The sequence below is a fragment of the Thamnophis elegans genome, chromosome 2 (genome assembly GCF_009769535.1).
Source record: "Thamnophis elegans isolate rThaEle1 chromosome 2, rThaEle1.pri, whole genome shotgun sequence".
Classification (NCBI taxonomy): Eukaryota; Metazoa; Chordata; class Lepidosauria; order Squamata; family Colubridae; genus Thamnophis; species Thamnophis elegans.
Window position 1 is genome coordinate 3,308,348 of NC_045542.1, and position 72,089 is coordinate 3,380,436.

The 72,089-nt window shown below is 41.3% G+C and overlaps 3 protein-coding genes across 3 annotated transcripts; 1 reads left to right on the plus strand and 2 right to left on the minus strand.

Annotated features, from left to right (window-relative positions):
• Positions 1 to 1,321: 1,321 nt before the first annotated feature.
• LOC116503863 (A.superbus venom factor 1-like) lies at positions 1,322 to 5,696 on the minus strand (the record flags this gene model as incomplete). Its single annotated transcript, XM_032210545.1, has 6 exons — positions 1,322 to 1,403; positions 1,485 to 1,624; positions 1,737 to 1,822; positions 2,809 to 2,920; positions 4,185 to 4,259; positions 5,597 to 5,696. Coding segments are annotated over 6 exons (561 nt in total), but the record flags the coding sequence as incomplete, so codon positions are not given.
• Positions 5,672 to 20,133, minus strand: LOC116504101 (A.superbus venom factor 1-like). The gene is made up of 15 exons (XM_032210947.1): positions 20,033 to 20,133; positions 18,758 to 18,950; positions 18,232 to 18,394; positions 17,379 to 17,449; positions 16,669 to 16,748; positions 16,027 to 16,109; positions 15,215 to 15,305; positions 11,089 to 11,191; positions 9,297 to 9,417; positions 8,316 to 8,431; positions 7,779 to 7,925; positions 6,533 to 6,742; positions 6,215 to 6,409; positions 5,819 to 5,980; positions 5,672 to 5,725 (listed from the first exon to the last, which is right to left on the minus strand). Exons 1-14 carry the CDS (start codon positions 20,101 to 20,103, stop codon positions 5,942 to 5,944), a joined length of 1,683 nt encoding a protein of 560 aa, XP_032066838.1. The 5' UTR covers positions 20,104 to 20,133; the 3' UTR covers positions 5,672 to 5,725; positions 5,819 to 5,941.
• Positions 20,134 to 55,884: 35,751 nt separating this feature from the next.
• Positions 55,885 to 69,207, plus strand: TNFSF14 (TNF superfamily member 14). Its single transcript, XM_032211778.1, has 4 exons — positions 55,885 to 56,162; positions 60,112 to 60,151; positions 66,134 to 66,181; positions 68,057 to 69,207. Exons 1-4 carry the CDS (start codon positions 55,950 to 55,952, stop codon positions 68,476 to 68,478), a joined length of 723 nt encoding a protein of 240 aa, XP_032067669.1. The 5' UTR covers positions 55,885 to 55,949; the 3' UTR covers positions 68,479 to 69,207.
• Positions 69,208 to 72,089: the final 2,882 nt, after the last annotated feature.

Here is a 72,089-nt window from a genome sequence, read left to right on the forward strand (position 1 = left end):
TGTAATTTTTTCCAGTTTTTTTCTTTGACTCTGGCATCTCCTGGTACAGCAATATCAATAAGCTGTATGCTTCTGCCCTCGACAGCTGTGATATCTGGTGTATTGTGTTCCAAATGATGATCCGTCTGTATTCAAAAGTCCCACAAGATCTTCCCCGTGCCATTTTTGGTGACTTCTTCCACTTTGTGCTCCCATGAGTTTTCGTATACAGGTATGTCGTTTTTTTTTTACATAATGACCTGTGGACTAATTTAGCAAGTCGATCATGTAATCAGTTTGCGCGATTTTGCTGCACTCACATATTAAGTGTGAAACAGTTTTAACTTTGTCATTGCAAAGTTGGCATTTGGATTGTCAATGGATTTTTGTATCTTTGCTTTCATGGCATTAGTTTGTTGTGCTTGTTCTTGAGCAGCCAGTATTAAACCTTCCGTTACTTTCTTGATGGTTCCCATCTTAAGCCATGCCCACGTCAAGTTGTCATCACATTTTGCTTCCATGTTTTTCAAGTGCTTTCCATGCAAAGCTTTGGTTTTCCATCTATTTAATCTGCCATCCAGCTGTTTTTTCCTTATATTCTGCCTTTGTTTCTGTTGGTTTTATTGTTGTTAATCAAAATATACTTTTTTCATGAAAAATGTTTTATTGGGTAATATGTAATGAGTTTAATATTATTTTTTACATTATTCAGTAGATAAATATTCTGCAAGTGCATCCATTTTAATTTTTAATATGGTAAAGATGGGTAAATATAGCTCATAAAAACTCTTTGAGGGCCCTCCATAGTGTTCAAAAGTGGGAAGGGGTCCTGATAACAAAAACTTTAACCAACTCTGATCCAAAGAGCTTTACCCCAAGTTGCCCACCATTGTCACGCAAGCCAGCTCTTCAGGGAAGGAAATGTTTATTGTGCAGGTTCAGAATGAATGCCCTGAACAATGAGTGAAAGGAAATTCCTTATATAGTTTATCGCTTTCAGCTAAAGCCCTTAGTTTTGGAAACACCCCTCAAGATTTTGCCCTTGAGTTACAGAAAGTATGTTTACAGGATGTCATAATACATAGGTCAGCCAACGGATATACATAGCATGTATTGTGAGGAGCTAACAATATGTGTCTACCAAACAGATTAACAGCCAAGCCAGCAAATAGGCTAAAATAGATGCTTCGCTTCAGCATATTTCATGTGCAGACTTCCTTCTAACCCGTGTCTTACCGCACTATGTCCTAAAAGCAAACCTTGCAATTTCTATATGAACAGTTAAAGCTTAATATAATGAAAACCTAGTTTGGTTCAGGCTTGAGGCCTACTTTGGTTCAGCCTGCCATCTTACCTCCATCATTGGCACTTTATTATTAGTTAGAAAATGCTGTGGCTTGGCGTTGGAAATACACAAAGTTTGCCTGTCAAAGAAATAATAGTAACCCAAGTCATGCACATTTCCTAATTGCTAAACCCACAATCTTGTCAGTGCCAAAACTTACATAAATATCATTATTAGCGTAGTTGTACAGAACAGCTCGAATCTCCACCTGCTCATTCTTCACTACTGAATACGGCAGTCGAAGATCAATGAAGAAGTCTTTCATGACTGTTATTTCATAAGGTTCAGCCACGCAGATCCCTGCAAGGAAAGCCAATGGCAAAGCCCCCCCAAAACCCCCATTAATTCTACTTTAATTCTTAGGCGCTTTTCACACCTGCCAACTTTAGCTCCATCGTTCATAATTCTTTACCTTTGGTGGGTGAAATGCTCACAGCCAGCACCTTCCAGGTTGTGATGGACGCCTTCACATTAAAAGACAGTGTTTTGCTTGAAATCCTAGGGACAAAATTAAGGGTGTTACATCATTCCTGTGCAGAGCTATTACAGTGAGCACTTGGACGCTAATACCGGGTAGACAATTTCTAGAGCTACCAATCATACAGGCCCTTCCTTCCAAAAAGATCTAAGAATGAGTGGGAAACGCAAATGAGTTCCAAATTGAAGTTGTCATCAGTTACTTCCCTCATTAAATTCTACGTTTGCGACAGTAGGATTTCATAATAAAATACTCATTTATTTTGCAGGGGGAAATAGATATAATAATGCAATTTGATTGCTGCTGGATAAATAATTCCCAACTACCGGTACTTATTCCTAACTTTGAAATCAACTTCAAGGTGACTCACTGTCACATTTATCTGCATTCCCTTCAAGAGTCTACTGATAGCTTCCAAAGTTGCCCTGTGATGGGAGTCCAAGCGGCAAGAGCTGGAAAGCAGCTTTCTCCACAACTATCATTTCCTGGTCCTTCAACTGTGCTCCATATAGCAGAACCCAAGAGGAAAGATGCATTATTGCTGCTAATGGTGTGAGAAGCAGAAAACAGCATATGCCAACGTACATCTCTACTTGGCTGAAACTATCCCCCCCCCCAATGGACCTAGATCCTCTGATCTTGGTTGATAACTCTGGATCAACTTGGCTAAGATTAATTTATCAAAATTGATGGCTTTTCACAGGATGATGCTAGTTTAAGGGGGTGTATCAAGCAACTCTGTTATTCTGTTATTAATTGTAATTAATCATCATTTCTACCTTTTCAAAATGGAATTCTGCTCATTGTCCATAATAAACATTGATTAACAAGTAGCTTTTCTCTTCTAAAGGAGGTGAAAAATAAACCCCAGGTTTCATGCAAACCTTTTCTGATCCTTTCCTCTTGGAAGAGACACCATCTTCCCCATCCCTGTATAAATTTTGAAATCATTAGATTTTCCTTTCAACTGGAAAATGGGCTAATAGAAACAGAAGAACTCCAATACCCTTGACTGTTAGGTGGTGCATTCAGGTTCTCCGTTAGCCACAACCAACTCTCGGGAAAATCAGACCTTGAGATGATGTTGTCATCGCCAAAGAATTCATCTTCAAAATCACCTGGAAAACAGAAAGCAAGTTGGTATAAGATACTGTTTTTAACAATATTTTATTAAATAAGCCACAGTTAACTAGATTGTTATTTTCAAAATAGCAAAATAGTAGGTATTTCTGTATTTTGGTCAATCAAAGTATACTTTCCCTTGCTTGCTATTCTACCAGAAAGTTCTGGATATGCAAACTGGCCCAATGGTGCAACGTTTCCTTCTTCAAAACTCAAGCTATTCAGAATGAGGCTCTCTGCAGGGCAACAGGGATGCTTCCATCACATGCAGTATTAGTGTAGTAGCAAGGACATGATGAGAATTAATCGTTGTTTCTGTAGCCACCTATTTCTTCCATCCTTATTTTACATTCTCTATTAGAGACACGTACACATTAATGAAATTAAGAAATATTTCATTTTCAGTCAGACAGAGAAAACCAACACTAGAAAAACAATTATCTATCAAGGAAAGGAAGATCAAGGTCATATGTGTTTCTAATCCTCACCCAATCTTGTAGCTACCTCAAAGTGTAAGTCTATAACAATATTGACACATGCTTATTTCTCCCCTTTTCTTCAGGAGTGTTCACGCACATTTCCACATAGAAAAAAGGCAAAGTTTCAACCACCCTACTATGGTTGCCATCTTCTCCTTTTTTTACCTCAGCTTTTAAAAATAATCATTTTCAAACCTTTTTTTTTAAATCAAGGTTTTAATTTATAGTTCGTTGTTCCAACTAGAATAAAATTGAAGCAGTCTACCATTAACTACCACCAAGATAGATCTATATTGCCACCACTTTCACTCAACAAGCCCTCAAAATCATTTCTCACCAAAAGCTTTCTTCAAACGCTGAGACCTTACCAAAAGTTGCTTTAGCTCAGTGGTGGGTTTCAAAAATTGTTGGAACCTACTCTGTGGGTGTGGCCTCCTTTGTGGGAGTGGCTTGCCACCCATGTGACCGGATGGGAGTGGCTTGCCGCCCATGTGACCGGATATGAAGATGCCGACGACACTTGTCAGAACCACCTTAAATTACCCCACACGCAGCACTGGCACGCATAAGAATAGGATGTAAACTTGTTTTTTAAAAGGCATCTTTGGTTCGTGTTAAAACAACTTCAACACACGCAATGTTCTGATTGCACCACAAACGCAGTAGTCATCCTTACCTTTCACAGAGGCACTGAGTTTTGATTGAGTCAATAAATGCAAATGGACTGCAGTTTTATTCTTTTACCTCAGAGTAAACAGAAACTTCATTATTTGTCACATACCTTTGCTTGCCTTGCTGTCAAGCAGGGAAACAGAGCTGCGACACCTCCGATTGGCAGGCTGAGGACACTTTGCATCTGAACGAGGCAGGGGAGAAGAGGCAGAAACAATTATTCTTTAAAGTAAGAAGATAACTTTCAGCGCTAATCCCTGTGAAGATTGATTTTACAATTGGATTACAGTGAGGAAGTAGGGTATGCCTTCTATGGACTTTCTCCCATTTGAAATAGATTGGGAATGCAGTCTGAAGCCTTAGTCGTGTGTTAATTAGATCTATATCTAATAGACCCAAAGCAGCTCATAGAAAGTTCACTTTAGTGCCGGGAAGCTGCAGTGAGGAAGAAAGCATAGCTCAACTCTTCATTGGGTCTGAGTTGAAGGGCTCACAGTTGGAGGCCAAAGAGCATCTCCAGCTTTTTCATGTTTGGCTGAAGTCTCCCCCCACCCTTGAAATAAAATGATAGGAAAAAGCAGGAAAATACCAGTGCAGGATTAGAGTGGACCCTCCTAAAACCATAAGAATAAAGTAGGATGCCTGCACTATAACTCTCTCCTCTAGAGCCACCCTTAGAAACAGTGATCTGGAATTTGAGTAATCATTTGATAGAAGATGTTGGAACCATTGCATGCAGTTCAAGACCCCAATGGCCAATATTCTGTGCTTGAGATGCTGAAACATACTTTTCAGGTGCCAGGAAAACAAATCCTTAGCGGAATGGGACATTTTAGCAAAAGAGAAACATTAAAGGAATGTGTGCTAATTGGCAGATGAAAAAGGCAACCTTGAAGTTCACAGTAAGCCTGGCCAAGATTTCTACGGCAACCGAACTGATATTTTTCTTTTATTACCATAATACAATAATTCCTTCTTGAACATAGTAAGTGGAGAAGTAACATGAGAGTTATTAATTATGAATGATTATGGTTATATCATATATATAATAAGGTTATGTATGACTCATCATTTTTCCTCCTTTCTGAAATGCATAGATATGAGTGAATATTTTTTTCTACTGGAGTTTCTTCTACTACATGTTTTCTTTCTTTTCTTTCCTTTCTTTCTTTTCTTTCTTTCCTTTCTTTCCTTTCTTTCCTATCCTTTCTTTTCTTTCTTTCCTTTCCTTTCCTTTCCTTCCTTTCCTTTCTTTCTTTCCTTTCTTTCCTTTCTTTCCTTTCCTTTCTTTCTTTCCTTTCTTTCCTTTCTTTCCTTCCTTCCTTCTTTCTTTTTTTTTCTAAACTGCCCATCTCAACCAAGTGACTCTGCAGTGAGCCTTAACTATTTGCTTAAGGATTTGTGAATTGATTCCCATATGATGCTAGTAGTATTTGATGGAGCAAATGCTCTTCTCTTGGCTTCTAGATGGATTGGAGAACCTCTGTCATCTCCAGACTTTAACACCCACCCCCAAAATACCTGATCTTTGTTTGGTGTTGAGATTACTGCTAGTTGTCAGAGTCAGTCCAGCATCTTCAAAGACACCAGATTGTTCTGGCCGCTGCCAGCTGTACAGCCAAAGTCACTCTTTTCTATTGTGTCCCATATCTAGTGCACATCAAGAAAAAATGTTCCTCTTCTGTACTATAAGTCGGAAAACCTTTGAAAGCTGTTTGTAGCTTAAGAAGTTTCTGGCCTTACCTTAGTTTGGCTAATCTTATATTTATCATTGAGAACATATACTGCTTTGGTCCACAGCCACAAGACCGACACGAGCACCTGGATCCCCTTCCAATTTGATATTCACTGCTTCTCCTGGCTTTTTTATTGATTGTCTCTGGAAGATGCTCCTTTCACAACCAACTGTTTACACAAAGCAAAGAACAGCTCAAATATCTAACAGACAGGAAAATGCCAATTCAAGGGAAAATAGTTGACTTTCTCTGTCTGAATTGAATAAATGTTTTGGGAAAATACAATTTAAATGCTTTAAAATAAGCACATCTGATTATGCTCCAATTCTGGTGCAGTTCTGATGCAGCTATAATAAGGTGTTTCCCATGACTGCTAAGAAAGCTACTGGGAAGGCCGACTTACCGTTCCCATGCAGGTATCCTTCACGTCCACCCAGACAGAGTCAGCCACAATTTCACTGTTTCCCACGAGGTAATAAGCCACAAACCGGAAGGAAGGGATGAGATCTGGCGTGATACGCAGAGTCATGGTTACCAGATTCTGCCCATCTCCCTTGGGTTGCCTGCCAACCTTGAAAATCTTCCCTTTGGTCAATATCTGAGGGTGAAGAAATACTGGTTAATGGAATGGTTAGAAATGGTAGATGAAGCCAGTGGCTTCAAGACTGCAATATGAATTGAAATACAGCCCTTGGATTTCCTCCAGGTCTATAATACTTACAAGGTATGTGAAATACTTGATCTGGTTCAATGAATTTGCATTGCCCCTCACATTGAAATTGACATGTAAGTTATCTCCGGGCTTAATCTCTGTACATGGAATGGCTACATGAAGGTAGTTTCCAGATCCTCCCTGCGTTTGGTAGGCTGTGGCTGTCATGGACCTGGTTGCCTGGCGTTCTCTTGGGAGGTCTCCATGGTTGGTTCTAACCTAGACAGGGTAAATATGAAGCAGTAACCTAATTAGGAAGCAACTGTGATTCCTTTTAAGGCTGGCATTGAGTGATGTCCACATGCAGAGTGCTGAAAGAATACAGTAATGGCTAGAATGGACCTGGCTAGCATCCTGTTTTCATTAAAAAAATATCTGAGATCCTGTTATTTGATCTGCATCATTAGGATAAAAAAGAGCTCTGTGTTACTATGAGTGTAGCAAATTCTATATTGTAATTGGGATTTGGGGAGTGGGCATAGCTATTGAATAAAACAATTGCAAAGTGAGTTGCAGCCTGAGGATCAGATAGGCTGATGAACTGGCTACAAAGAACAAGATCTCCCTTGCTCTAACAGAGATACAAAATGTCTCCATTCCTAGCTAAGATGACTCTCCGGTGACACAATGTGCATAGGGGCTTCACAGAATATATTTCTTTCTTTGCTTGTCATAGTTGTGTGGATTGTCCTGCAAAAGTGCATAAAAACAGAGTTTGCAGCACAGCCAACATATTTCACCTCTTGTTCCCTCTTGAGCCACAGCAGAGCTGCTGCTGGCATCCAAGGTGCCATTGGGCAGAATTCCACAATGCTAGGACTGTCTCTGCTCTCAGAGTCTGACTGTGTAGGGGCAAAGCGGGTGAGTTTATGTCACTGACAATCTTCTCTTCGGGTCATTCCATCGGGTGGTGCACAATTTGCACACCAGACTGTGATGGGCCCATGTACCAACATAGATGTCAGGCCCAAAACCAAGAAGAACACTTTTCCTAAGTTGAGTTCTCTATTGCTTTCCAACCTATAGACAAAATCTTGTCAGACCGAGGAGTCTTCTATCTGTATCTACAATATACTCTGAGAACTATTAGGGAGGGGCTGTCTTCACCCTATTTCTCTCACACAAAGCATCCGGACTGAGTTGCCACTTACTCCTCTGCAATGCCCCCCTCCCTCCTGGGAATCTCCCTCCTTGCGACATTCCCTCTCTCATCAGCACACTGAGTGGGATTGAACAGAATGTCAGAGTGACTTACAGTGATCGGTAGGCTTTGAATGTTCCCTTGTGTGTTCAGGATGAATTTAGCAGTCCCATCGCTCAAAGTGGTTCCCTCAGAACGAATTTCCTCTGATATCACTGGTACATTAGCAGCTGGTGAGCCATCGGGGTTGGTAACAAGCACCTAAAACAATCCAGAAGAGGTGATTCAGCATGGAACATGGCAGCTTCCTCTGAATCTAAATCAGCTTATTCAGCTATTATTTATTTAAAAGATTTATATGGCTGCCCAGGTGACTCAGTGACTCCAGGCCACTTAGAAATTGATTTACTAAAGCTTTTTTATAATTTATACTGTAGGTTCTATGCGGACACATTACAGCAAAACATCCAATGTGCAAATACCAATCAATCAATCAATTTACAGAGGCAGAGTCAACCCCGAGGAAAGCTGAAGCCTTCACATGCATCTCGAACAACTAAGTCTAGACAGATCTTCAGAAGCCCAATAAAGTGGAGGAAGATATTGCTAAGGTGGTTCTCTGACAAAACAGGAGACTTCGATTTCTATTACCGTCAGTTCATACGGCATTCCTGGCTTGAAATATTTGGGGGTTTTTCTGAAGGAGATCTGATAGGGAGATGTCACGATGTGAATGCCGCTTTGCTCAGTCACTACCATATCACTGCCTGCAAAACAAAAAGAAGGAATGCAACTTAAAATGGAAAATAAAACTGAGAAATTCAAGACAAAAATCATGCAAAGATTTTGAAGCACTATTAGTTTCAGACCTAATAAACCCAGTACTTTCACGGTTTGCAAGTTCTCTCTCAATGTTTTCTCTCTCCGTACTCCCCCCTTTTTTTCCTAGAAAACAATGTTGCATCATATTATGTGCTGGTTGTAAGTTTTATTATCCTGTCATGAAAATGGTCTTAAGAAATTAGGGGAAATAATGTGGCAAATAATCACTTATAAATAGAAAATTGGCATATTAAAACTTCAGAAGATGTGGATTGGGATAGAAATGAATAAGATCTGTTATGCCAATTTCACAAGTGTTTTATTGGTGTTTCAAGAAGACAATGAAAGTATTAGAAACAAAGAAAATATCGGATTGATTCTGGTTTCAGGAAGCACATGTATAGCCCAGGAAGAGAAGGACATTAATATTCCAAATTTAGGCCTAACACTTCAAATAATTAGAAACAATTTTAATTGAAAAAACTAATAGATACAGTTCATACAGGGCAACATTTTAGATAGAACATCCCTTTTAATCTAATTTGGAAAGTTTTGATTACTAAACAATTAGAGTCAATTAAGAGACATTTATCCACAATAATATTGTGGATTTTTGTGGGATAAAGGTGAATAATCATTGTGAAAGGGGAGGATTTAAAAGCCAAGTCACATGTATTCTGGTGATGGTTTGTTTTCTTTTATTTAGTTGTTTTCAATCCCTGGTATTTAAAATTGTAGTCTGTTACTTTTTTAAAGTGTAATATGTTTGTATTCAAAGAAACAACATACCCTTCTCCCATCACTGCTCACCTGAGTCTGTTATCACTGTTACAGATGCATACAGAGTATGCCCAACAAGCTGATTGAGATCTTGAAATCGAGAACGTAGTATGCGCCTTTCTAGTGTTGCTTCCCCATCTCCATCAATAATCTGAAAATAAATGAAAAATAAGGAAAAATAATAGAATAGAATTCTTTATTTGGAGAGGTAGCAGAACTGAAAATAAACAGAGAAAAAACTAAAGCTCTAATTAAAAACCTTACACAAAAACAAAATCTAGCAGAAAAAGTGGACTTTCAAATAGTTAAGAAAGTTAAATATTTGGGAATATACTTAGCAAGATGTGCAACAATAGAAGACAATTATATAAAACTTACTTTAAGCAAATAAAATTAACTTTGGAAAAATGGAAACATTTACATTTGCCAATGTTAGGAAGGATTGTCACGATAAAAATGAATATCCTACCAAAACTGCTTTGCCTGTTTCAAACAGTACCTATAAAAATTGTAAAGAAATTATTTGATGATTTGAACAGATTGATGTTGACATTTATTTGTCAAGGAAAAAAAGTTGAAAATGGAAAATGCTACAAGAATCTAAAATTGAAATGCTACAAGAATCTAAAGAAAAGGGAGGGTTTCGACTTCCAGATTGTTTTTTGCATTACCAAGCATGTGTGATAACGTGATTTAAAAAATGGATAAATCTCAGACACAAGAGACTCTTATATTTAGAAGAACATGATTTACAATTAGGATGGCATGCCTTCCTATGGTATGAGAAAAATAAAATTCATAGATATTTTCAAAATCACTATATACGAAATTCACTAATATTGATATGGGAAAATATAAAGCCTAAAATTCCAGAATGGCTCTCTATGATAGAAGCCTTTATGTATCCAAATGTGGCGATGTTTAAAAAATCGTGAGTTATAAAGACATTTTAGACACTGAAGGGAAATTAAAATCGAAGCAAGAGCTTGAAGAACAGGTCATTACATTATCATGGTGGCCTCAATTGCAAATATAATCTAGATATGACATAGATATGAAAAAGTATGGCTTTTATAAAGGACAAATACCATTTGATAAGACACTATTGAACACTGAGGAAAAATTAATTAAGGTATATAACTTTTTGCTAAATTTAAAAATGGAGGATGAACAAATAAAAGACACAATGGTACAATGGGGGAAAATGTTGGCTATAACATAGAATTAGAGAAATGGCAAACATTATGGGAATGGAACTATAGTTTAACAATGGGAACTTCTTATAAAGAAAATGTATATAAAATGTTTTATAGATGGCATTTAGCACCTGCAAGGTTAGCTAAAATGTTTAAAAATATGTCTAACAAATGTTGGAAATGTAGTCAAAAGATGGCCATGTTTTATCATATGTGGTGGCTTTGTGCTAACACAAAAGAAATTAGGCAAAAATACATAATAGGGAAACATGTAGACTTTAAACCTAATTTCTTGGTAGATCTTATATGGACTTATCTTGGCAACTTGTTTTTCATTGCATATCATGTAAAGACTCGAAACCAGTGATATTTTCAGGCTTTTCCACACATTCGCCAGTTCATTTGTGGAGAGCTGATTTCTCAGAAGAGACTGAAGCAGACACTCCCTCATTCACTGAATTATTTGAAGGAGAGGGAATTATAGCACAACCAGGCTTGCAAATTCTGTTATTATAGCCAACCTCAATAATGGTAGCTTAGCCTTCTAGTGAAAATGTTCTAGTAGATCTGACACACAAACCCACAAGCAAACTTCTACATATGCAAACACCTCTGTTACATTTTACCTCAATTCTTGTGAGTGAGTCTGGAATGTTCTTTTTGTGACCATCTATTTTCACTCCAAAGAGGACAAAGGCAACACCTTCGACTTTCTTTCCATACAAGTACCTGTAATGACACGATGAAAGTAAAGGCCCAATTATACATCTTTGCTTTCCCCACAGATCTTCTCTGAACACAAGAGGGGCGCATCAGTGATGGTGTCTCAAAGATGCTCTTTTCTTCAAAAGGCAAGTGGACTGTTTTTTCCTTGAAGAAGAAGAAGAAAACATTTCACTTGTCATCCATGAAGCTTACAATACAATACAATTGCAAAACAAAAATTGCAATCCTTCCATTTCCCCCCTCACCACCAACCTATCAGAACCTATCCTCCCCTCCCCCCACCATCCAGTACTTATCTGTCCTGAACACCTCAGAACTGAGGAAGCTTCTTGGATGAGAAGTGAAATGTTTACTTCTTCTTCCTCAAGGAAAAAAAACAGTTGCCTTTTGAAGAAAAAAAACTCCTTTGAGACAACTATGACCTGGATGATTGAGAATCTCCACAGACATTAGTGAGGTTGCTGACCTATTTCTTTTTTTAATAAGTTCTTTATTTTATTTTAATACAAACATTCCATCTTTCATTAAACTCTATCATCTGGGTACAAACATTTTGTGCATTAACAATTAAAGTTACAGCCATGTTCAATATCTTATCTATTCTTAAATTGATACTAACACATAACATACTATTATAATAATCCCCTTCTTTACTTGTTTAACTTTATTAATACAGTTTCCCTATTTCACTCCTCTGCTTTCATTTCTAATTTTCATATTTATTTTCTAACCGTTGATAGAATAACTCCTATATACTATAATAGTCAAATTCTTCCTTTTCTTTAATTACAAGTGTTAATCTATTCATTTCTGCACATTCCAATATTTTTGTAATTACGTTCTCATCAGTAGGGATCTCTTCACTTTTTCCAATTTTGTGCAAATACAATTCTAGCTGCAGTTATTACATGAATAAATATACATTTTCTTTACTATACGTTTCTAGTAAAATCCCAAACAAGAATAATTCTGTTTAAAATCAATATATTGTTGTATCATCTTTTCCAACCACATACAGATTTTGTCCCATATTTTTTACCTTCTACCAGGGGTGGGTTTCAACCGGTTCGCGGTGGTCCCTACGAACCGGTTGGTCGCCGAACCCGGAAGTAAGTAACTTCTGGGAACGGTGAAGGGCGCGCCCGCCCGCCCGCAATCCTTAGCCAGTTTTGACGAGTTCTGTGCTTCCACGCATGTGCAGGACTCATACAGTGCCTGAGCGATCGTCCAGGAGCAGCTGGAGCGTTGCGCAGACGCTAGTACACATGCGTGCACCGCGCGCATGCATGAGGATGCCGCCGGCCCCATTCCAACCGAACCGGTTGGAACGGGGCGAGAAACCCACCCCTGCCTTCTACATATGTCTACCACATATGATAGTATGATCCTGGTATCTGATGACATTTCCAACATTTGGCTGATTTATCTTTAACCATCTTTGCTAATCTTTCCAGTCGAAAGTGCCATCTATCAAGCATCTTATACAAATTCTCCTTGAATGCAGTTGACATTGTTAATTTATAATTTCTGTCCCATAGTTTCTGCCATTTGTCTAACTCTATCATATAACCAAAGTTTTTGCCCATCCTATCATTGTTTCTTTTACTTGTTCTTCTTCTAATTTAATATACAATAGGTAGCTATACAGGTTTTTTTTATCACTCTCTCTTCTGTTCCTGTTAGTATCTTATCCAGTTCTGTCAGTTCCTTATAAAAGCCATATAGTTTAGCATCTTTTTCATATTTAGATTGTATTTGCAGTTGTGTATACCAAACCATATCAATCCCTTGGTTTTTCAATTCTTGTTTAGTTTTGAGCTCCCCCTTCTCAGACGAAATATCTTCGTATCTAACAATATTTCTCATATTAATGATATTTGGATGTATAAGTGCTTCCATCATCAAAAGGCAAACTGGTATCTTCAGATAATGTTGTTCTCTAATTTTCTCCCATACTAATAATAAAGCATTTCTTATATAATGTCTTTGAAAGTAACCATGGATCTTATTTTCCCCATACCATATGAAAGCATGCCAACCCAATTGCAAATCGGGAGGGGGAGAAAGGGAAAGAAGAGGAAGGGGAGACTTGGGTGGGGAAAGCTGGAAGGTAAGGATAGAAAAAGAGGAGGAGAGGCGGGGATGACGTTGAGACGGTACGATGTGCGATCTTGAAGCTCCAAAATCGCTGTCAATATCTCTGCCACTGGACCTAAACCATCCCGTAGAGACAGTGATAGAGAAAGGCACATCCTGCTGATCCCAGGGACATCACAAACTCCCTGGTAGATCCAGGAGAAGCCCTTTTTTCCGGCCACAGAGAAGCAGCCATTAAAGCTGCTGAAAGTTGGGACAGCTCCAGAACGGAAGGAAAGCGGGAGAGAAAGTGTGTCGAATTGGTGAGGTAAAATTTATTATTAGAGAACAAAGATTAAAAGTAAAGTTAAAATTGAAGACAGAAGAGGTTAAGCGGCGAGATTAAGCCTGAGTCAAACTTAGTGTGTTATTTTTCTTTAATTTTTTTATTCATGGAATTTTTACAAATGCTTCTTACTTTTTAAACTGGACCATTTTTTTCTTCTTCTATTTTTCTTTTTTTAATACTTATTGATTAAGACTCTTTTTCTTTTTTCAACACTCTATTGCATTTTTTCCTAAGAACTTCTCTTTTTCTCCTTAAGTTTGGAATATTAAGAGGGGAGTAAAAGTAGAGGAAAAGAAGTAACACTGCCACTTAGAGGCTTGGAGGCTTGGAAACATTGTTTTTCTTTTTTTCTTTGAACATTTGATCTACATTTCAAGGTTTATGAGTTTGTTTATTGAAAATGATAGTGGGAAGAGCACCAATTGTTTATACAGGTGCTCCTCTGGGGTACTATCAGTAGCTGGATTGGAATGAAAAGAAAGCCTTGAAAGAGAGAAGATTGCAGTGAATTTGTTTGGAATTTAATAAAAAAGCTTTGGATTCTATAGTGGCAGTGTTTACTAACTGGAGGAACGGCACAACATGAAAAAGAAAAGGAAGTGACATTGCAAATGATTATGTAAGAAATTAAAAAAATACAAGAACAGAGAGCATTGAAACGAGATTGGAAAATATTGAACAAAGAACAGAAAAAATAGATGGAAACATTGAGAATATTTACCAAATGATGATGAAATACGAAGACAAAGTTAAAAAAATTGAAAAAAAAGATGAACAAAGAGATAAGAAAATTGGTGATATTGACAGCCGATTGAGTGTGGTTGGAAAAGACAAGAGTGGAATATTGAAATGAGAAATCGACAGATTAGAATTTTACCTCAGATTCCAGAATATAGAAGGAGAAAAGGGAGAAAATTTGGCAGAAGTAATGATGGAAATTTTGGCAGAAGCATCGGTGATAACCAAAGGGAAGTTGATGGAAGGAACAGACGGAGGGTTTTGAGTCTTTACAAGATATGCAGTGAAAAACAAGTTGCCAAGAAAAGTCCATATAAGATCTACCAAGAAAGCAATTAGAACACATATACTACAAATGGCAAGAGATATAAGATTGCACTACTATTGGAAGGATACAGAGTGATGTAATGCTATAATAAAAACTAATTTAAATTTACTTAAATTTAGAATATTACGCATAAAATGAAGTAATAATAGGGTGTGGCCAACCAGTACAATAAAAATTGCTCTGTGCATGCGCAGAAGCAAAAAAACCAAGATGGTGGGGCCTACAGCGCTGCCGGGAGAACCGGATCGGGGACGTAGCCGGCCTGGTTCGCTGCCGGTTCCAGCCACCTAGGTCATCAAACCACTACTGGTTTGGCCGAACTGGTAGGAACCCACCCCTGAGTCAGGCTAATAAAGCTACCATAAGTAAAGTCTATTTTCCAATTTTATAAAGAACGTATTTGTTAAACAAATTTCAATTAAATATGCTCAAATCAGAACTAGCCTCCAAATCTTATTTTTCTGAACTTTCATGCAGATGTTACCCAGTGCCAAAATAAATTTCTTTAGCCACTCATAGTTGTAAATAAGCATACGTTGCAGTGATAGACAGGCGGAAATCTGCATTGCCGTCAACGTAAAGAAACTTCTCTGAGGGCTGCAGACGAACGTCAAAGCTTGGCAGCACTACAGAAAAAGAAAAAGACGAAAAGTTGGAAGTCTAGCACTGACAGGTTTTATTCAATATATTTTATTTATTATTTATTTATATCACACCTTTCTTATTTTTGTAAGAAACTCAAAGTGGTGAACCTATCTAATACTCCTTCCTCCTATTTTATTTATTTATTGGTGTCTTGCCTTTATTATTTGTACAGATAACTCATACCCAACACACCTTTCTCATTCTATTTTCCCCACAGCAACCATGTGAGGTAGATTGGACTGAGAAAGAATGACTGGTCAAGATGGCTTTCATGACTAAGGTGGGATTAGTATTCACAGTTTCCAGAGTTCTAGGTTAGCAATAGCAATAGCACTTATATACCGCTTCATAGGGCTTTCAGACCTCTCTAAGCGGTTTACAGAGTCAGCATATCGCCCCCACAGTCTGGGTCCTCATTTCACCCACCTCGGAAGGATGGAAGGCTGAGTCAACCTTGAGCTGGTGAGATTAGAACCGCTGAACTGCAGATAACAGTCAGCTGAAGTGGCCTGCAGTACTGCACCCTAACCACTGCGCCACCTCGGCTCTTTAAATTGCTACCTTAACCACTAAACCAAATTGGTTCTCATAATTTCCAACTTCTACAAATGATAGAACTAGATTCCTTTTAAAAACAACATGGAAGGGACAGAAACCCGGGATCAGGAATTGGCTTGGTTGAACAGAAATGAATCTTCTTACCATATTCCCTGACATCAAAACATGCGGTATAGCTCTCCTCTGGGGAATGCTCATATTTGGCCACAACCTTCCATGTCCCCAAACTATAGGAAGAAAATGAAAGTATTTTTCATTCTTTTGACTTTATAATTGATTTATGACAATAATGTTATGAACAAGGGATACAAGGCTTCTAACTGATATTAATAGGTTTACTTGTCCTATGATGAATAATTATAAAGGGCGAAGAAAATGACTGTTTCATAAATCTTCAGATTCAAATATGTGGGAGTTGAAATGTGAATCTTACATCTGTAACAAATTTCCACTTGCTCCCTGAGTTTAAGTGGTGGTGATAAGATTGTCTCTATTATTTGTCCACTCAATTTCACAGAATTGCCATAAAAATAACATTGCAGCTGATCTGGGCTCTTCAAAAAACAAGAGGAAATAGAAATGTAATGGACAAATTAAAATGATCAAACCTGGATTTTTTTCTTACCTTAGTAATAATAGATCAGGGAAGTAGGCTAAAAGGGAAAATACTATACAGCCTTATTCTTTAACTGGTCTTTAATAGCTGTATGTTTTTTTTTTCCTGTATCACAGTTTCAGTTTGGTTTCAAAACAGGTAGCCTTATGATAATATTAATGTTAAATTACCTGACAAGCTCTGGTAAATTGTAAGGCCGGATGAACTTTGGATCAACTGGATTAGAACTAACGACAATGTCTTGTGGAGTCTGGGCACAAGGAAATAAAGTATGAATGTGTTGAAAAAATGTAAAATGTTGCACAATATTTCCTATGTATTCTATAACATCCAACTCCAGCTGTAATACTAGATTTTTTTTTATGTGATAACACAATACAGATAGCAAATGCAACCCAGCAGATGGGACACTGGGTTATAAGATGCAAGACTATTATTTGAATTTTAACCAAGATGACATCAACTGATAGGCCAGAACAGATAATTCAGCCTCATTTGCTTTGAAAATAGAACATTGGCCACCCCAAGCCCCTTTTCAGCAAAAAATAAAATAAAATAAATTGTGCAGATGAAAACTGCAACAAAACACGAAGTAAACAACTAGATCCAATCCCCACCATATACACACACAAATACATACATTCATCCTTGGCATTATTTTCCACTTTCATATCGAAACTTTTCGAATCATTGATACAGCCTAATATTTAGCACAGAGCTTAAAATTAAGCCATTTAGGAAAAATGCATATATAAAATGTTGCCCAACCAAAGCTTCATAAAGTGTTGCCCTGATTACATGGGAAAGAAGAATCAACAACAACCACTTCTTGTTCAGGGGGCCTATACTAATCACACAGGATTGCAGACACCATTCTCACCTTAAACTCGACAATCACAGTTTTGTCCATCCTGTGCATGTTGTGATCCACAGAAAAGACACGATAGCGCACTAAGGAAAAAAGAGATCAACTGTAATTTGTGATAGTACTCAGAAGATATGTGCTGGTCTGTGACCATAATAAAAAAATTAATTGATTCATGTGCTTGTATCCTAAAAAAAAAGTATTGTCATAAATTGCCTGATGTTTTGTATCTGTCAATCATCCCACATGGTTCATGCAGCAAATAAAGACTCCCGGGACATTTTTATTACCAAGAGTATAATTTACTGAGCCAATATGGATACAGAAGTAGCAAAGCCAATATTAACAATTTTGCGCGCAAACAGCATAGTTAAATGTTCCCCTTTATTCTATCCAATCAGTATGGTTCAGTTCAGTTCAGTTTGTTTGGCTAATGGGCTCTCAGCCAACAACTGAGCTTGGGAGCCCGTTTTCGCTGGCAGAGTACTCGGGTCACCACAGGTGTCTCCAACACGAGTGACATTGAACTGGCTACACCTACCCTGGCCAGGCCCACCCAGCACCCTGAGGTCAAACACAATCTTGATGCAGCCCACAATGAAGTCAAGTTTGATACCCCTGCACTAATTTGGGATTACATTCCACTGGACCATCTATCAATGTGTTTCTTAAATCTTTTCTTAACTTTCTAAGCTTGATTTCTCAATATCACCAATGCCAATACTCACAAGGAATACATTCTTCCCTTTCCCCCACTCTCTAGAAATATCGCAAATAAATGACAAATCCCAGGTATGGTTTTGTTTATAGCATTATTCATCACATAACCCCAGGGGAGTGGAGAAAGAGAGGCGGAAAAAGAGTTTACCTGCAGAGCCTGGTGTATAGATGCCTTTATCTGTCTGGATGAACACAAAGCCACTCTGGTAAGAAAGGAGAACCACCCTTTCCAATTTCGATGGAAGACCAGTTACTTGCACAACCACATACTGAATTTGCTTCGAGTCCTTCTTGAGTTCCTTTGCAGGAATCTGATGAGAAGATGAGGAGAGCAAAGGCTTCAAACATAATCATCACTAAGGGCCGCCTGAGGCCTCATTCCGTAGCCCTAGACAACAACACTAAAACATCGGTCCAGAAATTTTCACGACTGAGTCAAAAACAAATTGTGATCTAAATATTTTGGTTGTTTGCTGTGAAATGCTGCAGATAATCTTTCAGCAATTGTGGCAGTAAAAACTGTAAAATAAATACATATGTATCCCAAAATTCCATTTTGCCTTCCTCCTTAGAATTTTATGCTCAATTTCTCTCAATATTTGACAATCTAGTCATGTTTGACTAAGGTGCATAGGATACAATAGACTCTACTGCAACCATTACTATTCACCCACCTTTATAGTTGGAGTGACAAGCATGCCTCCCGCTGGATTCATTTCTACTCTGGTTTGGAACAAGGTTTTCTGCATCCGTGGAAAATCCTGAACCAAGATGTCAAGCTGTTTCGGAGCATTGTCTCCATGTGCCTCCACCAAAATTTGCTCGTCTGTATCTGTTCGCAGAACACCAGGGGTGATGAGGGTGTAGCTGCAGAAGAAGAAAAGAAAATCTCCTTTTAGTCTGCTGAGGAAAAGTGTGCAATTTGGTGAAGTTTCTTCATGATCTTTTCTTTTAGAAAAGTGAAGAAATAAATTGTGAAAGATGTGACACAGAAAGCTTTCAAATAAAGTTGAAAAATGAATAAATCTATTGTATCTTTATATCACCTAAAGAATATTTGGGATGCTGGGGGTTTTTAGTTATAAAATGAGACTGACTAACCTGCGTGGTATTGTAATGTAATCAATACATTATAATGAACAATGCAGTGCCCCTTTGCAGAGTAAAGGACCATCTTTTCTATGAAGGAACAGAGCTTGAATCTAAGATTTGAAAAATAGAATTGTCTCTTCATCCAAGTTCAGGCAGTCCCCAGCCTGCATGCAATTCTCCAGTAACCCTATGTTGAGTTGGCCATGCCCACACAGTCACGGGATCACAAAGCCACGCCTACCCGGCTGGTCATTAGGGCAGAGAACCGGTTGTTAAATTATTTGAATCCCACCACTGCTACCGCTGCCCCTAATTAAGGAAGCACAACCTATCAGCGCCAAAACTTATTGCGTTTACCAATTTGTTCGTAATTGTGGAGACAATTACATTGGCGGAACTGATAGGTGTTTGGCTTTCAGAATCAAAGAGCATCTTCCAAAATGGATGCAGACAGTCTTGAGTAATCCAACAACAACAGCAAATCATGGGCATAAAATGCCTTCTTCAGCCATTGCAAGACACTCACTATGGGCCACCAGGTGGCTCCAAAGTCAGTATTTAAAGTTCTACTGTGCTACAGGAACTCTTGTTTGCTGAGGTTTGCGGAAATGGTTGCCATTAACCGTCTGAAGCAGAGGTAGGTTAAGACCTGGCTGTGTCGGAAGGCCTGGGGTTGATGAGCTCCCTTCCCCTCTCAACAGGCGTGGTTGTTGGTCATTTCAAATGTCCATTTTGTATTTGCATGTTCCCCTTCCCGTTGGAGTTGTTCGCCGCCCTGAGTCCCTTTCAGGGAATAGGGCGGCATATAAATAAAATGAAACTTCAAACTTCAAACTTCAAATATCTATGATACTTACAGACCCCCCTGGGAAGATGCTGGAAAAGCAATCAATAGAGCAGCCACCAGATAGAACGTCATCCCCTCCATGGCAGTCCAGAAGGACCAGAGAAGTGCTGACAACTCCAGTATTTATCCAGAGAGCCTGCTTTGAAGCCAAGCCCTTTGCAGTTGCTGAATGTTTAATCAGTACACAAATGGGGTGGGGAGGAGCTTGAATAACTAGGACATTTCAGAGGAAATTAACAAAAACATACACTGGATTATTTGTCGTCTCACCAGGATTTCAGTGCAATGACTAAACAGCAGTATTTATACAATGTGGTTTTGATATTCTGCTATTACATCTGCAAATATTCCTTTATTTTGTGATTCACAAACGTACTTTGCCCCTCTCCCCCACATACATATTTGGAAGGGGTTTTGAAGTAGCCCAATTTGAGGGTACAACTTCTTACCCCAAAGTCTGTTCCTAAACATATCACAGTAATTGATATGTATGCCTACGAGGTGGCGCAGTGGTTAAATGCAGCACTGCAGGCTACTTCAGCTGACTGCAGTTCTGCAGTTTGGCTGTTCAAATCTCACCGGCTCAGGGTTGACTCAGCCTTCCATCCTCCGAGGTGGGTAAAATGAGGACCCGGATTGTTGTTGGGGGCAATATGCTGACTCTGTAAATTGCTTAGGGCTGAAAGCCCTATGAAGCGGTATATAAGTCTAACTGCTATTGCTATTGCTATTGCTATTGCTATTGCTACTGTTGTTTCCGCAGGTTTTTGGGACAGGAAATGACACATATTTGGAAGGGATCTACTTGGGAAGGTGGTGATATGGAACTCTGATGATGATTGTTGATGTGATTCTAATCATATGTTCGAATATGTTAGAAATTATTTGTGTTTAGATATAAAGAGCCTGGAGTGTTTCATGAAGTAGACAATGCTAAGTGAAAAAACATATGAATGAATGAATATAAACAAGCAATAAAGGAATCTACTTAACTACACATTATGGTTTTACCCTTTTTATGGCTAGTAATACCTTGGCTGTGTGTTCTGGCAGGGCACCACACAAGGAGGAATGATAATAATGTTATCCTATCTGTTGTGTCCACCTCTTGGCAATTCTATAGGCCAGGTCTCTCCACATCTTCCAGTCTTGTACTATGTTGTTCTATGGTCTAGTTGGTATCAGCTTTGATGGTTTCCGGCCACCATGTTCTTTGGCAGCCTGGTTTCCTTTTAGCACTAACTTTTCTGAAAACATAATTGCTTTCTCCAGTAAATTCCTCCATGCAACATGGCCAAAATAAGTGAGATGTGGTTTTGTGATTTTGCTTTGCAGTGACATGCCTGGTGAGATGCTCTACAGTACTTGCTTGTTGGTTACCTTTGCTGTCTAAGGAATATGCAGGAGCCTTCTCCAGCACCATAGTCCAAGCGAGTTGATTTTCTACCTCTCTTGCTTTTTTGAGGTCCAAGCATGGGAAGCTACAAGGAAGACAATAGAGTGGACTAACCTACATTTCATTGCCAGGCTGACATCTTAGCTTTTCCATATTTGGTTCATGTTTATTGTTTCTATGTGACTCAGAGCAATCCAATGTTTTATTTCTGGGCTGCATTCACTGCTTTGAGCGGTCTGTGATACTAGGAAAGCGAATTTTTCCATGTATTCTTTCTCTTCACCATTAATTTCTATTTTGAGGTTTCTATTCCTTGCAGTGGTTATGAGCTTGGTCTTTTTGATGTTCAGGAAGAGACCACAATTTTTATTTTCTTCTTTGATTTTTTTAAATCAGAAGTTACATGCTTTCTTTGGTTTTGGAAAGGAGAGTTGGATTGTCAGAAGCATATTAAAGATGGTTGATATTTCTTCCTCCAATCTTTACCCCAATTTTTTATTCTTCAAGATCTAGCTTCCTCGTGATGATTTCAGCACACAATTTGAAAAAGAAAGGGGAGGGAATGCAACCTTGTTACATTTATTTTTCTATCTTAAACCAATTGGGGTCTCGATACGGTGTTCACACATTGGCTTCCTGATTTGTGTACAGTGATTGCACCAACTTGACCCGATGTGCTACCAGTAGTACTCCTAGGTCTTGTAGGGTTCTCCATACCTTCTCATGATCAACACAATTGAATGATTTCTTGTAGTCAATAAAACACATGGACATGAACTTTTGATATTCCCAAGATATTTTCCATGATCCAGAGCAGATTTGCAATATGGGCATGGGTACCACAACCCTCTGAGAAGCTGGCTTGGACCTCTGGTAATTCCCTTTTAATGACTGATGCTAGACATTGTTGTATAATTGTAAGCAGAACCTCCCTGATTTGAGAAATGAGAGCAATTGTGTGATAACTGGAGCAATCAAAGGGAGAGTCACCCCCTTTTTTTGGCAGTGGAATGAAAACTGAGCATTTCCAATCCTGTGGCCATGTGTTGATTTCCCAGATTTTCGGGCACAGGTCTCTAATGACTCGGGGAAGTTCTCAGTAACTTTGCAGGCCTAGTGTCAACACCTGGAGTGTTTTTGTCTGGGAGTTGGTTCATATGATCTCTTCCTCAAGGATGGCCAGTTGTATTTCCACTTGTCTTGCCTGAGGCTGGGCCCCTTTGCTACCTGCATACAGCTGTTCTGTGTATTCTCCCCATCTGTTCTTGATGTCTTATTGGTCGGACAGTTCTTTCCCTTACTTGTTTTTAATGATGCCTTTTAGAGCAATACGTGGTCCTCTGATCTTTTTGACTTGCCTAAAAGAATTCTTGGTGTGACCCTTTGTGGTCTGCTTCAAGCTGTTTACACCGCTCATCCCGGTAAAGGTTATTGTTCTTTCCTCTGGAGTGCCCTCTGGAAAGCTGCACTCAGTCTTCTTGCTTCTTCCCATTTCTTTTCTCAGCTATTTTGATGGTTTCCTCTGAGAGCCATCTGCCCTTGTCTCCGCCTTCTTGCATGATATGTATTCTTCTGCAGTTCCAATAATGCCACAGTTCATCAGATGTCTTCTCAGCTGGGTCCAATAGTTCAAGCCCATTTTTCATCTCAAAGTTTCTTTGAGTAGCATAGTGAGGTCTAGAATTTTTCCCAAGTAAACCCTCACATGCCCACCCTTCCACCAAAGAAAAAAGGTGAATTACCAAAGAGTGTCTAAAGATGCCTTAGCACCTTAAACATATTTTGTCTTACCTGATACAGTTCTCAGTAGAATTGTGCACAAAAGCAGGCATTCTCTGGCATGGTCTTACTATGTGTTTAAGTAGAGCCTATATTGGAAATCAAAAGGACTGCACTTATTGCCAGACAAAGTGTATAGAAAAGACAGTCAAGAAGCGTTTTATTGTATGTTATTTATTTAAAACTGCACATCAGTAAAGAGTTAATCAGGAAGTAATTCGGCAGGTGGTTTCCAGTAAGAGCTCCTCTTGGCAGGACATATGGACAACACTGGAGCCTGGATTTCCAAAGACAATCAATTGCACCATATCTACTCTGTTTACTCTAGCTTGCTAAAAATATGCCTTAGGGATGGAAAGTGTTCTGTGGTCTCTACATGTGTGTGTAACTGCAAAGGCAGGTGAGGAGGTGGAAAGGGGGAGGTATTGGGCCCCAAAGAGATATCATCATCATCACCACCACCACCATCATTAGAATTGGAAGGGACCTTGGAGGTCTTTTAGTCCAATAGCCTGCTCAAGCAGGAGACTCTATTCCATTTCATAAAAATGGATGTCCAGACACTTCTTAAGAACCTCCAGTGATGGGGCACCCACAAACTCTGAAGACAAGCCATTCCATAGGTTGATTGTTCTCACTATCAGGGAATGTCTGCTTAGTTCTAGGTTGATTTTCTTCTGGATTAGTTTCCAATCACTGCTTCTTGTCTTGCCTTCTGGCATTTTGGAAAATAATTTGACCTCTTCTTCTTTTGCGGCAGCCACTGGGACTGTGCTATCATTTCACCCTTAGTTCTTCTTTTCACTAGACTAGACATACCCAATTCCTGCAACCATTCTTTATGTGGTTCAGCTACCATTCTTCACCCATTTTAGCCTCCAGCCCCTTAATCGTTTTAATTGCTTTTCTCTGCACTCTTTCCAGAGTATCTACATATTTTTTATATTGCAGTGACCAAAACTGGATGCAGGATTCCAAGTGTGGCCTTACCAGGGCCTTATAAAATGGTACTAACATGTCACGTCATTTTGATTCTATCCCTCTGTTAATGTAGCTTAGAGTTGCATTGGCTTTTTTGACTGCTGCATCACACTGTTGGCTCATATTTAAGTGATTGTTTACTAGGACTTTGAGATCCCTCTTGCAGCTACTCCTATTCAGCCAGGTTTCACCTAATCCATGCTTGTACATTTGGCTTTTCTTGCCTAAGTGGAAAATCGTACTTTTCTCTACATTGATTCCAGTGGTGGGATTCAAATAATTTAACAACTGGTTCTCTGTCCTAATGACCATCTGGGTAGGTGGGGCTTGGTGGTCAAGTGACTGGGTGGGCGTGGCCAACTCAAGGTCACTCAGGTCGATGGACGTTTCGTCTTAGCTGTTACAATGGTAATAAGGGTTAACCGGAGAGGCAATTTCTGTAAGCAGGGCAATAAAGATTAAGCTAGAAACAACACCAGAATGTTTCCTTCCTGCCTTCCTTACAGGATTAGCCCTGTAAAGTGGGGAAAAAATGAAATGAGATTTCTTCCAACAACCGGTTCTCTGAACTGCTTAGAAAGTTACCAACCGGTTCTCCCGAATAGGTGCGAACCGGCTGAATCCCACCACTGATTTATTCTCATTTTTTTTAGATGGGGCTGTGTTCAAATCTGTCAAGATCCATTTGGATCTTGAGCCTATCTTCTGTCTATCTATTTTCTGAAGGATACAACTTTATGGTAGCCAAGTGATGGCATCTGAATGTAGTGGTTCCATCATTTCTACAGCTTAGAAAAAAGAGTATGTCCTCTCTCTAAATGCACGGGCTCTAATCTGGATTGGGCTCTCCTGAATAATATATTTAAAAGACTTTTTTAAAAAAAAATTCTGAACATTCCCAAGTCCTCAAAGACAGTAAATCCTAGAGAATATCACATGTTTAGACTCTTTCATTGGCACTGGCACACACACGCACACAAGCACACACACACACACACACACACACACACACACACACACACAAAGGCTACCGCATCTGGAGTCTGTATGAAGAGAGAATTAAGACTTGGCCTTGGTTACCCAACTTGCAACAGACTGAACTACCATCAGCATCACCTTTCCTCTCCATTCCGGGAACCAGCTGGGATGTAGGAGCATTTGACTCCCCTTTCTGACCTTCACTGAGATTGGGAAAGGGCGACCTCAAAGTGGACACTGAGCAGAGGATCACTTTACTGGCATGTTGCTAAACGCTATGAAGAGGCACAGAACTTTGATCGTTTTGCTCTTTGCCTTGGAGTCACGAAAGTGGGCTACAGCCTTCCCTCTAAGAATTCACAATGAAAAGGAGCACGTGGCTCTGAACTTTAAAGGGAAAGCTAATCCTCTTTTGAAAGCTTGATCAGATTTCAAGATTAATGGCATTTCTTCTTGCTTTGATATCCCCTCGTTGCTATTGTTGTGCTGATATGCAAACAATTAAATATATTGTGCAAGATTGCCCACATCATTCGTCCTGTGGTTCCCTGGAAGAGCTATACAAAGCAAGGGCAGATCGCCTGGGGAGCTGAATTGGATCGATTATATACAAAATAAATATGGGACTAAGAAATTCCAGATAGCTTATGATTAAGATCAGGAATGATATAAATTGTTTAAAGTTAGCCTAGCAAGGAGGACCTAAGTTCAATGTAAAGATGTTATCAATTTTCTATTCTTTTTTCCAATATATTTTAGACTGTTTTTGTTAAAGATTTATACCGTGTATGGGTTCTGGGAAGTTGGGGGAGGGAAGGCTGGGGGGTTGGGGGGGAGGGAGGGATGTATATTAGGCTTGATGAGGGGTGTTAGATTTTAATGTAATATGATTGCACATGTATACTGTCTTCTCTTATTTTTTTCTTTAAAACTAAGATATGTTAAGTATATTGATATGGAAGCATAAATACCATCAACATAGAATGGAGTTTGCTCAGAAGCTGAAATACACCAATGAGAGGAAGAGTGGGAAGCAGAGGAGAGAAGAAAGATAGGAAGAGAGGGATAGGAGAGAGGGTAAGGGGGGAAGATGAGAAGGATAAGGAGGAGTGGAATGAAGAGAGAGGAGAAGGAGAAAGGAAGGGGAAGTAGAGTAGGAAAGGATGATGGAGGGAAGAAAGGAGGTAGGAGAGAGGTAGAAGAAAGAGGTGTATGGAGAGCAGAAGAGCCAATAATGGGTTTTTATCTTTCTGGGCGTTGATGACAAGAGGAACTGATGTAATTGCTACTTAATACAATAGGATGTTGGCTATGTAATAGTATACATGTGATTATATGTTATGAAAATGGAAAATTAAAAAAGTATTTTTTTAAAAAAAAATAGAAACTAGAGTTCAACAATCCTCGCTGGGGCCAGAATTCCCATCCCTAGGTGTTACATACTGACAAACAGTATGATAGTCTCCACCAAGGTCCTCTGTTCCGGCGGGTTGGTTGAACGGTGTGACAGCTCCCTATAGACAGAGTCTTTGCTGGATTGTACATAGTTGTCACTTAATAAAGAGCTGTTTGTTGCTGAAGCCTGAGTCTTGCCTCTTCCATTCACCCTATCTAACATAACTGACCACATAGCTCAGTGACAGTATTCTGATAGTCGTGGTTCTGGTATTGGCACCGTCTGTGCCATCAATAGGTGAGGACTTCACACTTCTCTTGCCTTGCTTCTGCTTGCCTTCACTTCAACTCCTCACCACCTATATCCCACCCACCTGTGCCCTTCTGGCTGTCATTTATTCCGAAGCTCTCCTCATCAGCAACAACTGGCTTCTTCTTCTTCCTAACATATTCTTGCAGATGCAGAGTCCGCTTTTTGGATCATTGAAAGCCGCTTTGCATGGTCAGCTGCATCTCCGTGGCGCAGGCCTGCAGCATGCATGTCTTAGTGATGGTGTCTTGCCATCTCTGACACCCTTGAGGTTGCTGGCCATCGACTTCTAGTTGGTAGGCTGTCTTGGCAACGGTGGAAGGTGCGGCTCTCTCGACATGTCCATACCTGCGGAGGTGGCCTTCTCTCATCTTCTCTGTAATTGGTGCCACACCGAAATGCTGTCAAATGGTGTCATTTGTGATGTTGCCTAGGGTGTTGGCTATTCTTGCTAGCTTAGTATCATCTGCAAATTTGATAAGTTCCCCTTCTGTTCCCTCATCAAAGTCATTTATGAAGGTATTGAAGCCTAAGATCAAACCTTGTGGTATCCCACTTCTTACCTTCCTCCATGTTGATGTAGTACCACTAAGGACTACTTGTTGAGTCCGGTTGATCAACCAGTTACAAATACATTTGGTGGTGATGCTGTCTATCCCACATTTTTCTAGCTTATCAAGAAGTAGGTTGTGATATTTTGTTGAATGCTACACTGAAACCTAAGCATATTATGCCCACACCCAGAGAGTAGGTTCGAACAATTTTTGAAACCCACCACTGTTATAGTTCCCATAGGGCTACCCAAAGTTAAATGGTTTCCTCAAACTTCAACACTGCATCTTCAGGATGGACAAACATGGATGGCCACTAGATGGCAGCCAAGACATACAAAAAAACCTTAACTCTTTTTCTGCTCCAGGTACTTGCTATGTATTACAGAGAAGTATTTATTCATTAGCATTGTTTTTATTTTATTGTTATTATTGTTATTATTTGTCTCGCTCTCCATCCCGTCCCCGTCCGTCCCCCCCATTTTCTTCTAGGGAGGAATTCAAGGTGCTGAACCAGAAGTACCTTTAACAGCCTTCATTCCAGTTGCGTTGTTGGAATCTAAATCAATCTGCAATGAATATACCATATCAATGTACGTGATGTTGTGATGGGAAATGGTATGCGGGGGCCAAAATAAGATCACATTTCTCAACATAGTATTTTTTTTATCACAGTATTCCATTTCCCCACCTTTTTGACCCCAGGTTCAGTACTAGAAGCCTTCAGGATCTCAAGAGTAGCCTAAACAGCATTGCTGTAGGTTATACTGTTATTGATTTCAAATCAAATGAAACTAAAATAAATAATCAATTCAATAAGGGGACTATTAGGGAATTACACATAAACTTTCAAGCCAGCAAGTATTAAGACCAGTTAATGACCTTTAAATATCGAAGAGCCTTTTCACTGCTACAGCATAATTTTTATCAACAGCGTACCTCAAAGGCAGATTTATAAAGATCTATGCAGGTAGATCTTAACAGTGTTGCAGGCTTTTCAGAAATTTTCTACTGGAACTCCTATTTTAGACATTCCTAATAAATGTATCCATAGCATTTCTTCCTGCATTGACCTTAAAATAATGCATATTATGGCTAGGTTAGCATGTAAAACACACTGGCAGGATTTGGGCAGCACATTTTTAAATGTTATTGATTAATTAACAGAACAAGGGAGTTGGAAAGGGAGATCCCCTAGTCCAGTGGTTCCTAAAGTGGGTGGTACCACCCCCTGGGGGGCAGTGGGATGACTTAGGGGGGCACTAAGAGGCAAGGGAGGTGGCAGAGGAGTGCTGGAGGTGGCCCCCTCACAGGGCGCAATTCTGCCTGGGGCTCTGTTGGCCGCCATTCAGCTGAGCACTTCCGGCAGGGGTGAAATTCAGTCTAACATCCCAAAGACTGGAAGGATTTTTCGCTCGCTTGCTCGCTCATTCGGGAGGCATACAAGCATGTCAGGTGGAGGGGGGGCAAAGGGAGGGGGCAGAGAAAGAAGAGCCTTTTGCCTGCATTTCTCTTCTAATATGACTCTGGGTGTGCTGTGCACGGAGAAGAGACGCAGGACTGAATGGGGCTGTCTAAGCGTGGCCTAACAATATTGCAAAATTGTCTCTGTACTTCAGGAACTATTCCATCTGTGATAAGAAATTTGAATGGCTCTGGGAGACTTCTGAGAGGCGAGGTGGTGCAGTGGTTAGGGTGCAGTACTGCAGGCCACGTCAGCTGACTGCCATCTGCAGTTCAGCGGTTCTAATCTCACCGGCTCAAGGTTGACTCAGCCTTCCATCCTTCCGAGGTGGGTGAAATGAGGACCCGGATTGTTGGGGGCGATATGCTGACTCTGTAAACCGCTTAGAGAGGGCTGAAAGCCCTATGAAGCGGTATATAAGTCTAACTGCTATTGCTATTGCTATTCTGGAGCACTTCATGACTTAAGAAATGAAGATAATGCCATTAAAAACAATGTTGTTGCTATTTCTAATGTTGCACAAGGAATTTGGAGTCAAAGTAGATGTATGATACAAATAAAGTTATATGTTTAAATATGGATTTGGTATAAACGAGCAGAAATAAATGTTTCTGAAGTAGTATTTGAGGGAAAAGTACATGAAGGAACATAAACCATGGCAGCATTGTTTCATCCTTTCACACATCCTTTTTTTATGCTGTTTACATGGAGCTCATGACTGAAAATACAGTTTGGAATCATAGTAAATATAACTCAGATCAGTGGTGGGTTTCAAAAATTGTTCAAACCGACTCTGTGGGTGTGGCCTCCTTTGTGGGAGTGGCTTGCTGCCCGTGTGATCGGATGGGAGTGGCTTGCCGCCCATGTGACCGGATATGAAGATGCCGACGACACTTGTCAGAACCACCTTAAATTACCCCACACACAGCACTGGCATGCATAAGAATAGGATGCAAACTTGTTATTTAAAAGGCGTCTTTGGTTTGCATTAAAACAACTTCAACACACGCAATGTTCCGATTGCACCACAAACACAGTAGTCATCCTTACCTTTCACAGAGGCACCGAGTTTTATAAACATGAGCATGATAGTGTAGAATAATCATCTCCAAGGACCAGTGGTGGGTTTCAAAAAATTTTTGGAACCTCTTCTGTAGGTGTGGGCTGCTTTCCGGGTCCACTGGTGGAACCTCTTCTAACCGGTTCGGTAGATTTGACGAACCGGTTCTACCGAATAGGTGCGAACTGGTAGGAACCCACCTCTGACTCAGATGGGAAAAAAACCCTCATAATCAGTATCTAAATTTTGTGCCCCAATCTGGCCTGCTGATGTGATCTGAATCTTCAAAGTTTGATTGGATTCATGCTTTTAGGTGGCAGAATTTAAGAAACAAGACTCAAGAGCCAGCCTACAGATATGTCTTTGGAACACATCCACACTATAAAGTAAAATATCATTTGAAACAGATTTAGGTAAGTAAGAAACCATGTAGACTTTCTATCAGTGAATTAGAATAACAAACCACTAAAATGGTGCTTTGAATTTTAACTTTAATCCATTATTTTTTTTTCTTTCACATATGTATTGTACAACAGGTCAATTGGGTTGCAAATAGATATACATTTTGGACCTGCTTTGAAAGGGAGAAGCCATTATTGTTGCAAAAGAGTTCTCATTGTTCTACTAGGGGAAATATTATATGTATTAGTCCTTTTTAATTCACATTTTTCCATGTTTTTCTTTAGTTTTGTTCTGTCTCTATTCAATTATTTTATTTTGGATTTCAATCTTTTGAATAAAATATAATTGTTTAAAACAAGAAATAGATTTAGGTTCACCGTAGTTCTCCAAGGAATTCTGGAGAGTACATTTCTATTATATATAATATATTGAGAGACAATTGGATGTAGTGGTAAATGTGCTGGCTTGGAACCAAGAGATTGCGAGTTCTAATCCTGGCTTAGTCAGGGAAGCTGGCTGGATGATTTAACACCAGTCATTCTCTCTCAGCCCAACCGACTACACAGGGTGGTTATTATGGAGAAAAAAGACACCAGGATACTTAGGTATGTTCAATGCCTTGAGTTATATACACTATAAAAGGGATAAGAATATAATAATACCTCAGATTTAACAATTGTTTATAAGAAAAACAAAAAATGTCTTGATAGTGGATATGGTAGCACCTGGAGACAGCAGAAGAGAAGGGAAAAGGAATGAAGAAAATCACAAAATATGAACACTTGCAAATAGAAAAAGAAAATAGAACAAACTGTGGCAAAGACAGTACTAAAACTAATAAGACACTTTGGATGCAATCCCTAAACATCTGGAATCCTTTATCACTATGAATGCACATCAATTAAAATATTGCTAAGATTGTTGCACAATAATTTGGTTAGTTTTGCATTCATTGTGTCTTCAGAAAGTAGAAGGAAATAGGTTTCTTCATCCAAATATTTGATTGGGTCTTTTTATATTTTGAAATCTATTCCACCTCTAGCTCTTATCAGGTTGCAACAGTCAATAAAATACTAGCACTAATAACAAGTCAATTCAAAATAGTCAAGGAACTGCAGTTGAAGGTCATGCTAATCCTGGTTGCTTTTCAGACCAAACTCAACGAAGACTTTATTGTGTCAGCAACAGGTGATGGAAAAGCGACGATGAACATTTTGACAATTTATAATGCACAATTGCAGGAAGATGCAAATGTTTGCAATAAATTCCATCTGGATGTTTCTGTTGAAAACGTCCACTTGAGTAAGTTTGACTGGAGGCCTTTGGCTTGCTAGAAATAGATTCTAATGAAATGTATGAGGGAGGGAGATTAAAGAGTTTCTATTCATCATGTCAGGATCCCAATCTAGAACAAGTTTTCTCTACTACTTATTCATAAAAAGTCTTTCATTTGATAGAAAATAATATTAACAATTTTATACTTAGTTGAAATCTAGTTCTTGAAGTCAACAAAATAATTTATTTCCCTTTGCCATGAACAAACACCGAAGCAATAGGCATGAGCTTAAATGGACTCCAGGGGATGGTACAGGACAGGAAGGCGTGGAGGAACATTGTCGATGGGGTCGTGATGGGTCAGACACAACTTCACAACTAACAACAGGCACGCTTAGATTCTCTGCTATGCACCATTGTACAACATAGGTGACACAAATGAAGATTAGACAATCTGGGTGAAGTAGCAGGTTGTCAAAACATTGTGTGTAGATCCAGGTTTAAGTCCTCCTCACTTACAAATCTACTGATTTCAGACTACTTCATGTATCATCATGAAAATAATATAGAAAGTGGAAATATGATTTGATATTATATAGAGTAAAAGAATTTGCAATCTGAAACTAATCAACCACCAATAAATGGTGAAGCCATTAATAAATCCCCATGTGAGTGATTATAACTTCCAGATAATTTATTTATAGACTTCCTCTCAAAATGCAATTCACATGACATCAATGATTTATTCATACTTGAAAAAGGAGATACCAAAGATTGCTAGTACAGGGTTCATTACAATTACTGAATTTTTATTTCAGAGCATCATAAACCTCACGTCACAGCTGCCAGATTTGCTTTTGAAAGGCCCAGTGTTTTCTTTCCTCTTTAAATACAGCACAATTCTTATCTGATTTTCTCTTCAGAGAAAATAAGAAGGTGCCTTTGATATAGTACACCACAGCCTACTACTTGATAAGATAGAAAAATGTGGGTTAGACAGCATCACCATCAGATGGATTTGTAACTGGCTGGCAAACCGCACTCAACGTATGGTCTTTGATGGAACTTCATCTACATGTGGGGAAGTATGGAGTGGGTACCCCAAGGTTCTTTTTTGGACCCAATGTACTTCAATAGCTTCATCAATGATTTAGATGAGGGGATAGATGGGGAACTCATCAAGTTGGCAGGAATAGCCAACACTCTAGAACAGTGGTTCCCAAACTTGGCAACTTTAAGACTTGTGGACTTCAACTCCCAGAGTTCTCCAGCCAGCAGAGCTAGCTGGAGAATTCTGGGAGTTGAAGTCCACAAGTCTTAGAGTTGCCAAGTTTGGGAACCACTGCTCTAGAAGATAGGCTTAAGATACAGAAAGATCTTGACAGATTTGAACATTGGGCACTATGGAGGGGGTGAAAAAAGTAAGGTTCTACATTTAGGCAAGAAAAACAAAATTCACATGTATGGTATAGGTGGTATCTAGATCAATAGTAGTAACTGTGAGAGGGATCTTGGAGTCCTAGTGGATAATCACGTAAATATGAGCCAGCCGTGGGCAGCAGCTGCCAAAAAAGCCAACACAGACCTAGGCTGCATTAACACATGGATAGAATCAAGATCTCGTGAAGTGTTAATACCACTTTAAAATGCCTTGGTAAGGCCACACTTGGAATACTGCATCCTGTTTTGATCACCACGATGTAGAAAAGATGTTGAGGTGTAGAAAGACTAAGAGAAAAGCAACAAAGATGATTAGGGGACTGGAGGCTAAATCATATGAAGAACGGTTGCTGGAATTGGGTATGTCTAGTTTAATGAAAAGGGGCACTAGGAGTGACATAATAACAGTGCTCCAATATCGAAGGGGCAGCCACAAAGAAGAGACGGTCAACCTATTCTCCAAAGCACCTGGATGTAGGACAAGAAGCAATGGATGGGAACTAATCAAAGAGTGAAGCAACCTAGAATTGATGAGGAATTTTGCTCTAAGGAGAACAATTAACCAGTGGAACAACTTGCCTCCAGAACTTGTGGGAGCTCCAACAATGGAAGCTTTTAAGAGGAGATTGGACAACCATTTGTCTGAAATGCTACAGAACTTCCTGCCTGAGCAAGGGGTTGGACGAGATCTCCAAGGTTCCTTATAACCCTATCTGTTATTCTGCTATTTGAAAGACCACATTATCAAATAATAACTATGTTTGTATATTATCCCTAGATATACAATGTCACATTTAAATTAGTGTTACTTGTTTCTGACTATCAAACACAGATGTCTTCTAGAAATGAGATGTTACCTGCTCTGTGCTGGCTACATTTTGCCCTAGCAATGTCTTTTAAATCAGAAGATGTATCCTCAACAGTCAATCCAACATTCTGCCTTCTCTTTTCTCCCCTTGAAGCAGAGGTGGATTCCTACCAGTTCGCATCAGTTCGGTAGAACCGGTTCGTCAAATCTACCGAACCAGTTTGAAGAGGTTCCACCAGTGGACCCGGAAAGCAGGCCACACCTACAGAAGAGGTTCCAAAAAATTTTGAAATCCACCACTGACACACACACACACAAACACAGATTCACACAGAGAGAGAAAGAGAAAGAAAGGAAGAAAGAAAGAAAGAAAGAAAGAAAGAAAGAAGAAAGAAGAAAGAAAGAAAAAGAGAGAGAGATGAAAGAAAAAAATAAAAAGGGACAGAGAGGCAAAAGGAAGGAAAGAAAGAGAGAGAGAGAGAAAACACATGGCCAGCAAGCCACTCCCACTAAGTCACATGGCCGGCAAGCCATTCCCACAAAGGAGGCCACACCCAAAGAGTAGGTTCGAAAAATTTTTGAAATCCACCACTGACACACACACACACACAAACACAGATTCACACAGAGAGAGAAAGAGAAAGAGAAAGGAAGGAAGGAAGGAAGGAAGGAAGAAAGAAAGAAAGAAAGAAAGAAAGAAAGAAAGAAAAGAAAGAAGAAAGAAAAAGAGAGAGAGATGAAAGAAAAAAGTAAAAAGGGACAGAGAGACAAAAGGAAGGAAAGAAAGAGAGAGAGAGAGAGAGAGAGAGAGAGAGAGAAAACACATGGCCAGCAAGCCACTCCCACTAAGTCACATGGCCGGCAAGCCACTCCCACAAAGGAGGCCACACCCACAGAGTAGGTTCCAAAAAATTTTGAAACCCACCACTGCCTTGAAGAAACCTGTTCCTTGCTCAAACAGCAGGAAAAGATTGATCTTCCGCTACGAATTCAAACAGCCTGCGAGCCAAATGTGGATTGTGGTGTTTATATTGTAGAATCTTATTAATGAGGTAGTCGTGTCTTTCATTGTTAATAGGATACTTCTAACTATCAAGAATACATGATTTGAAGCAGCCATTTTGAATTTATTCATAATATTCATGGTTTTCTTTTTACACCCAGAATTCTTAGCTGCTGGTACGCACCTTCATCCCGCAGTGATATTTTTCTAATTAAAATTAAATCCAGGGAAAGTGTAAAATTGCCAGTGTGGCAGCGTTTGTGCCAGGATAATCCCCAAACTCAGTAAGGATTACAATATAGCATTTTGGGAGCTGATGTAGTTCTTTGCAGTAGAAAGAAAATATTTAGATATTACAACATTTTATTGATGTTTTCCTCTGAACTGTGTTGAATTCTGATGAGGGAAGGCAGCACATTCTCAACCACAGGCATGGACAAATGTCAATGTAATATCAATGTAATGCAAGCAATAGCAATAGCAGTTAGACGTATATACCGCTTCATGGGGCTTTCAGCCCTCTCTAAGTGGTTTACAGAGTCAGCATATCGCCCCCACAGTCTGGGTCCTCATTTCACCCACCTCGGAAGGATGGAAGGCTGAGTCAACCTTGAGCCGGTGAGATTAGAACCGCTGAACTGCAGATAGCAGTCAGCTGAAGTGGCCTGCAGTGCTGCACCCTAACCACTGTGCCACCTCGGCTCTAGATAGATAGATAAGAGATATGGATAGATGATAGATAGATAGATAGATAGATAGATAGATAGATAGATAGATAGATAGATAGATAGATAGAGCAGCTAGACTTATATACCGCTTCATAGGGCTTTTACAGCCCTCTCTAAGCGGTTTACAGAGTCAGCATATCGCCCCCCACAGTCTGGGTCCTCATTTCACCCACCTCGGAAGGATGGAAGGCTGAGTCAACCTTGAGCCGGTGAGATTAGCAATAGCAATAGCAGTTAGACTTATATACCGCTTCGTAGGGCTTTCAGCCCCCTCTAAGCGGTTTACAGAGTCAGCATATGGCCCCCACAGTCTGGGTCCTCATTTTACCCACCTCGGAAGGAAGGAAGGCTGAGTCAACCTTGAGCCGGTGAGATTAGAACCACTGAACTGCAGATAACAGTCAGCTGAAGTGGCCTGCAGTACTGCACCCTAACCACTGCGCCACCTCGGCTCAGCGCCAACCATTTAAGTGCATGTATCACTCATCTACCCCAACAGGATAAGCTTGTGTTAAAATGGTGAATTTGCAGTGGATCCTGTAAACATTTAAGGAAGGTAGCTTGTGAGCCATGCAATAGCCATGAAACAAGAAGGGATCAATGGGTTCCAAAAATATTAATGAAAGATTAGAGGTGGATAATTCGTTCACTGGGCCAGCTGAATTAAGTTCATTGCATAATTTGCTACTTGATGAAACTATAAAAGGGCAATTAATTGGAATGTGGGAGCATCATTGTCATTGTTTTGAAGGTCAAATAATGAACACAAGCAAGGGAGAGAATGCAATCCAGCACTGACATACTTCCGTAGTAGTTGCTGTATTTCTGCTTTAAACACTCTTCAAAATAAAGATATGGAGATAAATCCTGTAAAGCAATCTGCTACACATTTCTAACAGATGTAACCGATTGTTATAAAACCATGAAATAAAGATGTTCCATGGCGCTTAAAGGTAGGTGACAAGAATCAAGATTGAACTTGATTGAACTTGAAGAATGCAAGAATAATAAATCAAGAAATTAAAGGCATAAAACACAAGCAAAAGTCAGTATGTGCCATGAACCTCCTAGATAGGATGTGGGCAAGAGTATGTTGATTTATAGGGTAGATTGTAGATTATAATTTACAGAGAACAGCATGAATAGGCTTTAGATAAAAGTGGGCTTTTGTGGCATTTGTGCCAAAATTGAAATGTGCTTTGAAGTTTCTAAAGAAAGTGCACATCTTAAAGACATGTGAAAAAGAAAGCACACCCTCTTTGAGTTCTATGATTTTACATATCAAGATATAATAAAAATCATCCGGTCCTTGGCAGTTCTTCGTAGTGGGTAAAGATAAGCTCAGATAAATAACGCATTGCATATTATACTAAGTCATCATTTATTTTACACAAAGAAAAGCCAAACCATGGGTGAAAAACTAAGAATACATTATGATTCAATAGCTTTTTGAACACCTTCAGAAGGAATAATTCTCCAAATGACTTTATCAATTTCTCACGTTGTGGAGGAATTTTTGCCCACTCTTCCTTATAACATTGTTTCAGTTCATTGGTGTTTGTGAGCATGTGTTTATTCTCGGCACTCTTGACTGGGCCATTACAACACCTTGATTCTTTTTTTCAGCCATTCGGTTGTAGATTTGTGGTATGCTTGGTGTTCTGACCCCCCCCCCCTCATCCTACACCAAAGCACACCGAGACAAAGATACTGCAAGGATTTATTAATACACAGACAAAACCTTGGTAGCAATCCAGCACAGAAAAGACATTGGCAACAATCCAGCACAGACTAACCTTGGCAGCAATCCAGCCTGCCAAGCTAGCCACGAAGGTTCTCCAACTTTAGTGAATACATTGACTCCTGCCAAAGGGCGTGTGCACAATCATTCCTTTTATAGTCTTGAGAGGAGCCTAATTACCACCAGCTGAGTGCAATTATCTCCTGTAACTGCGGATCTGTTCCTTCCGCCTATTAGCTCTTCAGTGCCGGGCATCCAGGAACAACTCCCTTGGCTCCTCCCCACTGCTCCAATGCATGACATCTGGATCACACTCCCTTGTCTCCTCCCCACTGGTCCAAGGCTCAGGTGCCTCCTGGTGGCCAACCAGCCTCTCTGCGCCCTGCTCGGAGTCGGAACCCTGTCCAGGATCCTCCACATCCTCCAGAGCCGGCTCATAGGGCCCCTCGCTGTCGGAGTCTGGTGGCAGCTCCAACGGCTCCTGCTGGGCCACAACAGCTTGGGATCATAGTCCTGCTGCCTGACCCAATGTCAACTATGTTTTAGCTGTTTTAGACAGATGGCCTCACATTTGACTCTAGAATATTTGGTAATCAGGCGTTTATGGCCAACTCAATGATTGCAAGATGTCTTGTAGCTATACCCTTCACCCTTCGGCGGTTGGTATGAGATGTTTCTGCTGATACGCTGTGTTTGGTTTTCACCAAATGTGTTGCGATTTGTTCAGATGCAGCTTTGCAAACCTTTTTAGAGAGAAGAGGCTTTCTTAATCAAACCACGATTGTTCAATCTTTTTCTAATTGTGTTATGAAGTTTAACATACCAAGTCCCGCAGAGTCGGAGATGTAACTCTTGGATTTTTTTGCAATTTGTCTGAGCATTCTCTGACCGTGGGGTGAATTTGCTGGGACGTTCATTCCTGGAAATATTGGCAAATGTCTGGAATCTTTTCCATTTGTGAATAATCTTCTTCACTGTAGAGTGATGGACTTAAATTGTTTGAAAATGGCTTTATGACCTTTCCCAGATGAGGGGCAGCAAACATTGTTTCTCTAAGATCATTGCTGATGTCTTTCTCTTTGACATTGTGTTAACACATACCTCAATGCTGGAGAGCAGCAGACGCCTAAATCTTCAATTTCAACACCTGCTGATGACAAAATTAATCAAAAGCACTTGATCAACAGCTGCTGGCTTCTACTCATCATTCAGGCTTTTAAGAAGAGACTGGTCATGGTATAGGGTCTCCTGTTTGAGCAAGGAGGTGGACTAGAATACCTCTAAAATGGTTTTTACTGTGTCCTGATACGTAAAACCATAGAAACCCGGATTGGGCGGCCTATAAATTTAATAAACAGTTAAACAGTTTAATAAACAGAAATCAAAGAGGGAGTACTTTCTTTTTCATATGACAGTATTTCCATCAGAAATTTTAAAAAGATGCCTGGGGCTGGGGAAGATGCATATACCTGCATTTTTCTGTGGCTGGAGCACACACACAAAAAATGGGAAAATCTCTTCCGTAATAAAATGATTTTTGAAATAAATGGAACCTCTGAAATGTCTATTGCTTTGCCTTAAATCTGGTCCCCTTCAAAAAATACTGGGATTGTAATTTCCACAACTATCAAACAATTGTTATTTAATTGTAAGGCACACGCAGGAAGAGAGAGTGGTGAATGAGACCTAATGAGATATAAAATTAAGATTTTGTCTTGTTGGTTTAACTTTGGTCTCATAGATGACAATACTGTTTGTTTCAAATCTAAGTTGAGGAAAGTTTACAGATATAAGCATCTTATAGAGAGAAAATGAAGCTGAAAACTAAGAAGTGATGATGATGAGAAAGTATTGAGAAGATACTAGATAAAGTATTGAGAAGATAGAGCCGAGGTGGCGCAGTGGTTAAATGCAGCACTGCAGGCTACTTCAGCTGACTGCAGTTCTGCAGTTCGGCTGTTCAAATCTCACCAGCTCAGGGTTGACTCAGCCTTCCATCCTTCCGAGGTGGCTAAAATGAGGACCCAGATTGTTGGGGGCGATATGCTGACTCTGTAAACCACTTAGAGAGGGCTGAAAGCCCTATGAAGCGGTATATAAGTCTAACTGCTATTGCTATTGCTATTGCTAAGATGCCTGTTATGTTTCTAAACAACTTACACTGGAACTGTCAAAATATATCATTGAGTAAGTTTGAATCTTAGTGTTTCTAGGCACTCCCATCTCACATAAGAAGGGCAAAGAAACAGTTGCAGTGGAAGAAAGATGATCTTTGTGTCAGAGGAGGATATTAGATCAAAAATGCCTTGTGACATTTGGCATCTTACATCTGGTGTGGATTTAGGAACAAAGAATTTTTCCAGCAAATACTGTTAGACAATGAAAACATTTCATGGAACAGTAGAACTGAAACTTAGAGGATTTTCTAAGAAAAGGATTCAAACAATGCTAGTTCAGCAGGACATAATCACCCAGCACTCATCAGCTTCACTCCCACAGTACATGAGATGTGCTTTTATTAATAATTGTTATTGTAACAGTAAATTCTAATACAGACTAAATTCCAAGAACGAAAACTGAAGAGAAACAGAGTAAAAAATGCACCAGCAAAAAGAGAAAAGTAAGAATATAATAAAAAAAAGAATTATACAAAGAAAAAGGATTATACAAAGAAATTACATCCAAACTTCATCACAAGTGTAAACAAATATAATGATGATTCACTACTTGTAAGGTTGCAAACATTTGTCACTTATTCCCATATCTTATGTCTTATCTATAAACAAATCCATAAAAACATCTTTTTAGCAGAAATGCCCATGAAGTGTTGCCAAAAATAATATCATATGTTACTTTAATCTTTATCAAATGAACCAACTTTAATTGCCTTTCTTTTACTTCTAGCAATCCAACAGTCTTCAATTCATTCCAGTATTGTTAAGGTGACCAGATTTTCAGATTGGTAAAGAGGGACACCTTTGACCGCGGGAGGAGGAGGGGTTGATTAAAAATTTTATACGGAGCAACAAAAATTTTCATACAACGCAAAAATAGTACTGTAATATTTTTTATTTCAACATAACTACAATTTACAAATATAAATTGTAACTGTTGCCAAACATCAAAATTTTGATCACGTGACCATGAGGATGCTGCAACGGTCGCTAAGTGTGAAAATGGTCGCTAAGTGTGAAAAATGGTCATCAGTCACTTTTTTCAATGCCATTGTAACTTTGGTCACTAAGCCCATTATACCACCTTTCTTGCCACAGTTCTTAAGTGAATAACTGTAGCTGGTATTTTGCATTTTGGATAGAATCTTTTTTTTAAATAGCCTAAGACACTTTAAAAAAAGAATCCACACAGAGTAAATTGAAGTAAAACATTTCAAACTATTCTTTCTATGCACAATATATTTCAAAGTATTGTGCATAGAATTTTTAAACATGGTTTCACTTCAATTTATTTTGGATAGAATCTTTTTTTAAATAGTCTAAGACAATTTAAAAAAAGAATCCACACAGAATTTTAAAAAATCCTATGCACAATAAATAAAATATTATTTTAAAATACATTAAAAAAAATAAAAGAAAAAAACCCAGCTCACTTACCAGCAGGCACAAGTGAGCATTGCAAGTCAACCCAGAATGATGTAGATGTTAATACAAAGAACTGAGCAAATTGAAATGATGAAATTAGTCAGGGAAATATTTTTCAAAGAAACTTTGCAACCATTTTTTCTACACGAGCAGACCTCCAACCTCCGTGCCCCTCCCCTCCAGAAAATCCAGGAAGTAACACTCACAACCTCTCTAGCCAAGCATTTCCTGGAGGTCTATGGTACTTGGTCATTTTTTTTAATAAAATGAGGTAAAAGGGGCGCCGGGGGGGGTGTCTGTTTTGTTGCTTTAACGTTTTAATATCTTCAATGAAAGTACTGAGACAGAGAGAGAGAGGTTAGACAGGGTGTCTTTTGTCTTGCCCCGGTTAGGATTTCTTAAGCAAATCCACTGGACTTTCAACATGAAGCCAGAAAATCGGGACTTTTTAAAAACGGCCTGGGACATGGGACAAATTGTTATAAAGCGTGATTGTCCCGCTGAAATTGGGACGTCTAGTCACCTTGATTGTAGGATTTGATTTCTCTTCATTCTCTCTTTGTCCCATTTCACAAAAGTTCTTCGAGGATTTAAAAAGCCTCTTTTGTAAATCCAAAGGCAAAAAAAAAAATAATGATTCATGTTATTCTCTTGGTTTGTCACTTATATTTTGCTTTTAAATATTAAAAACTTAGCCAGTTTCTTTTGTAGATCTGATGAAACATCCTTTTCTAAGTCATACTCTCAGCCGATATCAGTTGTAAATCCACTTTCAATACCATTTCTATCGTGTCAGCTAAAATTTGTTCTGCTTCTGTCATATCTTCAATAACCTCTTTTGGACAGTGTCTATCCATAGAAGCAGATGTCATTACTGACAATATTGGCTACTGTTTTCTGATACATTCTTCAAAAATCTCCTTTTTGTTATATTATTTTTTTATTGTTGTAATGTAAAGTGCAACATTTTACAGGTTTGTAAACCTTTCTTCTGTCTGAAATTGTTAGTCCCCCTAGTGTTCACTTTTTGAAATCATGAAATTACTTATCCTTGTTTTCTCTTGTAAAAGCCAAAACAAAATCCATTATCTGAAATAAACTGCTTGTTCTTTATAATGAATTCCAAATTCTTATTGTAAAAGCTTAATTATTTCAATTTCATCTGGGCCCTTAGTCCATTTATAGCATTCTAAGATCCAAACCTTATTCATCATATTTTTCAAACTATAAAATGCTCCAAAGTATAAGATGCACCTAGATTTTGGGGAGGAAAAGAAGGGGAAAATATCTGCCTCCCAGCAATTTGCCACCTTGCAACAAACAGTACAGACAATATACATTATTTGTAGTGTTATATTTCAGACTATACTTGTACAGATGCTTTTAAAATTGATGTGCTTTCTTAAGGTGACCAGACGTCCCGATTTCAGCAGGACAATCAAGCTTTATAACAATTTGTCCCGTGTCCCGGGGCGTTTTTAAAAAGTCCCGATTTTCTGGCTTCATGTTGAAAGCCCAGTGGATTTGCTTAAGAAATCCTAACCGGGGTAAGACAAAAGACACCCTGTCTAACCTCTATCTCTCTGTCTCAGTACTTTCATTGAAGATATAATTAAAACGTTAAAGCAACAAAACGGACACCCCCCCGGTGCCCCTTTTACCTCATTTTATAAGAAAAAATGACCAAGTACCATAGCGCTGCAGGAAACACTTGGCTAGAGAGGTTGCGAGTGTTACTTCCTGGATTTTCCGGAGGGGAGGGGCACAGAGGTTGGAAGTCTGCTCGTGTAGAAAAATTTGTGGCTTTTCAAAGTTTCTTTGAAAAATATTTCCCTGACTAATTTCACCATTTCAATTTGCTCAGTTCTTTGTATTAACATCTACATCATTCTGGGTTGACTTGCAATGCTCACTTGTGCCTGCTGGTAAGTGAGCTGGGTTTTTTTCTTTTATTTTTTAAATGTATTTTAAAATAATATTTTATTTATTGTGCATAGGATTTTTTAAAATTCTTTGTGGATTCTTTTTTTAAAACTGTCTTAGACTATTTAAAAAAAAATTCTATCCAAAATAAATTGAAGTGAAACCATGTTTAAAAATTCTATGCACAATACTTTGAAATATATTGTGCATAGAAAGAATAGTTTGAAATGTTTTACTTCAATTTACTCTGTGTGGATTCTTTTTTTAAAGTGTCTTAGGCTATTTAAAAAAAAGATTCTATCCAAAATGCAAAATACCAGCTACAGTTATTCACTTAAGAACTGTGGCAAGAAAGGTGGTATAATGGGCTTAGTGACCAAAGTTACAATGGCATTGAAAAAAGTGACTGATGACCATTTTTCACACTTAGCGACCATTTTCACACTTAGCGACCATTGCAGCATCCTCATGGTCACGTGATCAAAATTTTGATGTTTGGCAACAGTTACAATTTATATTTGTAAATTGTAGTTATGTTGAAATAAAAAAAATATTGCAATACTATTTTTGCGTTGTATGAAAATTTTTGTTGTTCCGTATAAAATTTTAAATCCACCCCCCCACCCACCCACCCCCGGTCAAAGGTGTCCCTCTTTACCAATCTGAAAATCTGGTCACCTTATGCTTTCTGAAAGTATTGTTATACTCTGCTATGTTAAAGAATAGCACTTTTTAAATCAATAGCACTGGGCCTCTTCAGATCAAGCATTTATTTTAAAAAGCTTCTTCATTTTGTTAAGTTGTCAAATTAATAATAAAGCAGTATTTAAAAAATAAGGTTAATAATTTGAACATTCCATAGGCATTTATAGTTGTTGACTTACCTCCTTGCAGCAAACAGCCTGATTAGCACAAGAAAAAAAAAATCTGCCTCCCAGTAATTTGCCACGTGGAGCAAAGAGCAAGTTTCACTTTCAATTTCTCCCGATCATCAGCTGTTACAGCTGCAGGGATTGCTATAGCTTATTGAAGCCTCCACAAACCCCCGTTTGCTGCAAAGAGGTAAATTGCTGGCAGTGGTGGGTTTCAAAATTTTTAGAACCTATTCTGTAGGTGTGGCTTGTTTTGTGGGAGTGGCTCGATGGTCATGTGACTGGGTGGGCGTGGCTTGGTGGGCATATGACTGGGTGGGCGTGGCCAACTTGGAAAATGTGGTGAAACTCACTTAACAATGCTCTTGCTTAGCAACCAAAATTTTGGACTCAATTGTGGTCATAAGTTCACTTTCTTTTTCTTTCTTTCTCTCTCTCTTTCTTTCACTCTTTCTTTCCTTCCTTCCTTTCTTCCTTTTGTCTCTCTCCCCCTCTTTCTTCCTTCCTTCTCTCTCTCTCCCACTTCCTTTTTCTTTCTTTTTTCTTTCTCTTTTTATCTTTGTCTCTCACTTTTTTTCTCTCATTCTCCCTCCATTCCTTCCTTCCTTCCTTTCTTCTGTGTATCTCTTTCTTTCCTGTGTTTATCTCTCCACCTTCCTTCCTTCATTCCTTCCTTCCTTCCTTCCAGAACAGGTTCCAAAAGGTATGCTAAATTTCACAAACCGGTTCTGGTGTACCGGTGCGAACCAAGAGAAACCCACCCCTGATTGCTGGGAGGCAGAGGCCGAAGGGTTGGGGCCAGTGAGTTGGTGGGGCTACATTCAGTGTATAAGACGCACTCAAATTTTCACCCTCTTTTATGGGGGGAAGGTGTGTCTTATACTCTGGAAAAATACAGTAGCTTTTTGTTGCTTATTTCAGATTATTTAAATTCTTAAACTTATGATGAAATTTTTCTTTTGTTCAGGATGGAAGGCAGACTCAATTGATGAATTTGTGCAAGGTTTCCTGGTTCAGAAATGGGGGCATAAGATTGATTTGTGAAATGGTTCCCTATCCATAGTTTCAATTTGCTCTTTCAGGAGGAGCCATGAATCCCAGGACCCCTAAACTGCACACCAGATCTGTTCTAAGTTTAGTTTAGTTTAGTTTAGTTTAGTTTAGTTTAGTTTAGTTTAGTTTAGTTTAGTTTAGTTTAGTTTAGTTTAGTTTAGTTTAGTTTAATGAAATTTGTATGCTGCCCACTCCCATTGGGACTCTGGGCGGCTCACAAGCAAGATAAAAACACTTAAAAAATTTAAGAAAGATACAATATTTAAAATTAATACATCATCCATTCAGTCTAAGTGGGGCTGGATATAATCAACAGCCCCAGGCCTGCCGGAACAGCCAGGTCTTGGTCGCTTTACGGAAGGCCGGGAGAGTGGTGAGGGTCCGGATCTCTACGGGTAGATCATTCCACAGGGCCGGTGCAGCCGCAGAGAAGGCCCTCCCTCAGGGACCGCCAGCCAGCAGTGTTACCCCCATTCAGAATCAGAGGTGTTATCTCCCCTTGACTTTGAAGAAGGTAAAGTCAGAAGAAACTGCCTTTGGCTTGGGTTGAATTACAGGCAAGGCTGACTACAGAGACGTAAATCTAGCCATTACAGATTTTTTAGGGCACTGGCAGGGAGGCAAGAGAAACCATATGCATCATGACATCATCACTCAAATGGTCATCTGCACAATGATGTCATCATGGCCTGTCACCGATGCCGGTGCAGGTTTGAATTGGACCTTTTAACTGAAAATGCATTAAGAGTATGAAGTTTAATGCAGTTTCAGCTAAACTTAAGAAAAACAGTCCAATGCAACCTGGAGGGGGAAATGTCAGTTGAAAGATGGCTCTGCAAAAATTGGAGCCAACGGCTGCTGCAACGAACAAAGACTTGGCAAGTAGACCAGCTCTTAAAACTTATTCAGACAAGGAAAGGACTTGGGATCACTCGCAAGTGGTTCTGGCAGCTGCTCCTCACAAGGAGACGGCAAGTCAGTGGTTTCCAGTGATTTTAGAGTTGTGGGAGATGATGCAAGATGCTATATTGCACAGATCATGGCAGGCACCTTTAAAGGACACTATGTTGACATACCTGCTTGTTCTGACCCCCCCCCCCTCGTCCCACACCAACACACATTCCGAGCCAAAGATAAGTTACGGCATTTAATTAACAGACAGACAGGTCCTTGGCAGCAAACCGGCACAGATAAGCCTTGGCAGCAATCCAGCCTACCAAGCTCACAATAATGTTCTCCGACATTAGTTCCTGCATTGACTTCTGCAAAATGGGCGTGTGCACAAGCAGTCCTTTTATAGTCTGGAGAGGAGCCTAATGACCACCAGCTGAGTGTAATTACCTCCTGTACTTGCACAACTGTTCCTGATGCCTATTAGCTCTCCAGTGCCGGGCATCTAGGAACAACTCTCTTGTCTCCTCCCCACTGCTGATGTCAGGATCACACTCACTTGTCTCCTCCCCACTGGTCCAAGGCTCAGGCGCCTCCTGGTGGCCAACCAGCCTCTCTGTGCCCTGCTCGGAGTCGGAACCCTGTCCAGGGTCCTCCACATCCTCCAGAGCCGACTCATAGGGCCCCACGCTGTCGGAGTCTGGTGGCAGCTCCAACGGCTCCTGCTGGGCCCCAACACCTGCTATTCTAATTACTTTTGGAAATTGGTTGTTAACTGTTTTTTCAGTTATTAGAAATCTTTGGTTGACGAGTTTGATAGCACTAGGTGAGTTTCTCTTCAATTCTCAGCAAAATAAGGTTTTGACTAGAAGATTTAAAAAAAATAAAAACAGCAAAGGGGTGATTCAAAGTTTGATTTTAGTAATCTACAAATGCACTAAAGGTCCAGATAAATTTGAAATACGATTTTGGAATTATTTAAAAAGAATTCTCCCTATGGGATAATGTTTTTGTTTTAAATATTTTTTAAAACATGGTAAGGTACAATTTTTTAAAAATTGGACATTAGAGGGAACTAGAAGGAACTAAAGATTATAATTAAAGGAAAACATATAAACTCAATTTACAATTACAGAATGGAGGAAAACAGTAGTGGTGGGATTAAAAAAAATACTATCGGTTCTGTGTGTGTGCTTAGTGGGCATGGCCACATTGTCATGTGACTGAGTGGGTGTGGCCAGGGTTTCATGTGACTGGGTGGGTGTTCTGACCCACCCCCTTCTCTGTCCAGGAACGAAAGCCAAACAGACGTACAAAAGAATGTTTTAATCAGTCCAGGCTCTTGTTGGCTGCAAGCCCAAATAAACAAAGATAATAGCTCCGGCAGAAAGTCCTCACACCACAATGCAAACCCAGCTTCTCTTATCTCAAGCCACTTATCCAAGTTGGCTTCTCTCAGTTTGTGAACACGAACAAGAACGAGAACGTTGACTTCTGCAACCAGGGCGTGACACCAGCAGTCTCTTTTATCAGCAGGAGGGGATCTTGATCAGCATCAGCTGTTCGTAATCACCTCCTGTAGTTACTCCGTTGTCCTTTACGCCGAGTAGCCCTGCGCCTGCATGCATCCTGATACAACTCCCAAATGCTTTCCTGAATATTCCCTTTGATCCAGTGCTCTGCCGCCACCTGGTGGCCAACCAGTCTCTCCTCGCCTTGCTCGGAGTCGACACCCTGTCCAGGGTCCTCCACTTCCTCCAAGGCTGACTCATAAGACCCCTCACTGTTGGAGTCTGGCGGCAGCTCCAACAGCTCGTGCCGGGCCACAACAGGTGGGTGTGGCCAAATTAGCAGTCCATTTTGCGAGGGAGCATGGGGCTGGACTAGATGACCTCTAAGGTCCATTCTAGCTCTGGATTGCTGTGTTGTTCAAAGCATCCTCTGAAGCTGTGTCTAGTGCCAGCCAGGTTTGTGGTCCCTTCTTCCTCTCCTTCCCTCTTTCTTTCTTTCTCCCTTCTTTCTTTCTCCCTTTCTTTCTTTCTTTCTTTTTTCTTTCTTTCTTTTTTTTTTCTCCCTTCCCTCTGTGGGAATCAACCCTCCTCCCAAATAAAATATTACTCATAAGAAAAGGCTCCCAGAAAAGCAAGATAAAATCAAGCTGCTAACAAAGAAACCTGCCTGATGCTCATTCCACATTCCTGCCAGATAGAGAGAATGAGATAATGACCCTAGAGAAAGTGGAAGCAGGGCATGGAACAGAACAGGCATAGAGAGCGGGGAAAAAACAGGCGTGAGCCTCAATGTCCAGTCGTGGGGAAAAAAACTTTTTGTCCAACTTCTTATAGTCTTTGCACAGCTTGTACAGATCGTCATAGTGTTAGAAACATTATTTCATGTTACACAAACCTCATGATTTTTCTCAGCGCACTGAAATGGACTTTAGAAGAGGAAAGAAATACATTTTCTGGCTTTTTTTAAAGATATCTATGTCCCTCCTCCACAGTACCCTTAAATATAGCATAATATTCCGGTCATGTGGTCTGCAATATACCCAAGACGGCTGCCCCCACACACACCAGGCACGTCCTCATTGTTCCAGTCCTCACATATGATTACAAGTATGAATCAGGTTTTAACCTGAATACTTTTCTGAGAGCCACACATGATTAACCAAGAGAAGTATGTGAGGAAGTGCTATATTTAAAATCTTCTAGATATGGAAATTTAGCCCGTGCTCTCCCCCCCCTCCTCCCCATCCCCTTCCAACAAAAATCCTTTGTGAGGGGAAATGAAGCCCACGAGAATAATCAGATATTGAGGTGGAAAGGGCTTGAAAGGTGTTGTGGCCCAGCAGGAGCCGTTGGAGCTGCCACCAGACTCCGACAGCGTGGGGCCTATGTGTCAGCTCTGGAGGATGTGGAGGACCCTGGACAGGGTTCCGACTCCGAGCAGGGCACAGAGAGGCTGGTTGGCCACCAGGAGGCGCCTGAGCCTTGGACCAGTGGGGAGGAGACAAGGGAGTGTGATCCGGATGTCATCAGTGGGGAGGAGCCAAGGGAGTTGTTCCTAGATGCCCGGCATCGGAGAGCTAATAGGCGTCAGGAACAATTACGCAGTTACAGGAGGTAATTGCACTCAGCTGGTGGTCATTAGGCTCCTCTCCAGACTATAAAAGGACTGCTTGTGCACACGCCCCTCTTGCAGAAGTCAACGCATTAACTAATGTTGGAGAACTGTGGTTTTAGCTTGGCAGGCTGGATTGCTGCCAAGGCTTGTCTGTGCTGGATTGCTGCCAAGGCTTGTCTGTGCTGAATTGCTGCCAAGGACCTGTCTGTCTGTTAATAAATTCCGTAAAGTATCTTTGGCTCGGAGTTCCTTGGTGTGGGACGAGGAGGGGTCAGAACAAAAGGCATTGATGGGTTGCATAAAAATGAAATGCAGATCTTGGAGAAGGGATGAAACGGTGTGCAGGTGGTGGTGGGAGCTAAATTTTGATCATCCTAATGTGGATTGATTTATGGAGACATTTAATACAATGGTAGATTTGAAGAAAAGGGAGGCAGAGGGGACAGCACAATTTATGCTGGTGGACAGCACTTTAGCATGAACATCTGGCTTACTAGATCTCTGATGGCAAACCTATGGTATGTGTGTCATGCAGAGCCCTCTCTGAAGGCATGCCAGCCATCCTCCCAACCTAGCTCCATCGTGCATGCACGCACGCCTCCCTCAGGCCAGGGAGGCGCACGGGCATGCACGATGGTCTTCGGATCTCTGCCATGCATAGGGGGCACTCAAATTGCCTTTTGGGTCCTCGCACAGCGCCCTCACACCCTGTTTTGTTTTCCAGGTTGGTGCATGGGGTCTTCCAGTGCCAAAATGACCCCCCCATGGTTTGTTTGGGACCCTGGAAGGCCTCCTGCACCAACTTGGAAGCCAAAAATGGGGAAGGGAGGAGGCCCATGCGTGGGTGGGAGCATGGGGGGGTCGTGTGTGCATGTGAGGGGGATCACATGCACATGTGCAAGGGTGCAGGGTAGATTTGGGAGTCGCATCTGCATTGCATTATAGATGAGTGCGCATGAGTGCACTGTCATACTCGCGTGTGCGTGCTTTCGGCACATGGCAACAAGAAGGTTAGCCATTAAATTGTTTAAAGTTAGCTCAGCAAGAAGAAGCTAAGATCAATGTAGAGATGTCATTAATTTCTTTATTTCTTTTTTCTCAATAGATTTTAGACTGTGTTTGTTAAAAATCCACACCGTGTACGGGTTCTGGGAAGTCGGGGGGGAGGAGAAGGGGGGTTGGGGGGAGGGTGGAGGGAGGGAGGGGTATACATTAGGCTAGACAAGAATTTGGTGGTAAACTAGAACTATTTTGACACACAAAAATTGAATTGAATTGAATTGAATTTATTGCATTTATATGCCGCCCTTTTCCCTGAAGGGGACTCAGGGTGGCTCACAATCCAAGTCAGGGAAGGGGATACAGATAAGGGATAAAAAGACAAACAAAACAATACACAATTTAAAAGCACACAACAAACATACCATTCGAGAAGGGGGGCAAAAGCTCTTTAGCCCCAGGCCTGTCGGAACAGCCAGGTTTTAAGGGCTTTGCGGAAGGCCTGGAGGGTGGCGAGGGTTCGAATCTCCACGGGGAGCTCGTTCCAGAGGGCCGGAGCAGCCACAGAGAAGGCCCTCCTCCGGGTAGTCGCCAGTCGGCATTGGCCGGCAGATGGAAAAATTGTACTCTGATGTCTCACTGATTGAGGAATGATGAAATGTTTGTTTAAAAAAAAAAAAAAAAACTTTTGAAACATCAAAAAAAAAAAAGAAGAAGGTTAGCCATGACTGTGCTAGACTCTCTGAAAGACAACATAAAATTAATATTTCCATCAAGGAAAAATTACTTAAAAGTTCAATTCAAGCAGAGGATGATGAAAACAAAATTGTCCAGTTGTGGACTCCTAAGAGTGACTACCGTATTTTTCAGAGTATAAGACACACCTTTCCCCACCCCCCACCCCAAAAAAAGAGGGTGAAAATTTGGGTGTGTCTTATACATCAAATGTAACCCCGCGCACCCACCAGCCCCCACCCTTTGGCCTCTGACTCCCAGCAATTTACCTCCTTATAGCAGTTAGACTTATATACCGCTTCATAGGGCTTTCAGCCCTCTCTAAGCGGTTTACAGAGTCTGCATATCACCCCCACAGTCTGGGTCCTCATTTCACCCACCTCGGAAGGATGGAAGGCTGAGTCAACCTTGAGCCGGTGAGATTAGCAATAGCAATAGCAGTTAGACTTATATACCGCTTCATAGGGCTTTCAGCCCTCTCTAAGCGATTTACAGAGTCAGCATATCACCCCCAACAACAATCCGGGTCCTCATTTCACCCACCTCGGAAGGATGGAAGGCTGAGCCGGTGAGATTAGAACCGCTGAACTGCAATAGCAATAGCAATAGCAGTTAGACTTATATACCGCTTCATGGGGCTTTCAGCCCTCTCTAAGCGGTTTACAGAGTCAGCATATCGCCCCCAACAACAATCCGGGTCCTCATTTCACCCCCCTCGGAAGGATGGAAGGCTGAGTCAACCTTGAGCCAGTGAGATTTGAACTGCCGAACTGCAGAACTGCAGTCAGCTGAAGTAGCCTGCAGTGCTGCATTCTAACCACTGCGCCACCTCGGCTCCCTTGCTCCTTGCAGCAAAAGGGGAAAATGGGGCTTGTGGAGGCGGCAATAGGCTATGGCAGCGATGGAGAACCTTTTTTGGCTTGTGTGCCATAAGTGGGGGGATCACAGGGGGGTCTTGTGCGTGGGCGTGCCGCACCCATAATGCAATGCACAACCACCAAGCATGCATGCGTGCATGACAGGCACCCCCCCCCATTTTTTGCATCCTTTTTTCGCCCTCCCCAGGCTCCAGAGGCTTAAGAGCCAAGGTGGCGCAGTGGTTAAATGCAGCACTGCAGGCTACTGCTAGATCAGCAGTTCAGGGGTTCAAATCTCACCGGCTCAGGGTTGACTCAGCCTTCCATCCTTCCGAGGTGGGTAAAATGAGGACCCAGATTGTTGAGGGCAATATGCTGACTCTCTGTAAACCGCTTAGAGAGGGCTGAAAGGCCTATGAAGCGGTATATAAGTCTACTGCTATTATAGGAACCCGGGGAGGGCGAAAACTGCCTCCCTTGATCCCCCCACTTATGGCACAGGAGGCCCTCTGGAGGCTTCAGGAGCTTCCCTGAAGCCTCCGGAGAGCAAAAAATGACCTTACCAGCAAACCGGAAGTGATTTCTGGGTTGCTCGTAGGGGTTTTTTTTGTCCTCCGGAGCACAGGTGGCACGCATGCCATAGGTTCGTCATTCCGGGGCTATGGCAATCCCAGCAGCCTGAAACAGCTGATCATCGAGAGACACGTGCTGAAACTGAAATTGAAAGTGAAACCAGCAGTTTGCTGCAAGGAGACAAATTGCTGGGTGGCAGAGGCAGATTTTTTCCCCCTTCTAATCAGGCTAAACTGAAACAAGCTGTTTGATGTTTGCTGCAAGGAGGTAAGTCAATAACTATAATTGCCTATAGCCGTGATGGTGAAAGCTGCATCAATTTTAACAGCATCTGTACAAGTATAGTCTGAAATGTAACACCACAAACAGTGTATATGTACTGTTTGCTGTTTGCTGCAAGGAGGCAAATTGCTGGGAGGCAGAGGCAGATTTTTTCCCCCTTGTTTTCTTCCCCAAAAGCTAGGTGCGTCTTATACTTCAGAGTGTCTTATACTCCAAAACAAATACAGTATTTCAAATCATTATGTGAATTTCCTCTTTTGTTCAGCACCAAGCTATGCCACCTCCTCAAGCGGTTGCCTCCCTCCTTGTACCCCAGGCACTCATGAGGTAGCAGACCAAAGTTATTCAAGGCCAATCCCAATATGAGTTTGATGCAGTGGTGGGATTCAGCCGGTTCGCACCTATTCGGGAGAACCGGTTGGTAACTTTCTAAGTAGTTCGGAGAACCGGTTGTTGGAAGAAATCTCCTTTTGCTTTTTTCCCACTTTACAGGGCTAATCCTGTAAGGAAGGCAGGAAGGAAACATTCTGGTGTTGTTTCTAGCCTCATCTTTATTGCCCTGCTTACAGAAACTGCCTCTCTGGTTATTGTAAGAGCTAAGATGAAGCACCCATTGATGTGAGTGACATTGAGTTGGTCACGCCCACCCAGTCACATGACCACCAAGCCACACACACCCAGCTGATCATTAGGGCAGAGAAGCTGTTGTTAAATTATTTAAATCCCACCACTGGTTTGATGTACAAGCTGCCTTGCTTTCAATAGGCATCTCATTTGGAAGTCCTTCGCTGGGCAACCTTCCACAACTTAGGCCCACCTAAAGATGTCGAAATTTGGATTCATAAACCCAAAGTCAGGGGTGGGTTCCAGCTGCTGCTACTGCCCGTTCGCTCACACGCACGCATGCGCAGTACTAAAAAAAATGTTTCTGTGCATGCGCAAAAGCAAAAAACAAGATAGCGGTTTCTAAGAGACGAGGTGGCGCAGTGGTTAGGGTGCAGTACTGCAGGCCACTTCAGCTGACTGTTATCTGCAGTTCAGCGGTTCTAATCTCACCGGCTCAAGGTTGACTCAGCCTTCCATCCTTCCGAGGTGGGTGAAATGAGGACCCGGATTGTTGGGGGCAATATGCTGACTCTGTAAACCGCTTAGAGAGGGCTGAAAGCCCTATGAAGCGGTATATAAGTCTAACTGCTATTGCTATTGCTATTGCTATGGTGCCACTGAGAGAACCAGTTCAGGGGTGTGGCAGGCCGAATTATTACCTACTCAGCCTAATCAGTCCAAACCAGTAGGAACCCATCTCTACCCAAGGCCTCTGGATGACACTGACTTGGTGAAAGCTTCCCCAAGTCCATTTCTCTTCCTTAAATTAATGAAACTAAGACTGATATAATATTGGAAAATCCAGCATTTTCCATTGCATCAGCAGCTGGAGTAAGACAGAGGATCTATATAATCTGCAGCCTTAATATTTTCATGATGCAAACCCAGAAGGGGAACTATTCTTTTGTAGATTTGCCTCTGAGAACATCGGGGGGGAGGGGGGGGGCGGGATGATCTTTCATGGGAGGAAGGTCAGAGGGAAAGAAGACTGGATGAAAGAAGGAAAGTGGATCCCAGATGTATTGTTCTGTGCTGTCAAGCCCACAAACACAGAGTGTGCTTGGATTTGCTTGTGACTGCAATTAGCACGGTCAGCAGATACTATTCAGTGGGTGGAATTCCTCAATTGTGTCCCCAGGGGGAGATCCGGGACAGTTCATCAGAAAAAAGAGCATCATCGCAGTCATGTGAAACTTTCAGTCATACCAATAGAAGTTGACCTCTTCAAAGGGAATAAGGACCATTATTCTGTCAGAGCAATCTGTTTAGTTTCAGCTGAAAAGAGGAAGTGTCTATGACCACCAGGGACTTCCTGGAATGTAATCGTCTGATTACATTCCTTTGCAGACGTCACTCACATCTGGAAGTTACATACAAAGAAGGGAGGGAAGCGCCATATTGTTGACTCCTGCCCACAGTGCAACTCATTTTGCTAGGGAATTCTGGGAGTTGTATTTCCAATAATTCTGAAGAGGGCCAAAGGCTGGCAAGGACAGAGTCTTGTCTCTGCTACTAAATCATCAACATGTTAGATTTAAATACCCCCTACCTGTTGTGGCCCAGCAGCGGCCGGCTGAGTTGTGGTGGAATCTGACAGCGATGAACACTATGGGACTGCCCTGGAGGCTGAGGAAGACTCTGTGGGGGTGTTCAGAGTCAGAGCAGAGACTAGAGAGGCTGTTGGCCACCAGGTGGCATCTGAGTCAGGAACACTATGGGACTGCCCTAGAGGCTGAGGAAGACTCTTTGGGGGTGTTCGGAGTCAGAGCAGAGACTCGAGAGGCCTGTTGGCCACCAGGTGGCGTCTGAGTCAGGAACACTATGGGACTGCCCTGGAGGCTGAGGAAGACTCTGGGGGGGTGTTCGGAGTCAGAGCAGAGACTCGAGAGGCCTGTTGGCCACCAGGTGGCGTCTGAGTCAGGGAGCAGTGAGGAGGAACAGAGGGAGGTTGTCCCTGACACGCGGATGCGTAGAGCTGTTAGGAGGAGGGAGAAGCTTTGGAAACAGGCTCATAGAAGGAAATAGGAAACAGGTGCTACTGAATGGCTCCTCCCAGAGAGCTTGAAGTATCCAGCCCCACGGTAACTATGAATGTTGTGTGTATTTTAAACTGTTGTTTGTCTTATTTATTCGCTTCCCTTTTGTATTGTAAGCTGCCCGGAGTCCTCCGGGAGTGGGCGGCATACAAGATTAATAAACTATAACTATAACTATAACTTATAGGTGGGGTGATGGGAGAGGAATTTTGCAGGAAACAACAGTTATTTATCCAGGTGTAGCGAACGTTTGAAGAAATCCGTGAGTTCAGGCCTTGTTTTCCTAAGAGATAATTTTCTGGGCTCCCGGCCAAAGGGTTGACTATCTCCCTCCTTAGTCGTGGCAGACAGCCAAGCCACCGTCAGTATAAGTTAGATGCTTGGGACAGAACACTACCCATCTGCGTGATAAGGAGAGACATATTTTCAAGAAGCCAAGCTTGCTTGTGGTGTTTCATTTGCTGCCTTTTCATTCAGAGTTCTCACCAAAGCATTTGCCTCTATCACAAAACTACATTTTTTATATATATTGGTTTATGGATTTTAAAAGGAGAGGGTTATCTATTGTCTAGCTAATCACATTTTTCTTAGGTAGTGAGTAAGGTGCTCGCCCCAACACTTCTTTCCACCTACCTGTAGTCCAAGGGCTTCTCTTTCCATGGACTTTGGGTTCAGTTTTCACTGGTCATAAGTTGGGAGCAGACAGCAATCCTGAACAGGAAGGAAGGACAGCTCTGCCCCCAGTTATATACATCTTTCCCTTCGTGGCAACAGGTGGGAAGTGGAAAATGTCAGTGTTCAAACCCAAAAACCTGATGCACCCACCCAGGAAAAGGCAAGAGAAGTCGCTTCCCTCAAGGAAGTCCCAGCCCACCAAGTCAAACATGGCCAGTGCATATATAAAGGACAGTTGAGAAACCTTGTGGTTTCCTCCCCAGAGTTTGTGGGCGTTGCATGCTTTCTCTCTCTCTCTCTCTCTCTCATGTACGAGACTCAGTCTGCAGATAAGCAGCACGCCTCTGGGTTCTACAGTTGCTTCCACATTTCCCCTGAAGGACACACGATGGAAGCGGCTGCAGGGTACCCCTCTGTTTTCGTTGTGGACCCAACACTAAGGGATGTTCCCTTTGTGCCACCCAGACGGAGGAATCCAAAGAAGTGGCAAGCTGGCCAGATGTTCTTGGGGCTCCTGGTCCTGCTGATGCTGAGCGGCTTAACCATCCAAGCCTATCTCCTGATTTCCTTCCGCAAGGACCTGGATGCAGCGATGGCAAAGGTCATAGAGAGTGATAAAGTGTGGTGAGAATGAGATTCTAATGGGACAGGAAGGAGAGGCCAAGGAGTTGGAGGAGGAACCTAGTCAATAAATACGCTGGACCGTGCGTCCTTGATGTGGTAGTGTCTGGTTTCTCTTCGGTTGAAACCAGGACAACTATGATATCGTTTCTTGGTGCGGTTGGCTCCGCATGCTAAGTGTGTGCTCTTGTATGCGTGCAGGGGATATGTGTGGTATGTTGGAGAAAAAAAGAATAATAATTTCTTAGGTATGATAAATTCAGAGTACTGACAATGGTCAAAGTAGCTTTCAAAATTATTGATGGGAGACAAGAGGGAGAAGGGTACTTCCAGCAAGTCAATTGAACAGCAGGATGTAATTTCTACGGTCATTCAAAAGCTATTCAATTAATCTGATCTAAGCATGAAACCAATGATTAGTATGTGGCACTGCAATTTTTAGTCTATTTTAATGTACCTTGTATTCGATGGAAATACAAAGTGCAATTAAACAGTAACCTTGTGTCTTTCGGAGAATTTTACAGATAAGTCAACGGAGTATCTTCTATTTGGAATCTTTCAATATTTTGCAACTATTTTCCCTTTTTTTAAAAGGAAAAAAATGACAGAGGCTGGTCTTCATATATTCCTCCAAGCCAGATCGATAGCTTGCCTGATTTCGGTAGCATGTTCTATAAATGAGCCATTGCTTTCTAAATCATTGGTGTGAACCAAACTCACTAAGAGTTTATACTCACAAATCATGATTAATTGTGAATTAGCCTGATTTGTGAATCCAGCCACTGTAGCTCTAATAAACGTTTGTCTTCTTATTCTAGAATCCTCTTTTTTCCTTTTTTTGGACACTTCTGGATTATTAACTACTAAAAAAGCCAAAAATAGGGGGAAATGATATCATTTTATGCTGGCTTGGGGTTAAAACTTTATGTTGACAGAGATTCAGACTTCAGATGTGTTTCAAGGCACATAATCAAGGAATGGTTTCGATGCTGAATTGAATTCTATATTAGATTTGTTTTTCAAATATGTCCTTTTTTATATCTCCCACAACTTGATTTGCCATTATTTTACAGATGGGATTATATGCAATTTCCAATGAGAAGCACAGCTTTCTTTTTTTACAGCTATTCCCTGGTTATCCTGATACAATATAATAAAAACAATCATAATAACATAATAATATAAATGCATACCTAAACTAATGATAACAATTTATTATTATTATTATTATACAATTGTATCACAGCGGCCAGTTGTTTCGCTGGATTTGGCATTGGTTACTAGTCGGGCCCCACCCACGGGCCTAGGACGTCGTAACGTATTTTCGTAATATGCGTGCAGATCCAAGCAGTGCGGCTTTTTGCATTTGACTGATGGTGATTTTGTCAATTTTTAACTGTTTTAAATGTAATTCCAGTGCTTTTGGAATAGCACCCAGTGTGCCAATTACCACTGGAATTACCACTGCTGGTTTGTGCCATAGTCGTTGAATTTCGATTTTTAAGTCCTGGTATTTTGCGATTTTTTCATGTTCCTTCTCAGCGACCCTGCTATCACCTGGTATTGCGATGTCTATGATTGTGACCTTATTTTTCTCAACCAGTGTGATGTCTGGTGTATTATGCGCCAGTATTTTGTCCGTTTGTATACGGAAATCAAATACTGGCGCATAAAATACTGGCGCATAATACACCAGACATCACACTGGTTGAGAAAAATAAGGTCACAATCATAGACATCGCAATACCAGGTGATAGCAGGGTCGCCGAGAAGGAACATGAAAAAAATCGCAAAAAAAAAAATATTATTATTATTATTATTATTATTATTATTATTATTATTGACTTTCCATGGTTTAAGATTTATTTCCATGCATATGTAGGCTGAGCACGAGATCAGGATATACAGCATTAGGAGGTTTCTGTTTTTATCACGTTTCTAATAGAACCATAATAGCAGAGGTTTTCATGCAAAAAGGAGAGTTCTCTTCCTCTGTTTTTGCTGGTTTCCGTTCAGACTGACTTTCTGCTCTTGCAAATGCAACTAGATTTGGGGGCAGAGATAGGCAGTTCTAAGAAATATAAGCTATTTTCGCCCACATTTATGCCTTCGCCAATTTCCCTTGCTGAGGCATTTGCAGAATATTTTCAGGCACTACTCATCCTTTCTTAAGAGGTTTCAACACTGGATACTCTGGGTGGTAATTCAGCTCATCAAAGTGATGAATGATTCAATGTCAACGATTCCTGTAAGGATATCCTGACTAATTCATCCCATGCATGATCTCTGTGCATATATAGAGCGAATGCAAGACCAAACTTTGTGGATAAATACACAGATGGTAAATTCACCTTAATTTAATCTCTGTTGTGGTTGCCCCAGCTGCCTGTTATTGTATTGATTTTTTCCCCCAAGGATTCTTTATATTCCTATCGTGTTTTCCCGAAAATACGACATGTCCTGATAATAAGGCCAAGCCTGATTTTTGGGGTGGGTGTAAATATACACCCTCCCCTGAAAATGAGCCCCAGTGAAAGGGTGCCATGGCCAGCATAGAAATTTAATTTTTTTAAAAAAAAAAATTTAATGGGTTTATATGCCGCCCAATCCCGGGGGGGACTCAGGGCGGCTTACAAGTACGAATAAAATAAAATAACATACAGGGGAAGAACATAAAACAATACAAACATTTTAAAAACACAACATACATCCAGATTAATTGGGGGTTGACCTGGTTTGAGTCAGCAATCCCAGGCCTGCGGGAACAGCCATGTTTTGGTGGCTTTTTGGAAGGCTGCAAGGGTGGGGAGGGTCCGAATCTCTGTTGGTAACTCGTTCCACAGAGCCGGAGCAGCAACAGAAAAGGCTCTCCCCCGAGTGGTCGCCAGCCGGCATTGTCCGGCCGACGGCACCTGGAGGAGGCCTAAACTGTGAGTTCTCATCGGACGTTGGGAGGTGTGTAGCAGGAGACGGTCTCTCAGATATCCAGGTCCATTGCCATGTAGGGCTTTAAAGGTAATCACCAGCACTTTGTAGCGCGTCCAGAGACTAATAGGGAGCCAGTGCAGCTCGCGGAGGATAGGTGTAACACGGGTGTACCAAGGTACACCTGATATCGCTCGCGCGGCTGCATTCTGGACCAGCTGCAGTCTCCGAACACTCTACAAGGGCAGCCCCATGTAGGAGGAAGCCCTTTGCTTTCCTGGTCACCTCAGTGCTTCTCGGCTCATTAATCGGATCACCTGAGCTGATCCGGCTGCCATTCACAAAACAGCTGATTTGCAGGTACTCCTCTTGCCATCTCTTCTCCCCCCCCCCCCCCACTCGCCAAGCATGGCAGGCTTACTCTGCAGCTTCCAAGCCGGGGCAGAGAGGCAGCAAAACACTCGTCCCTGAGGATGAATCAGACACTTCGCTGGAGAAACTGTCCCACGCCAGCCCAGGCTTCCTAAATCTCTCGCTCCCCAGATTGTCCCCTTCACAAAGAAAGCACAACATGACGCATGGCGGTGATGGGACACGTCAGGGCAGTGCCGGCCAGCCACTCAGCCGCCGCAAAGAACAGGGAGGGGAGGCGACCGGGGTGACAGGACATCCAGTCCCACCTCCTGCATCCCCAAAATAATAAGACCCCCCCCCACCGATAATAAGGCCAAGGCCATATTTTGTGGGTCAAAAGAAAATAAGACCGTATCTTATTTTTGGAGAAACAAGGTATTGGAGAAATAGAAGGGAGCAACATGTGGAATCCAGACTTTTGTTCAGAATTTGGTTTTGAACTTTCTTTTGGTGGAAATTAACATTCTAAAGAAATGCGTTAAATAAATAAGAATGTTTTTTTGGAGAAGAAGCATGCATATGTAGCAAAAGGAGAGCGCTTTTTCACTTGGTTTATTAACAATTGTCTACTGCTTTCTTTGTTTGTTTAGGGAGCAGCAAGCAATGCGACTGCTGAAAAAATTATACAAGGTAAGTTTCTCTTCTCTTTTGTTTCGGTCTTAAACCTAGACTTGTTTCCATGTGATACCCTTTAAGTGCCTCGGGGTCATTATTTTTCAGCAATTAATAGGAAGTAGACAGTGGTGGGATTCAAATAATTTACCAACCAGTTCTCTGCCCTAATGGCCAGCTGGGTAGGCGGGGCTCGGTGGTCATGTGATCATGTGGGCATGGCCAAATCAATGTCACTCAGGTCGATGGGCGCTTCGCCTTAGTTGTTACCATGGTAATAAGGGTTAACCGGAGAGGCAGTTTCTGTAAGCAGGGCAATAAAGATGAGGCTAGAAACAACACCAGAATGTTTCCTTCCTGCCTTCCTTACAGGATTAGCCCTGTAAAGTGGGAAAAAAACAAAAGGAGATTTCTTCCAACAACCGGTTCTCCAAACTGCTTAGAAAGTTACCAACCGGTTCTCCCGGATAGGTGCGAACCGGCTGAATCCCACCACTGGAAGTAGAATTAAAACAGATTTCATAGATAGTGTAATATAGTACTACGGAAAGTTCTATTCCCACATGACAGCTCCATAAAGCAAAGGACTCCAGGTTAGAGAAAGAGGCTGATGGAGCAAATCTATCTGCGGTCACTAAAATTCAATACCAACTTGATGGCGCACAACCAATCCTTCCAATGCTAAGTGGCAATTTCTGTGCTGCAGATTCAGTCAGTTTGCATGCTATTCCTTCCCTCTTTGTAGGGTGGGAAGTTTACTGATGATGAAGGGTCCTCTTTTAGCCCATTCTGCCCCACACAATGGACATGCAAATGTGTATGCGTATACTGGGGCCATCTCCTTACTGTTTGCCCTTTTCTTTCCAATACTGAAGAGCCCCAAAAGTGCTTTTTTCCCCAGAGGGCAACTGGATGTTTTGCTTCTCATCCAAGAAGCTTCTTCAGTTCTTTCCAAAAGTCCAGTTGCCTTTTGGGAGGGGCGGGGGGGGGACATTTTTGGGACAACCATGACCTGGATGATTGAGAATCTCCGTAGACCATGGTGAATAGTATTGATTTGCAGTGAAATATAGGAAAGAGGGAAGCAATTCAATTCAATCATCAATCAGTGTGTTTTGACTGTACGAAAGAAACACTCAGGCATAGTTCTCTTCACTGTTAAGGCTTAAGAGATTAGCGTTTCTCAGATTCATTTTCCAAACAGATAGCAAACCATTTGGATTCAGCGTGTCAAAAATGTAGAAAAAAACCTAATTTGACACTGCTGGCTTGTCAACCCCTCCCCTCCCAAAAAAAGAGAAACAATTCTCTACCTCCCTTCCACTCTGAACAACAACACTAGGTGGCAGCACTGAGGCTGAAGCTGAACTAGAAGCCCTGGGCCTCAACTTCAGCCCTAGTAGTGGGATTCAGCCAGTTCGCACCTATTCAGGAAAACCGGTTGTTAACTTTCTAAGGAGTCCGGAGAACCGGTTGTTGGAAGAAATCTCCTTTTGTTTTTTCCCACTTTACAGGGCTAATCCTGTAGGGAAGGCAGGGAGGAAACATTCTGGTGTTGTTTCTAGCCTCATCTTTATTGCCCTGCTTACAAAAACTGACTCTCTGGTTATTACATTGTCACAGCTAAGGCGAAGCGCCCATCAACCTGAGTGACATTGAGTTGGCCATGCCCACCCAGTCACATGACCACTGAGCCCCACCTACCCTGCTGGTCATTAGGGCAGATAACCGGTTGTTAAATTATTTGAATCCCACCACTGCTAGTATCCTTCCTCAAGGCATGTAAGCCTTGAAGAACGGCATGATTGATTGCTCTCACAATCCAGTGTTCCCTGAGATCCGATAGTGCATGCTGCTTACCTTCTGCAGCCTACCTGAGGCTGCTCTGGGTCACCTGAAGCCTTTATTCTTAAGCAACTTTGCAGAATGTTCTCTTGCAGCCTCTGAAAATTCTACAAGAGCCATTCTTTCACATCCTTCGTGGCTTCCAAATAGTGAATAAAAATGGGTCATGCTTTTGAGGATAGTTGCCGGAAGTTGTGAATGCAGATGTGTTGTGCCATGACACCTTTGGCACACATGTCATAGGTTTACCAGCACTATTACAGCCAAAGATCCTCTATCCAATTTTTTTTTAAATAAGACATTCAGGAATATTATTTTTAGAAGTCACAATTTCTTTATTTTTTTTAATAGTTCACTGATTGTGGTGGGTATTGCTCCTGTAATATAGTAAAAATACCCACATTTCGTTTCTTTATTCTAAAGCATTTCTCTGAACTGAAGGAAACTTGAAATGATCTGGATTTCCTAGCATTGCCCTGTTGCTCTATCATCAGAAGAGACAGGCAACTATTTCTGAAAGGCAAAAAATGGAGGACAATCACTGTTAATAGATAAATAGATGATAAATAGATATAATAAATATGATAGATAGATAGATAGATAGATAGATAGATAGATAGATAGATAGATAGATAGATGATAGATAGATAGATAGATAGATAGATAGATAGATAGATAGATAGATAGATAGATAGATAGGCAGGCAGGCAGGCAGGCAGGCAGGCAGGCAGGCAGGCAGGCAGGCAGGCAGGCAGGCAGGCAGGCAGGCAGGCAGGCAGGCAGGCAGGCAGGCAGGCAGGCAGGCAGGCAGATAAGGGACGTAGTGACTCAGCGGCTAAAATGCTGAGCTTGTCGATCAGAAAAGTTGGTGGTTCGAATCCGTAGCACCATGTAACGGAGTGAGCTCCCGTTACTTGTCCCGCCTTCTGCCAACCTAGCAGTTTGAAAGCACATAAAAAATGCAAGTAGAAAAATAGGAACCACCTTTGGTGTGAAAGTAACAGAATTCTGTGCACCTTGGGTGTTTAGTCATGCCAGCCACATGACCACGGAGACGTCTTCGGATAGCGCTGGCTCTTCGGCTTGGAAACGGAGATGAGCACCGCCCCCTAGAGTTGGGAATGACTAGCACATATGTGCGAGGGGAACCTTTAACTTTACAACAGGCAGACAGGCAGATAGATAGATAGATAAAATGTCCAGGACCACTACTTACAAGAAGAAAAGTTATTGGCAATTGCTTTCCTGGAATACGATGGTGGGAGGGCACAGAAATGAGGAAAATAGTGATTGAGAATGGAACCCTGCAGTCCAGACTTAATAATTTGCAAAATGGCAAAATGTTTCAATCTATATAAGATCTGTTTAAAACTGCCTGGGATCAGGTTTGTTGAGGACTGGAAGATTACGAATGAATGCCCCTTCAATGGCCCTTTTTTTTAGCCCTTTTGTTAGAGCACCAAGTGGCAAAATACAGAGAAAAATGAAGAGTTTTGTGGTACTTTAAAAAGAACCAGTGTTATTCTGGCACAAACTTTTGTGAGCTATAGTTCACATTATTAGGGCTAACTGAGAGCCAGTTTGGTTTAGTGATTAAGGCACCAGGCTAGAAACCAGGAGAGTGTGCATTCCCATCTCACTTTATCATGCCAGCTGGCTGGGTGACCTTAAGTCAATCCCTTTCTCTCTGCCCATCATCATGCCAGGCTTGGCGACAATCTGGTTGGTCAAATCCTGTCACAAACAATGGATCAGCACTCTGATGATTTTTTTTTTTTAAAGCATACTACACTTGCGGGAAAACACTAGGAAGAAAACTGTACAAAAGATGCTTTTTCCAAAAGGCAACTGGACTGTCTTGAGTTTTTTCCCCCCTTTGAAAACATTTTGCTTCTCAACCAAGAAGCTTCTTCACTTCATTATTATCGTAACGGACAGAGCTTTCAAAAGAAAAAAATAAAACCAAGGAAGTCCAGTTTCCTTTTGGAAACAGCACCTTTGGGAAAAACACAACTAAGAACAAAAAAATCACTTGATTAGCGAACTAGAGTCAAATCTTGATCTATTTTTCACTATATGATAAGACAATAGCAATTCTATATTTCCTTGGGTGAGTTTAAAATATACCCAAACATGAAGCCGACCTGCTGGAAGTGTAAAAAAGTACAAGGGACTTATTATCACATATGGTGGACCTGCCCGGAAACACAAAAATATTGAACAAAAATTTGGAAACGGGTGCAAGAAATTACAGGAGAACAGATAAAATACAAACCCAAAATCTTTTTACTGGGAATTATCAAATATACAAAGAAAATTAAGTACATATTAACACATCTGCTAACTACAGCTAGAATAGCATTTGCCCAATGCTGGAAACAAAATAATACCCCCTCGGATGAATTAATGATTAAAAAAACTTTGGATTGTGCAGAGATGGATAAATTAACACTGAAATTAAAAGATAAAGAAGAGTCGGAATATTATGAAATTTGGAACAATTGGTGCAAATGGCTGCAAAACAAGAATAAAATTAATTAAGCCAAAAAACAATATATATAAATATATATAGAACTGTGTATAAAGGTGTGTAAATATAGAAGCGAAATATTATATACATGTACAGGTATGATGACATATCAATGTCGATGTAATGACGGTAATGTGTTGTAGAAGGGAAAAAATAATTTAAAAAATCTGCTAAAAAAATAAAATTAAAAAATTAAATTGACTTTAAACTGACACCTTCCATTACTCACCCTCTCAGTTATACTTCTGGTTACATACTGTGTCAATTTTTCCACACTTTAAGGGAATAATGTATAATGCATTAGTGGAACAATTCATAGTAACCTATTCTAAGCATGGAGAAATGCTGTGGGTAAGACACCGTAGGCGTGTGAAGAATCAATAAAAAAAGATGTACAGTATACATCTTGATAGAAACAGCCGTGGAAAGAGTGAAAGCAAGAAATGTCTATTACCAAACAAGCCACAAGAATTACTATTTGAGAATTGTTTTTCCCACCAGATCTCCCCAATGAAATATGACATTCAAACAGCATAACCATTAGAATTCTGAGAGTTGTGACCTTGAAACTTCTGAACCCAACCAGATCAGTAAAGGCTGAATGAGCAAGTAAAACATCAATAAATGCAATTTGTCTAGCCAGGCCATGCAATTTTCTCAAAAATTACTTGACAGTTACCTTGATTGGCCCAATTGAATAGGGGAGAGAAACATGATGCTCTTCTTTAATTCCCAATCAATTCTGGGAGGAATATACCTAGATGGCCATCCTTTTCCACGCACAATTTAAGACCCTGATATTGATTCACAAAGTCCTAATGAGCGGAACCTGATTTTCTGAATGATTACATTTTCCATTCTGCACCTGTCTTGGTACCAGGTCCTGCTTCAGAAAGATACTCCTACTCTTCAAAGTCTAGTTAGCAAATGCAGGGAGAGAACATCATCTCTTGCTCCCAAATTAGCAATAGCAATAGTTAGACTTATATACCGCTTCATAGGGCTTTCAGCCCTCTCTAAGCGGTTTTACAGAGTCAGCATATTGCCCCCAACAACAATCCGGGTCCTCATTTTACCCACCTCGGAAGGATGGAAGGCTGAGTCAACCTTGAGCCTGGTGGGATTTGAACAGCCGAACTGCTGAACTGCAGTCAGCTGAAGTAGCCTGCAGTGCTGCATTTAACCACTGCGCCACCTCGGCTCTTACAGGACATTTATAGAACAGGTGATCCTAGTGGTGAGGATACTCACCTCCCACTCAGAAAATTGAAAGTTCAATCCTCGATAGTAGCAGATGTTTCTCTCCTAGGGCATACAGAAAAAATATCTGCTGCAAACTCCATGTAGGTGTCAGGAAAGGGTATCCAGCCAGTAAATACTCAGGTCCATCCAGTCACCCAGACTCTACCCGAACAGGCACTATGGAGTCATGAAAGGGAGTTTAATGTTATTGATAGTTTTAGTGCACATAATTAGTCCATTTTATTTTTCAATATATAATTGCATTCTATCATTTGCAATGTTTGTAATATGCCTCCGTTAGCTTGCATTGAGTTTGTGTAGAGCCTTCTCAAGCTGGTACCTGTTTTGATAACAATCACTTTCATCTTATTCCTTTTCAACAGCTCCACCCAAGCTTCCTCTCAAAAGACCATCTGCTCATCTGACACTAGGTAGGAAATCTTCTTATGAAGCCGTATTTCTATTCAGCTTTTAAATGCATGGAAGCTGCTTGTGAATAAGACAGGATCCTTGAGATCTGTCTGGGAGATTCTGGGAGTTGAAATCCACACCTCTTAAAATTGCAGAGATTGAGGAACATTGCTTTAGATACCTGCAGAGCTAACTCAGACATTCAGGTTGTCATTTATTTCTCTGTTAGGTTTCTGCTCCACTTTCCTTCCAGGAGAGTAAGATGGTATATCTGGGAGATTGCCTCCTGCCACATATCCCCCAACGGCCGATAAGAACTCACAGACTGGGCCTTCTCCGGGTGCCGTCGACCGGACAATGCCGGCTGGCGGCTCCTCGGAGGAGGGCCTTCTCTGTAGCTGCTCCGACCCTGTGGAGCGACCTACCCGTAGAGATCCAGACCCTCCCCACTCTCTCGGCCTTCCAAAAAGCCACTAAAACCTGGCTATTCTGGCAGGCCTGGGGCTGTTGACTCAGGAATGAGGTCCAGCCCCACTCAGATTGAGCGTATGGTGTCTTGTTTTTAAATTGTTTCTTTTTAAATTGTTCTTTATTTTTAACTCTTTATATTAACTTTATCTGTAAGCCACCCGGAGTCCTACGGGATTGGGCGGCATATAAATCTATTAAAAGTTAAAAGTTAAAGTTCAATTTATTCCTTGTGATGGAGGGTAGACTAAGAAAGAGAGAGGAATTATCTACTAAAATCACCCAGTGAGCACCATAGCTGAGGGTAGCTGTCTCAAAACCTGGCTATTCCGACAGGCCTGGGGCTGTTGTCCTCATGAATGAGTTCCAGCCCCGCCTACATTGAGTGCATGACGTGTTCCTTTTAAATCTGTTTCTTCTTTCTCTATTTTTAATTTTTATTTTTTTTAGAATTTATTCTGTAAGCCGCCCGGAGTCCTTCGGGATTGGGTGGCATATAAATTCATCAAATTTCAATTTCTCATATCTACAGCAAAGCGGCACCCATATTATGTTGAAATGAACCTGGCTGTGGGGATGAGGAAGGTAAAGCTCAGAGCTTATTGCCCTTTCCCTTCCCAAAATGACGTTTCAGCTTAAATGGAGACAATGATTTTCCAATGTTCAGGGTTCTCTGTGTGCGTACATGTGTGTTTTGAAGCCAGATTGTTAAGATCAGTTTTCATTGCTGATCTATTAGTTAGATTTAGGTTTAGATTTATTAACATTTGTATGCCGCCCACTCCCTTGGGACTCTGGGCAGCTTACAGACAAGACAAAACATATATTAAAAAATTTAAAATAAGGATACAAGTATTAAAAATTACAACAACATGCATACAGTTGGAGTGGGGCTGGATACTAATCAACAGCCCCAGGCCTGCCGGAACAGCCAGGACTTAGTGGCTTTAGGGAAGGCCGGAAGAGTGGTGAGAGTCCGGATCTCTACGGGGAGATCGTTCCATAGGGCCAGAGCAGCTACAGAGAAGGCCCTCCCCTGGGGACACGCCAACCAACATTGACCGGCCGATGGCACCCGGAGGAGGCCCAATCTGTGTGATCCTATTGGTCATTGGGAGGTAAATGGCAGGAGGCGGTCTCTCAGCTAGCCAGGTCCTAAACCATGTAGGGCTTTAAAAGTAATGACTAGCACCTTGAAGCGCGTCCGGAGACCAATGGGGAGCCAGTGCAGCTCGCGGAGGATAGGTGTAACATGGGTGTATCTAGGTACACCCGATATCACTCACGCAGCTGCATTCTGGACCAAGTGCAGTCTTCGAACACTCTTCAGGGGCAGCCCCATGTAGAGCGCGTTAGTGAAGATTCCATGAAAATTGTTTGCTTACCTCTCCACCCATCTATAAAACAAGACTGGTTGTGTTTTCCAGAATCCCCCGACGCTGCAATTAGAGATGGAGTCATGCAGTGGGAACATCAGAACGGGTTTGCCTTTCTGCACGGCATGGACTACAAAGCTGGTTCCCTGATTTGCAACAGATCTGGCTACTACTATGTCTACTCCAAGCTCAGCTTGGCATATTCAAGCTGTCTGGCCAAACACCGGAGGAATTCCCTTTTCACCCACAGCATTTACAAAAGGACATCTCGGTATCCTAAGGAGCTATTACTTCTGACCAACTATATTACCTATTGCAACTCTAAGGACAGTGAACAGTGGCACGGCAACAGCTTCCTTGCTGGGATGGTGTATCTAGAAGAGGAGGACGAAATGTTCACCAAAGTAACAAACGAGGAGCTGTTATTGTACAACGATGACTCAGTATCACAATTCGGCACCTTCATGATCTAAAGGCTGCGCATAGACTTGATTTTAGTTGAGCATTGGAGAAGGGCCCCTTCCTTGTACTGTGGTGGGGTCATCTCTCAATGTTGCTTCAGATATTCTTCAACTATGTTGAAGGAAGGGCAAGAGGTCCACGCTCGGTTTTTTTTTAGAAGAAAAAGTTGTTTGATAAGCTGTTGGTTGGCCATGACCAAAATAAAAATGGGTGAGAAATATTTGATGTGGGAGGGAGGTCATAGGTGAACTTCGTCTGTTTCTTCAAAGAGCTAGCTGACATTTCTTTCATTGCTGAGCTGTCCACCCATGGCTGGCATCCAAAGTGCCTGTTTTAGGTAACAGATTCACTTCTTTTTTGGGGGGGTGGGAGAAGGCTAACTCTATTTTTTTATACATTATTATTATTATTATTATTTGAAATTCTGTAAAATCCTGCAGTCAGTCTGATAAGGAGTCACAGTGGACAAAGAAAATGAGATGACAACGTATCACCTTGTGGTCTCTGAACAGCTGCTGTATCTACAGGGCCTTTCCCCACTTTCACCTACCTACAGCATAAACGTGCCCATGCAGTCTCTAATTTCTACCTTGTCCCCATGAAGTTACCTTTGTCTTGTTCTCAGCATCCCAGCACTGAGAAAGCCTTGGAATGATATTTTCCTCTCTTATCTTGACCCTTCCAGAGGGCAGCCTTGAGACCAATCAGATCCCACAGATTAGGCCTCCTCAGGATTCCATCAGCTAGTCAATGTCGACTGGCGACCACCTGGGGGAGGGCCTTCTCTGTGGCTGCTCCGGCCCTTTGGAACGATCTCCCCATGGAGATTCGGACCCCTACCACCCTTCAGGCTTTCCGCAAAGCCGTCAAGACCTGGCTGTTCCGGCAGGCCTGGGGCTGATGAGTTCCCAATCTCACTTGAATTGTTGTGACTGTTGTGGAGTTTTTTAATCTGTTTTTGTATTTTGCTTTTTGTCTTGTCTGTCTTCTTTGTATTGCCCCTATTCCCTTTTGGTTTGTTAGCCGCCCTGAGTCCCTCCGGGAATAGGGCAGCATACAAGTTTAATAAACTGAACTGAACTGAACTTTGTCACCCTTGGAAGCAGTGGTGGGTTTCAAATTCTTTTAGAACCTCTTCTGTAGGTGTGGCCTGCTTTGTGGGAGTGGCTTGCTGGCCATGTGACCGGGTGGGAGTGGCTTGCCAGCCGTGTGACTGGGTGGGCGTGGCCAACTTGTAAAATGTGGTGAAACTCATTTAACAACGCTCTTGCTTAGCAACCAAAATGTTGGCTCGGGAACTCTGGCATTGAAGTGTGCAAGTCTTAAAGCTGTCAAGTTACAAGACCCTTGCACCCCTAACTCTTTAGAAGAAAAATCCCCAGGGGAGTTCAAACTTGACAGCTTTAAGACTTGTGGACTTCAACTCCCAGAATTCCTCCTCTCTCTCTTCATCTTGATGATGTGTGGACGGGCGGGGGGAGGGAGGGAGCTGGAAATGGTTCTAAACGGCACTGTAGATTTGTGGAACCTCTTCTATAGGAGAGGTTAGAACTGGCAGGAACCCAGCCCTGCTTGGGAAGTCAGGGAATTACCCATGAATGGAAACAAAAGTAATAAAGGCAGGACAGGGATGGGCTCTGGGCAGAGACACCTTCTGCCTGGGGGCAGCCCTTCAGCAGTAGAGAGAAGCTCCTACATTCAGGATCAAACTTTTGGAGGCTTACTCATGAGCCACTTCATCTTGAATGGCCTACCCAGCACATTCCAAAATGCCATTTTATAGTTACACTGACACAGCATTGTTGAGCAAAGGAGCTTCCTGTGCTGGTGACTGTTGCTTATCGTTGCAGTGAAATGTCAAACGTAAGCTAAGCTTGGATGAGTGGGCAGCTTTCTGACTATGATATGACATGGGTAGTCAGGAATAAAGTCACTCTTTTATTATTGGCTTCGGAGCCCAGGAAGCCATTTATGCACTTGGATAGACATTGCCACTATGAGCCTTTAGGCCTTATTTATTCTCTGATGCTTCTCCCTCATCTCCTACCAAAGTGCCTTTGAAGGGGTTTGTGTTAATCATTCTCTTCTATGAATGCCCAGCCTTCCTTCTGCACAGTTGCTGCATGAGCCGAGGTGGCGCAGTGGTTAGGGTGCAGTACTGCAGGCCACTTCAGCTGACTGCTATCTGCAGTTCGGCGGTTCTAATCTCACCGGCTCAAGGTTGACTCAGCCTTCCATCCTTCCGAGGTGGGTGAAATGAGGACCCAGACTGTGGGGGCGATATGCTGACTCTGTAAACCGCTTAGAGAGGGCTGAAAGCCCTATGAAGCGGTATATAAGCCTAACTGCTATTGCTATTGCTACTGCTATTGCTATTAACATAGGAATATCCATATAATAGTATTGGACCACATGGTCCAGTTACTACTGTAATGCCCAAATAAGGCAGACTTCCTGGATTAGTCACTGGCTCATGCTACCCACTCAGGAATTATGTACTAAACAGGGCAAATCCTGCCAAACCATGTCGCCAATCAGGTACGATTACATTTATATCCCTTAAGGAAAAGAGGATTATGTAACAAACGGAAGCATTCAAATATTATTGAAAGCAGAAGAGGTGTGATACTTTTTGAAATACAGGTGGATGGCTGCCTTAATACTGAAGATATGATTCAAAGTAAAACTTCTCTAACCAGAAGGACCTCTGCTCTAGTGCTCAAAGAAATCATTCAGCCTTTTATTGAATTAGAAGGAAATGGATTAATTCCCAATCCTGTATTGAATAGGATCATTATACGTTGGCGTAAAGCAGGCTCTCAAAGAAGGATACTAGGCAATGTTAACGAAGCAGCTACTGTGTGTGTGTGAGAGAGATAAAATAAAATTCCAAAGATTAATGTGTCAAATATATTGTTTGTGGGACTGCTCTGAAATAGGACTTGAAAACTAGAGCTATGATAGAATATGGGAGCCGGGGATGTGTCCAGGCCATATTGCACCTTGTTTAAATTATGCTGGTTCCCAGATTATTTCCCAACAAAGTTCTTGTATTACTTTTAAAGCTTCATCAGTTTAGATAAAGGCTTTCCTCATGGCCTCCTGCCTTTGCAGAACATAGGTCAGCTGGCAGGAGTGTCGGTGGGATAGCAGAAGGAAGATCCAAAATCTCAACAGCCAAATAAAGTCCTTTTTTATCTGTGTAGCATGTAAAAATGCTAGATTTTGATCATGCAGTTGCAGCATAATCTTTGAAAAAAATAAAATAACATCCTCTGCAGACATTCTGGGATAATCTCACTTACATGCTACATACTTAGTAGGGGCAAGCCCTGGAAAGTTTAGTTGGCTCCCTAAGCTTTCACTCTTGAGAGATTGGTCACAGCCTCTGATCTTCCAGGCATTTTGGAGAGTTAAGCTTGGCATCCTGCTGCTATTGTTGGCTGACTGATATTCGGTTATACTTCCTGCTCTTTTGTGTTTTTATTGCAACATTGCTATGATTTGATACTGTAGTGGTTCCCAAACTTGGCAACTTTAAGACTTGTGGACTTCAACTCCCAGAATTCTCCAGCCAGCTCTGCAGAGCTGGCTGGAGAATTCTGGGAGTTGAAGTCCACAA

Coding starts and splice junctions, on each gene's coding strand:
- LOC116504101 (XM_032210947.1), bottom strand. CDS start 20,103: ATGGAGGGGATGACGTTCTATCTGGTGGCTGCTCTATTGATTGCTTTT. Junction 9,418..11,088: donor ACTCACTCACAAGAATTGAG/GTAAAATGTAAC, acceptor ATTTATTTTCAG/ATTATTGATGGAGATGGGGA. Junction 6,410..6,532: donor TCAAGTATTTCACATACCTT/GTAAGTATTATA, acceptor CTTCACCCTCAG/ATATTGACCAAAGGGAAGAT.
- TNFSF14 (XM_032211778.1), top strand. CDS start 55,950: ATGGAAGCGGCTGCAGGGTACCCCTCTGTTTTCGTTGTGGACCCAACA. Junction 56,163..60,111: donor TGGATGCAGCGATGGCAAAG/GTCATAGAGAGT, acceptor TTGTTTGTTTAG/GGAGCAGCAAGCAATGCGAC. Junction 60,152..66,133: donor TGCTGAAAAAATTATACAAG/GTAAGTTTCTCT, acceptor CCTTTTCAACAG/CTCCACCCAAGCTTCCTCTC.